This window comes from Marmota monax, unplaced genomic scaffold, assembly GCF_021218885.2.
Source record: "Marmota monax isolate L192 unplaced genomic scaffold, Marmota_monax_Labrador192_F-V1.1 WCK01_AAM20220418_F8-fsc00064, whole genome shotgun sequence".
Lineage (NCBI taxonomy): Eukaryota > Metazoa > Chordata > Mammalia > Rodentia > Sciuridae > Marmota > Marmota monax.
Window position 1 is genome coordinate 1,625,596 of NW_026694542.1, and position 72,089 is coordinate 1,697,684.

Sequence of the window (72,089 nt, forward strand, 5' to 3'; positions counted from 1 at the left end):
TCCAGGCAAAGGGAACATTCTGAGCCGGAAAGTCAAAAAAGAGGTGATTTATTTAGAAAAGGAAGATCCATGCCAATGACTCAGGTGTAAAGGGGGTGAGAGCCGACGGGGCAAGAGGGGAGCACCGGACTGCATGGGGTCGGAGTTTGGGCCCCGAGGGAAGGAGCTGGGATTCCTCCTGCTGGTGTTTGGGGGAGAGGGGCCAGGCTGCAGCAGGGGCTTTCCACCCTGGCTGCTCCTGTGTGTCTCCTGGGATCCTTGAAAAAAATACCCAGGTCAAAGTTCTGGCCTGAGCGGCATCTAGTTGTTCATCCCAAGTTGGGGACCCCCCTGGATTACAGGGAAAGCAAGGTGGCAGAGGGAGCATCTAGAGTCTGAACGTATAGTTTAGAGGTGACATGGTCTGGACCAGAACAGAGGGATGGTGAGGGGAGGGAAAAGGGTGGGGGCGGAAGGGAAGAGAAGGGTTTGTGAGCTGTTTTGACATATGGGGGTGAGAAGACCTGTGGTTGCAACCCGCCTTCCCTGTGGAGGCCGTTGGCCTTTTCTCTGGGGCTTGGGACCCTCTGCAGTAGTATAGGAGGAGGTGAGAGATTTGCTGTCAAGACCCGGCAGTTCTGGGCATGTGCTTCTGTTTTTTTTTTAATTTTTTATTGTTGGTTGTTCAAAACATTACATAGTTCTTGATATATCATATTTCACACTTTGATTCAAGTGGGTTATGAACTCCCATTTTTACCCCATGTACAGATTGCAGAATCAGTGATTGGGAATGTAAGCTAAGTCAGGGGAGGATTCCCGAATTTTCCCCAATTGGCGAGGTTGTAACTCCATCCTGCTCCTCTGGAGCTAGTGCTAATTCACCAGACACTATCCCCAGGGCAGACTCTGATGTCATGGGTTAGTTGTCCTGGTGGGGTGGGCTGGGCCTGGGCGGGTAGGGACACAGGGACAGGCTTGTCAGCCTTTGAAATCAGAGCTGATTGTTTTTAATAATGTCAGATTTAAAAATTCATTTCTCATGTTGATGCTTTGGAAAACATCGCCCAGGCAGGGCAGGTGGTCTGCTTTGGGGCCTCCAGGGCTGGGTGGCCCAGCCTCAGAACACTGGCCTAATCCCCTTTCACTTTCAAGGCCCACAGACACCCGCCAGTCACATGACGTCATGGCCCTGAGACTCCCTCCCAGAATGACTAGTTCTGGTTAAGCCGGGGCTGGGCTCTGCCAGGGGGCCAGGCTGTGGGTCTGCTGGTTGTAGCTCTCCTGCTGACTCTGGGGCTGCCTTTATCTCCCCTTCCAGTTTCCCTCCGGGTCCTTGCCTGTCCATCTCCACAGGTGGCTGGGCATGCAGGAGTGCAAGAGCCGGTGAAGAGGAAGAAGGGCAGCCCAGGGGAGAAGCTGACCATGGGCAGGTCAAGTGTGGAGAGGGCTTGGGAGTCCCACGAGGTGGAGCTTTGTCTCCGAGTTGGCTTCTCTCTCACTTGGGTCTATTGTCTCTTGTCTTTGGCCTCAGTTTCTTCAGCCTGTACACTATGAGATCAGGTGATCATCATGGTTTTCGTCTGCTCTACCATTTTATGGCTTCTCAAGAAGGAGCAGTTGGCCAATGATTGGCTCTAAGACCTGAGGACAGAGTTCTTTGCAGAACATTTCTAGACATCTGTTATGGGGAGGAGATTGGTTTCTTAGGAAAACACTGAAGGAACACCCCAAAAATGAGAGAGAGAGAGAAAGAGAGAGAGAGAGAACCCAAGCATTTGTAACCTTCAGTGACTACCAGGTACCATTTGAGATCTCCACATACTTAAAACATGGATTCTTTGAACCAGCTCTATGAAGAAGGTATTAGAAGTCCCTTGGTACAGATGGGGAAATCGGAGAAATAAGAAACTTTCTCAAATGAAAAAAAAAAAAAAGGAGGGGGGAGGGGCTATACATCAGTTAAACCCAATTCTGAATTGTAAACACTATGGTTGGGATCATAACAACGTGTGGGTCCTGAGCATTGACTGTAGTTCAGCTCTGCCCTGAGTACCTTAGTCCCTTGGCATCACAGTCTGATGGGTTGATACCATTAGGCTCCCCATGTACTGATGAGAAACTGAGGCTCTGAGAGGGTCACTGCTTGAAACAGCTGCTAGTCGGTGGTGGGCCTGGGATTTGGGTCCCTGTTTTTCTAAGTCTAGAGCCTTTGGGCAAAAAAGTAAGACAAGGCTGAGATGTGTCAGGGTGGTTTTTAGGGGAAAGCTGTGTCTCTCAGAGCCCCTGCTCAGCGGGTGGCCAAAGAGGTGGCTGATGTATGACGTGTCACGCCCCCATCCCAACCCTGCACGTCCCTGGCATTAGAACAGAAGGTGGGTCCAGAGTCTGCAGGGCCTGGGATGTATGTGGCTTAGGCAAAAAATGACAAGTTGTGCCATTTGATTTTCTCTCTGCAGAATTTGACCTTGGAAACAACGAGGAAACAAGGCGGCCAACAGAAGAAGCTGAAGCTGTAAGTTTGTGACATAGGGAGAAGGTGGTGAAGCCCACTGGCCTGCTATAATTCAAGTTCAAGGCTGCAGAAACCACAGGAAACAGAAGCCCTTGGGTGGGAAGAGGCATCTGGGCAGAAGGCCCATGGAAGGTCAGCTGGAAGCCGGAGAAGGCACGTGCAGGAAGCGTGGGTCCCCGTGAGGTGAGACCACGTGCTCATGAGAGAAAACCCCTTGGCGGCTGTCAAAGGAAGATGGAGACTCAGCCCCTGGCTTTGTGGTGGTTCTCAAGGCCTTGTTCTTGGATTCCAGACAAGATCCCTCTTCCCCTGCTGGTGTCTTTGTAGCAGCATGCCTCACCCCCTGCGTCCCTAAGAGTCAAGTGATTTTCTGATCCTGCAGTCCAAGAAGCTGGGCTCAAGCTTCACTCTAGCTGTGGATGTGGGGAAGAGGAAATTAGTCCTCCTCTTAGTACACGTGTATTTGTGTTTTTTGACCTTCTCCCTTTTCTACAATCTTGAAGTGGATTGCAACACCCTCCCCGCCCCCGCCCAAAATAAATCCTCCAATGCATACTATTGTAAGATGAAAATTAAGATGACGATTCTGGAGCAATAGAAAAAGAAAGTAGCTGGGAAAAAATGAAATAAAAAGGAAAATTATTATACATTATAACAGCATGCTGCAGAAGATAAAGGTAATGCTGGCTACCGTTGACTGAGCATCTATGATCATGTGCCTGGCATAGGTGAGCTCTCTCTCTCTCCTGTTCTGTTTCCACACTGAGCCCTGAGCCAGGTGGTAACCCCTATTTCTCAGATGAGGCTCACAAAATTTAAGGGACTTGTCCTAGGTCTCACAGCTTGTCAGTAGGGAAGCCTACTACAGAGCTCACGTTGGTGTTGTGAAATCCTGCACAATTAGCAAAAGAAAGAAGCACATTGGCTCTGAGCATTTTATCAGCCAATGCAAAAGAGCAAACAGGATCTGATCCCATGTTCCCATCACCCAGAAGAGAAAAGCAGGTTTTCTTGCTCCCATCCCTGGACACCAAGGTCCAAGAGGAGATTCCTCATAAATCTAGGGGAACCTGAGTGAGACAGGGACACCCATTAAAACTCTGGGTTCCAGGAAGGATGCTGGGCCTGAGATTCCCTGAGAAAAGAGAGAGTAGCCCTGTTAGAAGTCCCTTGAACCTTGGTGGTGGTGATGGTGATGGCGTTAAGTGCACAGAGCAGAATTCGTGGTGTGACAGGCTGAGGATGAAGAGACTCAGTGTCACGGCATCTCCCCTTTCCTTCGCCTGTCCCTCTCCCTCCCTCCCTCCCTTCCTCCCTCCTTCCTTCCTTCCTGCAGATTAAAGAAGGAAACAACTGAATTTATGGGCCATATTTTTAAACAAAATCTCTCTGTCAAGTCCCCCAAGGGACTCAAAAGTGAGTTCTCAGGTGGGAGAGCACCTGCTTACAAGTGCATACAGAGAGGGGACTGAGGTACACCAATTTCAGCAACAGGACATTGCTGCTGGTACTTCTCAGGTGGCTTTTAAACATTCATCCCAAAGTTAAATCCTGAGTCCGGGATACTTGGAGGACCCTATGTGGTCTGGAGTGGGTGGTGGGTGGCTCATCATGAATTTGCATTTTGGGGGCAGAATTCATTCAATGACTTGGTGCTGAGTCCCTGGGAGCACCCACCCAAGCCAGCCGTTTGCAAAGGGAGAAATAAGCCGTCCGCAGTGCGTGACTTGTCTAGGTCTCTCTTCCAACCAAATGAGCTGGTTCTGACTTGGCAGGGTCCCCACCCTCCCGGGTACCCGCTGTGTTGCCATGGGCCTGCGGGAGCCAAGGTAGACAGCTGTCCAGAACCCAGGCTCCAGCCGGCAGCCTCCCCTGCTCCTTCTGCCTGCGGCTCCTGTCTGTTCCCCGGGCCCTGCCGTCCAGCTCCTGCATCTACCCTGGCCCTTCTGCTCCCCTGGAAGCTGTTCCTTCCCTCTGGCTCCCTGATTGGTCCCTGGCCTGTGCGCTTCCTTAATCTCACTGCCACTCATGGCTTCCGATAAGAGACATTCTCCTGCTGGATACAGGCCCAGCCAGTGGGTCACCAGCCCAGAGATCTGAGATGCAGGCTTTAGAGAGAGAGAGAGAGAGAGAGAGACAGAGACTGGTTTAATGCCAGTCTGTCATTGGCCCGCTCTGTGACCTCAGGCAAACTACACCACCTCTCCGAGCCTTCTTGGCTGTAAGATGGGGATGGTGAGATCTACTTCACAGAGCTGTTGCATAAAAGAGCCCTTAGCACTAGACTAGCTCACAGGAAGGGCTCCATCAATACCAGTTATTATCAATGCAACATGTGAGACTTGGAGCACATCTCTGGGCCGGGAGGTGGTGGCAAGGCAGAAAACAATATATAGCTTCTTTCCTTATTGTCAAAGGTATAGCTTCTTGATTGTCACCCAGAGTCATCACAGGACTCCCGGTGTAGAGATGAGAGAGGTGGCCCAGTGTCACAGCCACCAAGTGGTAAAGGGTGAACTCGAACCCAGCTCTCCTGGGCTTTCAATTCCGGAAAGCAGCTGAGGCGGCTGTGGCTTTGATCTTCCGAAGCTGCTGTCCAACCGTGTGCCAAGGGGAAGGCGGGGACAGGAGCTGCTCCCGGCAGGCCCCCCCTCCCGGGGCCGGCGGGCGGCCAGCAGGAGGGGTTCCAGCGGCCGCCTGTGCTCATGCTGGAGGAATGTCTTGCGAAGTCGCGCCTAAGCCCTGTGTATCTGACTCATCATCTCCCCGTCTCCAGGAGTGTCAGGGAAGAGCTCCCTTAATCCCTCCTGTCCTCGGTCCCAGGCTTTCATTTGTCAAACTAAAAATATTCCCTCCAGGAACCTCCTTGTGCCAGAGGCTGAGCGGGGTACAAGGGGGATGGCATTTCAGTGTCAGCTTCCTGACAGGACCTCATTATTGTTCAGCAGCTGGGGAGACCGACAAGGGGCAGCCTGAGCAAGGGGCCTCGGTCATGCTTGGGAGGAGGCCAGCCGGTCACCTTTTCTCCTGCAGTTAGCTTCCCTTTCCTCCCTTCCCAAAGTCCCCCGTTGCCCATCAGCTTGATGAGCAGTCTGGCCCCAGTCCCTTGGGGCTGCCTGGTGATTCATGCCAGGTGAGGACTACAGGATGCCAAGTTCATTTCCTTTGCAGCCCGAGGCGAGGGTGGGCTGGCATGGTTCGTACTTGTCTGCAAGGCTAGTTTACCTACTGATAAAGAGGGGGAGAGCTCGAAGGTAAAGAGAAAAAGAAAAAAGAAAAAAAAGAAAGAAAGGAACAACCCTGGCTTCTTAGGAAATACAGATGTGGAAGTTCCTCAGCAGGATTAAGGGAATGTTGGGAAGCCAGCTGGGCCGGTCTCCTGTCTCTCTCCTTCCTTCATTCTGTCTCTCCTGGTGGTCCTGTGGTCCTCGGGGCTGCTCCTGAGTGTTCATGACCTTGACTTGGCTTGACATCTTGGCTCCTAGCTATGTAGTCACCTCCCTAGGTGCTCCCCACCAGGTGGCCACTTCTGTAGTGGGAGAACAGCACATTGATACTCAAGGGGCTCAGACATTGGGGTCCAGCCTCTACTACCAGCTCACTCTGTGAGCTTGAGTGGGGTGCCTCATCTCTGAGCCTCAGTTTCCTCCTTTGTATTAGTGGGTAATAATACCCACTACCCTCAGCTATTGGGAAAGTTAAATAAGACAGTATATATAAAATGAGCTGTTCAATGCTGACCACATAGCAGAGACTTGAATTACCACCACCATCATCATCATCATCATCATTCTTTGGAGACCTAGCAATAGAGGCTATTACATTATTGAAATTAGAGGACTTGGTTCTAGTTTCAGCTCTGGCATTAAGTAGCTATGTGGCCCTAGGAAAGTCTCCTAAGGTCTCTGAGTCACATGTGCTTATTTGTAAAATGTAGGGTTTGGGCTTGATTGCCTCTGAAATTCTTAGATCTAAAAATCTGGTGCCAGGTGTGGTGGCACATGCCAGCAACTCCAGAGGCTGAGGCAAGAGGATCACAAGTTCAAGTCCAGCCTCTGCAACTTAGTGAGACCCCAAGCAACTCAGCTAGACTCTGTCTCAGAGTAAAAAATATAAAGGGCTGAGGGTGTGACTCGGTGGTTAAGTGCCCTTGGGTTCTACCCTCTATACCCTCTCAAAAATAAGGTTAAAAAAAGATCTAAAAATTTGAGATCTTGGAGTAACTTGGGAGTAGATGCTCATGGAAAGTTTCATTTTTGAAAAAATAATGACAACCTAATTGCTTGCTGTGGACTGAATTGTGTCCCCTTCCGCCTTCGTTAGTTGAAGCCCAAATCCCTAGTATGACTGTATGTGGAGACAGGGTCTTTAGGAGTAACTAGGGGTAACTGAGGTCATAGGGCGGGGCCTGAGCCAACAGGACCATGGCCTAATAGAAAGAGAAAGACAAAGGCTGTCCCCATCTTCCCCACGTGAGGACATAGCAAGGAGGCAGCCATCTGAATGACAGGAAGAGGTCCCCAACCAGAAACAGAACTCTGCTAGACTGACCCTGGACTTGCTTTTCAGCCTCTAGACTGTAGGATAAATGTCTGTGGATTCAGCCTCCCTCTCCATGGTGTTTCGTTATGGCGGCTGGAGCTGACTAATACACTGGCGAAGGTAGCCCATGGAAAGCCCTTGGTGAAAGTAAAGAGGAAAAAAAAAGAAAGAAAGAAACAGCCTGGCTTCTTAGGAAATACAGATGTGGAAGTTCCTGAGCAGGATTAAGGGAATGTTGGGAAACCAGGTGGGCTGGTCTCCTGTCTCTCTCCTTCCTTCATTCTGTCTCTCCTGGGGGGTCTTGTGGTCCTCGGGGCTCCTCTTGAGTGTTCATGAACTACAGAGGAGCAAGAGAGTTTCTGCGGACTGAGGGAGAAGCTATGCTCACCCTGCAGCCAGGAATCACTGGAATGCTTCCTTTAAAAGAAGAAACTCCATTTTCTGTCATGAGCAGTGATTAACCCAGGCTTTGGAGTAAAACAAGTTGAGTTTGAACCTGAATTCTGCTGTGTGCCAGCTGTGTGAACATAGGTAAGTTAATTGACCTCACTGGGTCTCATTTTCTTACCTGTCCAATGTGTCACTGCTGCCACTTTCTAGTGTGTAGAGTAAAGGTGGTAATCTATGTTTGCTGCACAGTCTGGTGCTTCACACAGAGTAGACATTTGATAAATATTGGCTGTACTGGTAATAATGTCATTTTGTAAACAGGTATCATTACTTAATACTAATAACTTCACTCATATGACTCACTTTACCCACCTGAGCTAAAAAATACAGCTATGCTCCTTCTGACCATAGCCCCTGTCTCTCCTATTAGACAACCACTCTCCTCTTCTTCCTGGTGTCTACCCTCCCTCCATAAGTTGCAATCCTCAGATGCTTATCTGTGTCAGCACCAGCCCCTCTGGGATCTTATTGGATGTAGGTGTGTCACCAGGAAGCTGGAGAAGGCCTCCTGAGGTGCCCTAAGCCAACCTTTGCCCCAAAAGGTTCCAGAGCAACTGGTATACCTGGGATAAGCTCAGTTCTGGTTCTAGCAGAGGTCACAGACTTCTTCTTCACTCTTGTTGGAGAGCTTTCCTTCTGGGGAGGCTTCTCATGTCATTTCTGCTCAGGTGACCTCATTGTATGGCCTCAATTTCTCAGATATTCAATAATCTTGGATTAAAAAAATGCATTGGTATAAGATTCTTTCAACAAATGGTGCTGGAATGGAAATTCCTACATGCAAAACAAACAAACAAACAAACAAACAAAAAACTAGTCCCAGGCCTTAGACCTTTCACCAACATGAACTCCAGATGTATCACAGACCTCAGTGTAAAATACAAAACTCTAAAACTCCTAGAAGATAATGTAGAAGGAAACAGCGGTGACCTCGAGTATGGCGATGACTTTTTAGATACAGCACAAGGGCATGATCGTGAAAGGAGGAATGGCTAAGCTGGCTTTCATTAAAGTGGGGGAACTTCTACTCTGGGAGAGACAATGTCTAGAGAATGAGAAGACAAGTCCCAGACGGGGAGGAAATATTTGATAAAAGACACCTCATCAGGCTGCAATCCAAGATATACACAGAACCCTTGAACTCAACATTAGGAAAAAAAACCCTGATTTTAAAAAGCAGGCCAAAGACTTTACAGACCCCCTCCACCAAAGAAGGCGAATAGATGGCAAATAGGCATGTGTCGAGAGATGCCACATCATACACCATTAGATCAGGAGATGCAAATTCTGTCAAGAAGTTACCACCCACACAGATATGAGAATGGGCAAAATCCAGAAAATTGACAATATCAAATGTTGGTGAGAACGTGAAGCAACAGGAACTCTCAGTTGGAGCTGGAGGCTCCCTGGAAGCTGGTTTAGTAGTTGCTGCTGCGGCATGGTACGGCCATGTGGGAAGACCCAGTGGCAATTTGTTATACAGTTAAGCATGCTCTGACCATGCTCTCCAGCAGCCATGCTCCTTGGTGTTGACCCAAAGGAGTTGAAAACATTTCCACAAAAAAACCTGCATGCGGTTGTAGGAGATCAGCTTTACTCCCAATTGCCCCAACTGGGAAGCAACCAAGATGCCCTTCAGAAGGTGAAGGGATAAATGGGGTAATGTTCAGAACTCGAAAGAAATGAACTGTTAAGGCACAGAAGGACATAGAGTAAAGCTAAATGCATGTTATTAAGTCGAAGAGGCCACACATTAGATGGTTCCAACTACATAGCATTCTGGGAAAGGTCAAACTGTGGAGACAGTGAAACCTTCAGGGGCAGGGTGCTGCGGGGGAGGGAGGGGAACAGATAGAGCACAGGAGAGAAGGAGGTGAAACTGTTTTGGGTAATGGTGAAAGATGGCCTTTATCACTGACACACATCATTAGGGAGAAAATGTTTACCCATGGCATATAGGATTCTCTGAAAGGCATTCTGATTTTGGAGATGTTAAAAATACGAAACTGTGCACATCTTGGAGTTTTATGAAATGATTAAGAATCTTAGGTAATATTCCCTAAGGATTTGCCATATGTTGGGAACTTGTTCTAAGGCTTAATTCTAAGACTAAGGATGAATTAATTGAATCCTCAAAACAGCTCTATGTTGTGGAGGCTACTGCAGATGACAGAAACAAAGTGCCAGCCGGGTGGATAACTCGATGTCCTACCGTCAGTGAGTTGCAAGATTGGACACTAGGCACTAGCACGCCTATTATTAGACATGAGGCAAAAGTCACTTTTAAATAGCAACTCCCTTTTCTCTCTCTTACACACACACACACACACACACACAGACACACAGACACACACACACACATGCACACACATACTGGATTTAAAGTCCCATTTTACTGGTTCCTCTAAATGCACTTCTAATATCCACCTACACAGAAGAGCAAGCAATTAGGTTTGGAATGGTTTAGTGAGTGCCCCCTGCCAAACCTTACCTGGAGTTTCAGTGTCACTGTCCCTCTAGAAAGAGGGAGCAGTCTCCCAGCACACACACTCTCAGCACCTAAGAGAGCTAGAGGCTCCCTGGAAGCTGGTTTAGTAGCGCTCTTAATTTCCTGGCTCTGTCTCATGTTTTTCCAGGGGGCTGGCATCCTTCTGTCCCCTGCAACTGGCCTTCTCACCATGATGCTGACAATATCCTCCACCAGATGCTGAAGGAAGACTTTTGGTTGCAAGTAACAGCAAAGTCCAGTTAAAAGCAATGTGAACACATAGGGCCTTTACAATTTTTTTTCCTTTATCTTTTTCTTTTCTTTTTGGTCTCACCTTAAGAGTGTCTAGAGGAAGGTGGTCCAGCTCAGGTATGGTGGCTCAGTGAGGTCAAACAAGTCCTGCTATTATAACTCCCTAGCGTATTGCGTTATGGCTGTAAAAGGGCTTCTATACCTCCAGCCACTTTGTCCATGTTTCAGATAGAAGGAGGAGGGAAGGGTCAAAGGGCTTTGCTTTTTGAACTTAGAAAAGGAAGTGCTCCCAGGAGAATTCTTGAAATTATTTAGGCAGAATTGGGTGAGAGGTCCATACTGTAAGGCCAATTAATAACTCAGGGTAACAAGATGAGCAGGATTATTTTAGACCTGTTATCAAGCATCCCTTCAGACTGGGAAAGATGTTTCCCCTCTCTCAGATCAAGGGGTCCCTGATCTCCCAATAGCTTGCTACTGGCCTGATGTTCGAGGCCTCAGTCAATATTTGAGCAAATGGATGAATGAGTACTGGCCCAGAGCCCACATGCCTCGGCCACCCTGTCAGGAACCAGCAAGGGAGGACCAGGTCTCCTGTTGCCATGGGTCTGTGCCGGCACAGTGTGTGTGTGTGTGTGTGTGTGTGTGTATGTCTATGTGTGTATGTGTATGTGTGTGTATGTGTATGTATGTATGTGTATGTGTGTGTATGTGTATGTGTGTGTGTATGTGTGTGTGTGTGTGCGCGCACGTGTGCGTGCGTGCACACTTGCGGTTCCTCCCTGCCTCAGATTGAATTACTTATAAACAGGCCCACGCCAACCTGGCAGAGTCTGCATTTCAGCACAACAGTTCTCACAATTTCTCAAATTCTTTTGCTTTGGCAAAATCCAAAAATAAAACAAAGCCCCACCATCTTCCGCTCAGCCTGTCTTTGGAGCCCAGTGCCCTGCTGGAGCAATGGGTTCCGGATGTTTGGGATGGATCCCCAGGGCCTGCCAATTCAGCTTCCTCCCCCATATGCTCCTGCCCTGGATCTTGGCCTCTCTCCTGGCCTGTCTCTGGGGCTCAGTGTGCAGGGCTGGGACTCAGAGATCTTGGGGTTCTCTGGGCCCCTGCTCTGCAGGGGTTCTCTCCACTTTGTATCCTGGGTGTCTCTCTTCAGAACATCTGTTGATCTAATTCTCTCGACAAGGGAATGAAGAATAGTTTCCCTGTGTCTTTAAAAGAGTCCCACTGATCCCCAGAGAGATGCTACTGAAATGCCTCCACCTTCTGAATTCTCAGTAAGCCGCAAATGTTTGGCAAATTTCACCTGCTTGGTTCTTAGAAACTAAGATGGGCAAATCATATTTCACTATTGCCTCCAACATGTACAGGGTTTCATAGGAGTGGACTTGTGAGCTCCTTATCTATCAAATCTGGGGGTGAGAGTAGATGCCCTCTGAGGTTTTTTCCAAGGGTGACTAGGTAAGATAGCTGGTATCTTTCTTCTGAGGCTCCGAGAGGTGAAGGGAGAGATCCAAGTTCACACAGCAAGTCCGTGGCAGAACCAGGGCTTGAGCTGATCTGAAGTTTGGTGAGCTTTCTACTCTGCCAGGCTGCTCTTCAAGTTATGAAGATTCCCCAGTGGAGCGAGGAACAGAGTGCAGCCCCTGACTAGGAAGTTTCCACCCACCTCCCAGCTCCTAATGTGTTAGCCAGGCAGGGGATGTCCTCCAGCCTCTGTCATGGTGATGGATGTCGTGTGGATGGGCCCTTGTGACAAAGAGCATCTGGAACATAGAGTGGAGCCTGGCATAGTGAGTGGCTTGGAACTCCCTCCTGAACCGTCCCCCAACCCCACACACAGAGCCAAGCCTTCTCCGTGTCTGAATTCCTTAAAGTGATCCCTCAATGCCTGCTCTTCCCCCAAACGTATGGGCAAATTCCAGCCACAGTGATCTCTTCCTAGGAAGGAAAGAGCTAATGGTTAGGATTTGAGAGACAGGGTGCAAGGCCAACCTGACAAGGCTGCTCACTACTTAATCCTTCAAGACCTCAATTCTCTTCTGTAAAATAGGTATGTAGCTATTGGACTAAGTGGCCTCTAGGCCCCCCTCCATTCCTAATATGCTGTGGTCTGTCTTTGTGGTGCTATTTAATATAGAAATGACTCAGACAGGCATGGAACCAGGAATAGAATATTAAATACGCTGCTTGTTTCTCTGTCATTTGAAAACCTGGAAGAAGAGAGGAGTCTTGAGGAGCAATCTGTGTGTCTGAACCACAGCAGCATGGTTATAGAGAGTGGAACTAAGAAAGCTAACAGTCGTGGGTTGGAGCGCTCAGAATGTGTGGGGTAGGTCACATTCTTTTATCGTACTTGATACTTGCCATGACCTCATGTGGTGGAGATGGATCCTGGCTCTAACTCTTCATTTTATGTTCTTCTTATAATGCTACACTGTAATTTATGACATCTTCTATTTACTGAGCCTTTATGATGTTTTAGATTCCACTTCAAGTAATTAAAAAAAACCCAAAAACTGTTTCACAATGATCTGGAAGCAGTAGGGATTGTTATGGATGTGGAAAAGAAGCTACAGAGAAATGAGGTAACTTTCCCAGGTTCAAACAGTGACAGAGTGGAAAAGCCTGATTCTCACTCAGTTCTCTTTTTTGCAACACACATACAATGCATAGTCCCTGTAGGCCTCCTCTCTGCCTTCCTGAAAGCTAATGTCCCTCAGTAGGGTGTCTAGCATGTACTTTCCTAGACATTTAAAAAATGTAATATGAAGACAAATTGCATCCGTATCTCTTGGTGCTCTTATTATAATTGCAGATTCCTAAGCCCTTCTTCAGATTTCTCTGGGGGTGGGACTTAGGAAAGTATATTACCAAACTCTCCAGTGAGTCTTATGCCTACTAAAGTTTGAGAACCATTTTCCTAGAATGAAAGGTCCTGTTCTCATTAAACTCACCATTCTATGAGCATAGGAGTCCCAGAAGTTTCCAGAAGGGAGAGCACCCAGAATTGTTATCACCTTATGGAGACTCTAGTGAACTTTAGGTACTTCATAGTGATTTTCTGGATATAGGCTTTATTTGTGATTGAACATGAGGTAAAATCTAGTGTTTCATTTAGCCAAAACTAGGCTTTGATGTAGTTATAAGCAACCATTAAATATCAGGTGTTTAAAACAATATTTTTTTTCTCTCTCAGACTACATGTTCAGAATGCATCTGTAGGGTAGGGGATGAGGGGCTGTACTCATCATTTCTTATCTCATTGTTTCCATGGTAAGAACTTCTGAAGTGACTTAGCTAGGTAATGTGGGTGCAGGGTCTCTCATGAGCTAGCAGTCAAATGGTCAGTGGACGACTGGGGCTGGTCTCCAGTGACCTCTTCCAAGATGGCGCCCTCATATGAGTGTTGACAGGAAGCCTACCTAGTTCCTTATCATATTGGCATCTTCACAGGTTGCCTGAATGTCCTCAGGACCAGACATCTGGCTTCCCCCAGGCGAAGGATGTAAAGGAGATCCAGCCAGCAGGAAGCTGGGGTGCCTTTCATCATCCAGGATTCAAGTTGTGCACCGTTGCTTCCACTCTATCTTCCTTAAAATCAAGTCATTATGTCCAGTGCACACTCGGGGAAAACAGTTACTTTCTAACTCTTTAAGGGTATGAAGAATCTGTGGACATTTAAAAACCAGCACAATCCACCCTCTGGCTACAAATTATTTATATTCCTCCCACTTGCAAAATATACTAACCTGTTCCCAAGGCTGTTCCAGTGTCATTTCATCATAGCATCGGCTGGAATTATTCCAGAACTTTTCCATCTAAATTGGGATCTGATGAAGTTCCTTAGTATAAATCTTAAAGTCAGCTCCTTATCTACAGTTCTTCTCAAATAGGAAGACCTCTGAACACACACACTCAAATGTACTGATGGACTAGGCACAGTACAACTGCTATAGACATTGATATTCAAGGATGGGGAACAGGGGCCTGGCATGGTTGTGCACGCCTATAATCCAGCCGGCACTTGGGAGGCTGAAGCAGGAGGATTGCAAGTTCAAAGCCAGGCTCAGCAACTTAGAGAGGCCCTAAGCAACTCAATGAGACCTTGTCTCAAAAATAAAACATAAAAATGGCTGGGAATGTGGCTCATTGGTTAAGTATCCCTGGGTTTAATCTCCAGTACACCCATTCCCCCCCCCCCCAAATGGAGAAAATGGCTCCAGAAAGGATCCACTGATCCAAGGCAAGTCTAAAATACAACGGGAAAAATATTAGATGTTCTTTGATTAAGATCTTTGTTTTACTCTTGACTGAGAATAATTCTTCATGTCTCTTTGGGTCTTGGTTCTTCCCTCTGAATCCTCCTTTTTTTTTTTGGTATGTGTTGGGGTTTGAACTCAGGGCCTTGAGCATGCGAGGCAAGCACTCTATCAACTGAGCTATCTCCCCAGCCCTCCTCCTTCCTTTTTTTATGAATGGTAGTAATGTTTGCAGCGGTGTAGTTTTCTCAGCCCGTTTTATGTCAGAAATTTTTCTGGGGGAAGGAGATCCATTTTGTACAGTTGGTGGTGTTTCCAAAAATATAACATTCTTAAAAGCTTTGGGGGTTTCCTCTGAACTATATAAAATTTATTCTAGTAGACAAAAAGTCATAAAAAAATCTCTTTGAGATAACCTGTGAGCTCCCCCTGAAATGGCTGAGGGACAACAGGCAGACATATATACTTAGAGGGGTTTTGTCTGTGAGAAGATACCACCCAGGGCTTTCCTGACACTGCTGTTTTCATCTTCTGATGATATTTTCCTTGCAGGGCTCTGAAATGAGTCCCTGTATAAAAGCCATTTCTTAATGCTAGCATTGGACGCCATCTTGAGAGGTTGAAAAATTGTTTCATGATTGTCAAGTCCTATCTTCCTCCTGTTTTGCATTCCTTCTCTTACACCATTGTCTTTTCTCACATTTTATTATAAACATCAAGAAGAAAGCAGGTAGTGCCTTTACCACACAGCTTAGCTACCTCTTTAGCTCAATCAAATCCATTGCATACCTTTTCTTTTCATGTAACTGCAGGTGACAGCGTTGCTAAACTTTCTAGCACAGTATAACAAGGACCCTGCATTTCCTTTTGCATAAGGTTTTCCTCACTTTCCTTGGTTCTCTCATCTACAGCCTCCTCAAAGACCGTGATGCATCTCCAAACAGTTTTGTCTAAACCATTCAAGATTTCACTAACGACTGTCCTCAAAATTCTTCTACTGTCTGCTTAATGCTTGGTTCTGAAGCCAGTCCTATATTTTTAGATTTTTTTCTTTTAAATGATGGCATCTCACTCCTGGTACCAAAAGTCTGTTCTCTATTGCTGCATAACAATTACCCCTAATATCTTAAAGCTAGAATATCACTTTTATCTCACCAGTCACTGAGAGCCAGGAATACAGAAATGGCTTAGCTGGGTGGTTCTTTCTTGGGCTGCCTCATGACACTACAATCAATGTAGTGTCTTTGACTAGGGCTGGAGGAGCCATTTCTGAGATGGCTCATCCCTATGGCTATTGGTAGGAACCCTCAGTTCCTCACCACATGGACTTCTCTGTAGGGTTTCAAATATGTCCCCACCACATGGTTTTCTCAGAGTGATTCAGAGGGCAAAAAGGAAGCTTCAGTGCCTTTTGGTCTCAGAGACCACTTCCCATAACTTCTGCCTTCTACTGACCACACATATTAATACAAGTTGAGGGGAGACACCTTGGGAATGTGAGTGCCAGGTAGGGTATCCCTAGGGGTCATCTCGAGGCTGATTACCATTTCTCCACTCATCTCTCTGGGTATGCAAAATACTGCTGTGTGCTCCTACAAGGAGAAAGGGGGAGGAGGTCAATTTTTATTATTCTCTGTGACATAACATGGAAATTCTGCAATAATAATTGTTCTTATTGTTACTCAAAGTCTATCATTTCCTAGACTGTAGCCATGAGCTCTTGAGGGAGGCTGGACAGGAGACAAATCCAAGAGGCAGACCCTATGCTGCATTCAGAACCATCCTTCTTCTGAGTGTGAGGCTCATTGAGGCCCTTCTCCTCTATTCCTGTTCTCATAGTAAGTTATTTTTTAGGAGGCCCCCTCAGTTCCTTGTGGGTCTCTGTAGCATCCTGGATACGTGTCTGAGTCTCTTATTTCAGACACAGGTTAAGCCCAGGCTGGGGCTTTGCTAAAAAGTCCAAGTCAACGTAGTGTAAGAGGTGAACTAGGGAGAGGGGGAGAAGCACAAAGTACCTTAGATACTTTAGATAATGTTTTTAATGATGGCATCTCACTCCTGGTACCGAAAGTCTGTTCTCTATTGCTGTATAACAATTACCCCTAATATCTTAAAGCTAGAATATAACTTTTATCTCAGTAGTCACTGAGAGCCAGGAATACAGAAATGGCTTAGCTGGGTGGTTTTATCTGAGTCTAAACCTAACTCTAACCCTAACCCTAACCCTAACCATACAGAAAGCTCTGTATGGACTTATGATCATTTGGTGGCAGGAGCTTTGGGGTACATCTTGCAGACAGAAGTCATGACATTCATGGTTAGCCAATTAGAATTCACTTTGGCCACAAGCAGAGTTTGACACGATTCTCTAGGTTGCCCCATGTTGGTCCCCTGCTTCTGGGTCCAAGCTTGGGTCTTGATTCCTCTGTGGTTTCCTCCTTCAGATTTAAGGTTCCTAATTTCTTTGATTAAGACTTTGTTTTACTCTTTGTTTTTGTTTTTTGACTTTGTTTTACTCTTGACTGAGAATAATTCTTCATGGCTCTTTGCCTTTCCCTCTGGGGTCTTGGTTCTTCCCTCTGAATGAATGGCTGGAATGACTCTGGGAACGCTCTGTGAAGGAATACCCCTATTACCGACCCTCTGGCACACCTTTGGTGCTATTTTTGGCTTTGACACAATTTAATTCTTTACTATGATGAGGTCTGATTACACTCCAGTTTGGCCTCAGATTGCCTCTCTACTCAGGTCTGTTATGCCAGGGCGTAATGTCAAAGAGGGTGATTGAAGATGTGGTAAAGTCATACCAACTCGAGATTCACCCAGCGCCATGCTAACTGGCCTGAGCAAGTGGGAGTGTACTCATCGTTCTAAGGAGGGACCGAGCGAGCATCAAGGTGGTGAGCACTGTCCTGAGATTTGACTTGGAATAGAGGTGATGTGATGTCACTGGAAAGTGCTCTGTCTGGCACGTGTGTATCAGGTGTGATGAAGAAAGTGCCAGGAGCCATCAGAGCCACCAGATGTTACCTACTTTTGCTGAGTCTTCTGGAAAGAAATTACTGATGCAGTGAGCAGAGATCTGGAGGACTGCTACCCTGGGGTTTTTAATACTGTAGACAAGACACGGAACAACGTGAAGGTATAGGAGGCACATGCACCCTGCTACCCTCATTTTCATGCCTATCTTGAAATTGGGACTTTCAACCAGACTGAATCAGAGTCCTCTACAGACGATGAAATAAAACAGGACTTTACATCTGGGACCATGGATTAGGATAACAGAGGGACGTTCTGGGTGTGGAGAGTCTGCCGTAACCACCAAGGAGAATATATGTGAAAAGGGGCTTGTTTACCTGATCAGACTACTCTGAACTGAGGGAGAAGAAGACTCAGATAAAATGGTGTAATTATATGAATGAATGAAAACATTTCTTATGTTTTGCACCAGAAATACTCTTCAGAAAGGAATGATTTTGTTCAAGAAAATGCCCAGATAAGCATTTTGGGGTTAAAGGTATGACCCCACAGAAATAACCTGAATTAAGGAGGAAAAAATAAAATTAAAGAATCTGCTAACCTCTCAGAAAACTTGGAATGGAACTACCATTTGACGCAGCTCTCCTACTCTTTGGTTTATACCCAAAGGACTTAAAATCAGCATACTATAGTGATGCAGCTGCATCAATGTTTAAAGCAGCTCAATTCACAATAGCTAAGCTATGGAACCAACCTATATGCCCTTCAACAGATGAATGGATAAAGAAAATTTGTATATACACACACAATGGGATATTACTCAGCCATAAAAAAGAATGAAATTATGGCATTTGCCAGTAAATGGATGGAACTGGAGAATATCATGCTAAGTGAAATAAGCCAATCCCCCCAAACTAAAGGCTAAATGTTCTCTTTGATATGGGGGTGGGGAGGGAAGAATATAAGTTAATTGGATTAGACAAAGGAGGATGAAGGGAAGGGAGGGAGGATGGAAATAGCAAAGACAGTAGAATGAATCAAACATAACTCTCCTATGTTCATATATGAATACACGGCCAGTGTAACTCCAAGTCGTGTACAACCAGAAAAATGGGAAGTTATACTCCATATATGTATCATATGTCAAAATACACTCTACTGTCATGTATAACTCAAAAGAATTAATTAAAAAAACAGTAAAAGAATCTGCTAAACTCTCTATTTGTTGGTAAAAAAACAGGAATTTGTGGCAAGTGAAATAGAGTTGGGAGGAGAGTAAAAGGTAGAGAGAGGATAAAGGAAAACATATGATAGGGTAATGAAGACTTCAAAACAGGATACTCTCTTTGGAGGTGTGTTTCGGCTGTGCTTATAAATTCCTTGTGTGAGCACTTTCTTGAAACTGTTAAGAGTCTGTAAACAAGTCAAAATAACACCTGGCATTTTGCCAGGGGAATGTTAGAGTTCGTAAACAAGTCTGGATGGTGCCTGACAAAATGCCAGAGGGAGTGGTTTGAGAAGTAGCAAAAGTGAGCCATTAAGTGTGGAGATTCCTGATTGGTTGGCTGATGTATCTAGTTTATGCTAATTAGATAAGCTGTGTAGAATGTATAAATACTGCTCCTGTCCTGCAATAAATGGCTTCCACTCCTGCTGTATCAACGTACACAAGTTGTTCGTCGTCACCCCCCCCCCCGGTTATTTTGCTGCAGCCGGACTGCGGCATGAAACAAGGATAAGAATTTGATTTTAAACCCGGGGCAAGGTGTTGTGGAAGGGGAAAATGTAAATAAATGACAGATGGAGCCAAACTCAGGGCCATGTTCTCAGGCAAAGGAAGCAGAGGTGCCCAGGAGCCTGCGCACCAATACACGGAGTCAAGAACCAAGGCAGACTCGACAGGAAACACAAAGAGGCAACGATGACTTCAGGGACTTGGCACCTAGTGGGATGGTGCTTGTCTGTGATGGAAGTGTGAATGATTTAAAAGACAGAAGAAGTTCTAATAAAGGCAGAAAGGAGTCACCACTATGTACAAGGGGCATGGACATTTTAAAAAGAATTTTTACTTTTTGTTTTTAGTTATATATGACAGTAGAATGTATTTTGACATATTATACATACATGGAGTATGACTTCCCATTTTCATGGTTGTACACGATGTGGATTTACCCTGGTTGTGTATTCATATATGAACATAGGAATGTTATGTCTGATTCATTCCACTGTCTCTCCCACTCCCATCCCTTTTCCTTCCCCCCACTCCCCTTTGTCCAATCTGGTAAACCTCCTTATTGTGAGTCAGCATCTGCATATCAGAGAGAACATTCAGGCTTTGATTTTCTGGGATTGGCTTACTTCACTTAGCACGATAGTCTCCAATTCCATCCATTTACTGCCAAATGCCATAATTCCACTCTTCTTTATGATTGAATAGTATTCCATTGGGTGTATATACCACGTTTTCTTTATCCACTCATCTGTTGAAGGGCATCTAGGTTGATTCCATAGCTTAGCTATTATGAATTGAGCTGCTATAAACATTGATGTGGCTGTTTCACTGTAGTATGTTGATTTTAACTCCTTTGGGTATAAGCCAAGGCGAGGGTTAGCTGGGTCAATTGTTGGTTCCATTCCAAGTTTTCTGAGGAATTTCCATATTACTTTCCAGAGTGGTTGAGCCAATTTGCAGTCCCACCAGCAATGTAGGACTATACCTTTTCCCCAAGGGGTATGAAAATTGAGAGTGAACACAGTAGACCATTTGAGTAATAAAAGAAGAAAAATGATTATAATATCTGCTAAAGTTTATTGCATTTTTAAATTGATTGGTAGGTACCACCAAAGCACTCTGCATATAATATACCATTCAATATCACTACACTCTTAATAGAAACAAACAATTCTTCACATATTACAGATGAGGAAACCTGTATTAATTTGCTCAAACAATTTTATCAAAGCCACCTGGATAGAAAAATGGAGAATTCAGATCCAGCAAGTCTGCAGAGCCTAAGCTTTTATGGACTTGAAAATAACCCACATAGGTGATTTCTGAAAAAAGTTCTGATTCTCTCGAGCACAGACACAAAACGAAGAAATCATGGGAATTGTCAACTTTGTAGTCATCTGCTGGGGCAGGGGTCTTATTATCCTAAAAGGCTGATGGTTGGCAAGGATGTCTTCACCATGCCTGGCCAATGACTTCTCCAAAAAGACAAAGGAATCAAGAGAGAAAGAGAACTGTTCTTTTGCATTTTGCAAATGTGGGGATGAACTTGCTGTTCCCATGGGAGTTATGGGTACCTTGGGAGAGAGCGAGCCTGTGTCCCAGCAGAGACTGTGATAGTGAAGGAGGAGGACCTTGGCCCATAGTTCAACATGTGTCCCAGACTTTGGGAAGGTAGACATATTAGTCAGGGTGCTTTCAGTGGCAAGGGAAGGAAGGGAGTAAATTCCTTCCTTGTGACTTGGAAGTCATTCACTTACTTGTGACTTGGAAGCCCATGGGTGATGGCTTCCAGCCCTGACGGAGTAAGGAGTTCAAACAAGGCAATTAAGGCTACTTTTATCTCTGTCGCCTTGTCCTTGGTTGCACGTATGGGCGTCTGCTGACAGGTAGGGAAGAAGACTGCCTGGGAGTTCAGATTTCTTTCTATCTTTCTACTTGACCTACCCAGGGTGGAAAAGTGCCCCTTATCTCTTTGAATCTATACTTTCCCACCCAACGAGATGTTTAATTGGCACTTTGGTTTCATGCTCTGCTCTGGATGAATGAACCACGATGGCAAGATGGGTGTCTGACTGTGACTGATCCAGTCTGGGTTACTGTTTACCCCAGTGACGGAGTGGGGCTAGGTAGGGTGTGGGAGGAGCCGTTCCACAAAGGAAATATGATCCCTGGAACAGTGATGTGTGTCCATCATAACACATGTCAAGTATGAGAGAGAGAGAGAGGGGCAGGGGCGTGGTAGTGAGTAAAACTAAAGAGACTGAATCCTGCAGGTGGATCTCTGGTGAGTTTTGGCTTTAAAAGGACATACTGCCCAGTGGGGTCCTGAGGGTGTGCACCAAAGAGAGTGAGTGGGTTTTTGAGGATACGAACAACAAGGCTAAGACTCAGAATAAACTCCTACTTAAAGAGGGAGGAGACATTCGGAGGCAGTCTCTAGGAGATCTGCCTGGACTCATTGCTTGGGAAAAAATGAAATAATGTTACAGGAAGTAAAAGAGAAATTGAGAATACAGTAATTTTTCTGTCAAGGACTTCAAACCAGAAAGGGAAGAACAATGTACAGAGATCCAAAGGCTGTAGAGAGAGAGAGAGCAGTGGCCTTCTCAGTGGTCACCTCTTCCCTTTCTGTTGCAGACTGGGGACTTCTTAGGATCCACACCCTCCTGAAGCTTAGTGGTCTAGAGCTCTCACTGTGGCCCATGGTCATCACTGATTGGCCGCAGCATAGGCAAGAGACTAACTTCTGACCAATGAGATGTGAGAACTAGTCTGCCAGGGATTCTTTCATTCCTCCCACCCCCATGGACAAAAAGATGGATTTTTCCCAGACAGAAGAATCTGCTCAGGTAAATATCTGACATAACATTGTTCAAAGACTCCCCTTAGCTTTCAGGATAATTTTCAAACTCTTGTTTGTTTAACACATGGTTGTTCAAATTATTTCTTGTCTCTCACCCAAGTTCATCCTTAGATCCAGCTATGTAAAATCACCAGGAATTCTCAGATATTTTGTGATTGATGCAAACGGGGTTCTTTCTGTCTAGAAAGTTCTCGATGATGCACAGCGGCTGGTTTTGTGTTCTCAGCACACCCTCCTTTGCATCAGTATTCCTCTCAACTCCACGTGGTCCTGATGGAGTTTCCAACCACAGTATCCTGCTCCCTGGCTCCAGTGATGGGCAGGAGACCCAGGCCTGATCCTTCACAGGATCTCACACTCTAGTTACATGGACGGGCCCAGGATTGGTACATGACCCACGCTGGGCCACTCAGAGCCCTGCTGTGGGATTTTATATATGAGGTGCTGGGAGAGTTCTCTTTCTTCTGGGGCCAAGAAACTGAAGTGGCATAAGCCTGGAACTGTGTGTGGTCAAGCCCCTCCTGCTCCTGCAACTTGGAGGAAGCTTAAATGAATAGGAGAGGATGAGTCCAGTGTAGATATTGTGGAAAGCAGCAGAGGTAAGTGGGAGGAGAATATTAAATTAAAAAATGCTTTGTGTAGGTCTGAAGGTAGCTTCATCTAATTGCCTCAGCTTTCTACAATTTAAAATTGAAAGAGTCCCATAGCTGAAATTCCCAATTTCTTCTTCTCACACATCCTTCAAAACTGAATTTCAGCCCAATTCCTCCAGAAAGCCCTCCCTGATCAGCTGGCTCCTTCCCTTCCAGTTTAGTTCCCACAACATCTGGGCATGTCTCAGTTGTATCCTTCAGCAATCACAACACTGGTGATGGTTGGTTTGCGTCTCTTCCTTACTATCAAGTCATAAGCTCCTTCCCCCTGATTTTATTTTTTTTATAGTGCCAGAGAAGGTATTCAATCACATTTTATTATTTTTTTGGGGTAGTAGACAGGTTACCAGGGATTGAACTCAGGGACATTTGACCACTGAGCCACATCCCCAGCCCTATTTTGTATTTTATTTAGAGACAGGGTCTCACTGAGTTGCTTAGCACCTTGCTGTTGCTGAAGCTGACTTTGAACTTGAGATCCTCCTGCCTCAGCCTCCTTAGCTGCTGGGATTATAGTGTGTGCCACTGTGCCCAGTTTTAGGCAACTTTTTGATGAATATTAAATTCAGAATTTTCCTGTGGAATGTTCAGATGTCCAGGAGGTCTTCGGGGTCTGTCAATCACCAGGGGAGCCTCTGCTTCAGTGGAGCCCTGGAAGAAGCCAGTGTGCAGTGTGGTGAGGAAGAGGGCACCTCCCTCAGTGGCTTTGCAGTGGCGTATCCAAAAAGTACAGAAGTAGAGCTGTGTGTTTTCAGAGATCTCAGTCCAAAAATGGTCGACTCTACTGCTCTGGGTCCATGGTGAGATCACTTTATATATGGTTTCTGAAAATCATGTCTTTGCTTCTAAAAAGAGATGTGTGGAACCAACAACCCTTCTTTCACTGCTGGGAGTGGTTTTGCATCTGCACCGCATTGTTGGAACTGCAAACCTCATCTTGAGACCATGAGAGAATTAAACCAGGCAAGCAAAAAGGTAGAGGATGGGATCCACCTCGGAAGTCACCAATCCAGAAACCCCTCTACCGTGCACTTCACATTTTGTGCGTGAGTTCATTTTTCCTTATTGTCGAACCCAGCTGAGTAACGGGGTTTTCTGCTCTCTGTAGCCCAGGGCATCACGACTGGCACAGAGCTCAAGAAAGATAAGGAGATCAAGATAGGAAGGGGGCAAGAAGGTGACTTAAGTGGGTCTAAGTCATTGGCCTGATGACTCACATCCCAAGGCGTGGAAGGAAAGTTCCCGTGGGATGGGGGAGCTACCGTCAGTAACTGTTAAGTAATTGCGGAGAATAGAAGGTGATGCCAGAATCAGGAACTGGGCAGAAGTGATTCTGATTTTCACACAGGGTAAGGAGATTGTTTCTGGAAACTCCAGACAAGTCAGTTTGAGGTAGATCCTTGACAACAGGGAAGCAGGATGGATTAAGAAGCAGATGGTGGGTGAGCATTTAGGAAGGAATTCGGCGGTCAGTTGAAAATGAGATGACCTCACCGAGCACAAGTTATTCCAAAGTAACCTCACTTCCTCTTCTGATAATGTTACTATGTTTGTGAATCAGGTGTAGGCCGTCAACATTGCAGGGCTTGATTTCAGCTCAGGGTTAACGGTTTCTTTCATGGTTTCCTTGTGGCTAAGATGGTGAAATGTGGGTTGGATGAGAGCATTGGTTTTGTGCATTTGCAGCTGGCTCAACAGCTGAATCCAGAGTGCAGAGTATTGGATGGATGTCACAGCCCGCGTGTTGAACTCCGTCAGGGTGGCCGGGGAGGGAAGTCACACATTGGCCTGGTCCGGGGGAGGGGGGGGGCTTGGCAGGAAGTGAAAGTGTGATTCTGTGGTTGAGACAGCCGAAGAACGGATAGGATAAGTGCCAGCGAAACCTGAGCCTGTCACCCAGGGTGGAGCGGAGAGGATCAAGTGGATGCAAGGATGGAGGCGGAAATGAGAAGAAGGGTCCAGAAGGAACTAGAGAAGCAGATGCAGACATAGAGACAGGTTTCAGGAGGGAGGAATACAAAGGCAGAAGCAGGTGGGGAGGCAGAGGGAGAGAGTCACACAGGAAATCCCTGGGGGGTGGGTGGAGAGAGCCCTGTTCCATGTTCCTTCTCCCCACTTGGGAGATGGATGTCAACCTGCAGGGAGGTTTTCTTAGCACTGCAGGGTGCTAAGGGCTCCGTCCTTGATCCTGCCTGATTTATCATTAGATGAAAACTCAGGGGGCATTCCTGATCAAAGGTGTAGATGTCACAAATCTGGGAGGGAGAGTTAATACCAGAGGTGACAGAATGAGGACCCAGAGGGGTCCTGACAGTTTGGAATGCTGGGTCAGAAACAATAAGATACAATTGAACAGGCTGAAATGTGAAGTCGTCTGGCTTTTCCGTGTGAGACGCAAATGGCAAAAACACAGAGCTGGGGAGATGTTGCCTTGGCAGGAAATCATGTGAAAATTAGCTGAGGTTTCTAAATGAACACCCGCTCAGAATAAGCTCACAGTGTGACGTGATTGCTAACGACCTAACCTGAGATAGAAGTAGTAATAGAAATCCGGGTCTCTGGGGAAGGAGTGGTCTCACTGTATTTTTAGTTAGATCACATCTTGGGTATCATATTCAATGTTAGGCACCAGATTTTTGAGAAAGGCATTGACAAATCAAATGTGTTCAGAGATGGGCAGTTTAGAGTAAAAAGGGATGTTGAGAGCCACAGCCAAAGGGGCCCCAGCAAACTTCCAGCTGCCAGCAATGGGCTGTTTTAGATAAAGAAAGTACTAGTTGGGCACGGTGGCGCATACCTGTAATCCCAGCGGCTTGACAGGCTGAGACAGGGGGATCATGAGTTCAAAGCCAGCCTCAGCAAAAGCAAGGTCCTAAGCAACTGAGTGAGACCATGTCTCTAAATAAAACACAAAATAGTGCTGGGGATGTGGCTGAGTGGTCGAGTGATGCTGAGAGTTCAATCCCCAGTACAAAAAAAAAGAAGAAAGTTCTAGAAATGATGTGATGCGAGGAGAGTTCAAAGAATCTGAGAACATTCTGCCTGGAGAACCCAAAACAAAGATTTCTGAGAGACATACATGTCACTGGGGAAGAATTTGTTCCATCTTCTCAGGTGGAGCTAAAACCACAGGGTAGAAGATATAAAGAAGCCAATGGACATTCATATAAAAGAAAAATTTCTGATCATTATCATTAAGGAAAACAGCGACAGCTGTCTACCACTTACAAGTTTCAAAAAACATGTACTCGTTTGTGAGGTGAACCATTATCTTCATGTCATAGATCAGGAAATTGTTCGAAATGATCCAGAAATTGTATGTTGCTGGGTGTCCAGCATGTGGAACGGTACCTGGTGATATTTGTTGAGTGAACGAGGTAGCAGCGAGCTGGAAGCTGCACAGATGGAATGTCGAGGCCTCTACCTTCTGACTCCACCACGTGCCCTGAGCCCTGGAGCAGCTCTCACATGCCACTGGCTGCCTTGGGAAGTCTAGGTGTCTTCCTCCGTAGATCCCACCTGAACTTTGCAGGCAAGAATTAGAAGGCTTCTTGGCATAGGGTTTCAGAGAGGACAGGAGGCCCACAAAAGCCCTCACAATCCAAAGGCTTCCCCCAGAATAGTCCTAACCCAAGGAACTCTACATTGCTGCTTGGAGGCACATGTTGGGCGTGGAATCTGTCTTTACGCAGACCCGCCAGTGGCTGTGGTTGATGGTATCTTCCCTTGGAATTTTTTCAGCCTTCTCCCTCCAGATTCCTATCTGGTGTGTGTACGTCATGCCTCCATCTCCAGACACCCCGGGAGAAATTTACACAGACAAGCTCTCAGGGACTACAGTTCCCTGAACTGCCTGAGGTACTCTTTCCATCTCTGAAATTGCAATCTCCGTATACAGGATGAACCTTCTGTGCTTTGGGGAGAAAATTCCTTTTCTGCAGAACAGGGACTCAGAGGAGTTGAGATCCAGGATCATCTTTTTGATTTCAAATATGGCCTCTTTTCACATGGACCTCCAAGATGGGCCAAGGAAGTTTTTTCCTCTTCCTTCGGCATAAATTGTGATTTCAATGCTTTGGGAATGAGGTGATGAGGTTGAAGGTCAAAAGGTCGACAATATCAGCTTAGGTTTGGGTTCAGTTTTTTTTCTTCTCCAAGAAAAGTACAAAAGAAGTCTTCCATGAATAGATGGTCCCAGGGACCATCACCTTCTTAGCAAAGCCCAGGCTTTGCTGCCCTGAGCTCTAGCTGGGTGTCCTACAGTCTCCACTAGGTGGAGAAAAAGAGCGGTTATGAAATGTACAAAGCCCCAAATCAAAAACACAGTCCAAAGAGTAAAATTCAATTCTAAATGGAACTTGAAAACTTGAGAAGTAATTTAAGGGAACCACATTAAATACTCGAATGTTTAATGGGGCCCATGTGTCCCGAGCAGAGAAAGAGAGGGCGAGAAATGGAACAGAGGAAATCAGGGAGACAATGTGTCTGTGGGACTTGTTCTAATTAGGGGCACAGTGCCGCCGAGGATCATTCATTAGGATTTGGTCAAATCTTCAGCACGAACAAGGCACCTCTGTCGAGGGGTGCCCCACAAAGACTCCGTCCTAAACGGGGGGTGAGCGCTTCTCTATTGGAGGTTAACGGCAGTCGCCCGGGAGGGCCCAGGGCTGTACATCACCCTCCTGCCAGCTCTTCTTTATGGCTGCAGCACTGGGCTCCAGCTAGCAGATGTCTGCAAATTTCGGGGAGGAGAAGGAGGGGGCCCCTGGCGCTCATTGTCTCCAACTTGTCTGTCGCTTAATTCAGTATCTCTGTCTGCCGCTGCAGCGGGATGGGAAGAGTTCAAAGGAGGAAATCAAAACAATCCATAGATCAGAGCTTGGGAGTGATCTGTGTAGCACCCAGAAATCACCGACACTCCTCCGGCTCCGCTTTGAAATGTGGACGCAGCGGTGATGATTTAGGGGGCGGCGCTGGTGCTCACACCAGCAGCACGTGGGGCGCTTCTGGGGGGTTATTTTTTTTTTAAAGAGGAGAAGGTATCTAGCGGCTTGAAGGGGTGTGGGTGATGTGGGGTCAGGTTCAGGTTTGTCCAGGCCAGAGGTGGTGTTTAGTTTAGCGCTCAATGTGAGTGTGTGACAAGAAGGACCTTGGATGTGGGTGTGTGTGTGTGTGTGTGTGTGTGTGTTCCCTGGATAGGCAGGCACGTTTTGGGTTTTGGACACTGCAGGTCAGTCTGTTTGGCTTGGATGCATCACAGGCCTTCTACCAAGCTCTCCAACTTGGGAGGGTGCCACTTGTTTGCTTTGTGCTGATGCTGGGTACCTCACCCCTCAGCCAGCTAGCTGGTCTGTGGTGGCCAGGTCGGGGCCTCTGCTAGCCTGCAGGGCATCTTTAAGAGCAACTACCCACCCCTTCTGGAAGTAAGGACAGAGCTTGGCCAGGCCAATGGTACCTTCCATGGACCTGACACAGCCTTGAGCTTGGCCCGTGGCTTGTTCATTAGAACCCAGTTGGATTTCCATCTCTGCTGGACCCTCCTGAGAAATAGACTGTACAGCCTTCTGCACGGCACCTAGTGTGGCAAACAGTCAAGGCTGTTGTCTCAGCCACAGCCACAGTCGTGGGGTTGAGATGAAGTCTGCAAACAATCATTCTTCAGTGTTCAGTCCTTTGCTGCTCCTTATCTGGGCCTGTTTCATTCTGGTCACGAGGGACTGTATTTCCTGGCTCCATTCTCCATACCCAGGTGGCCTGCCTGCAATTGGATCCTGCTGGCTAGGATGAGGACCAAGGGGAAGAGTGGATGGCTGGGGGTGACCTGCCCACCCTGAGTGAGTAGCAGAGTGTGACAGCTCCTCAGAGGAGAACAGATGCTTGGCTCTGTGCATCTGTCTCACCAGGTGGGCAGATGTGCCTGCTCTCTGTGGTCATTTGTTCACTTGTCTGTTGCCCCCACTGCCCTTGGACTTCAAATAGTGCAAGGACAGGGGCTGCAGAGCTGCTGTTCACTTTTACATCCAGTGCCCTTCATGGTGCCAGCTTTTATAAATCCTTGCCTCTTCCCACGAGGAAGACAGCACACTTTACCGTCTTGGCTCTGATTTAGCTGAGTAATTGTGGTTTAATTCATTGATCATTTATTGAGCATCTGCTATGCTGGCACTGGGATGCGTTTTTGGGTATGGGAATAAGATCAAAACTGGTGCCTGATCTAAAGGACTTGCACTCAAGGGCAAATTGGGGAGAGGGCCATCTGGGGAGAACATAAAAGTACCCTGCTGAATTGCTATGTGGTGTCCAAGAGTCTTTGAGTGCGAGCTATAGTGGGGTCTCAAATAAAGGAGTAGTGTAGCTTGAGACAGCCCTTGCCAAAGTCTTGAAGGGTCCCTGGATTTGTTTTATCCAATGGTCAGGCATAGAAAGGTGGTCTGCTTGTTAAATTGGGTTAGATATCATATATGTGGTAACCAGACCTAAGCCAAAGATCCAAGTGCTATGATGTGTGTGTGTGGGGACTTGCCTGTTCTCTCTGAAGACTCTGTTAGCCAAATCCAAAGAGCCTGTCTCTTGAGAGGTAGCACTAGGGTATAAACCCCTAGGTGCTAGAGGAGCTAAAGGGCCAACTCACAGATACCTTTGGGCAGGAGCAGGAGGGGTTTTGCTGCTGCTCCAGGTGAGAGACCTCCACCGCCCCATCTCTCCTGTCTCTGCGATCTGCACTGGTCTACTCTTGGGCTCCAGAGGTGTGAATGAACACGGGGATAAAGGAGTGAAGGAGTAGCTCTTACCTCCATAAACCTGCACAGGGAACTGCAAGAAGCAGAAAAGTCTATGCTCAAGCTCCGCCTCTAACCCTGGCTTTGACCAACCCACCTTCAGTGCCTGGGAACCTCAGTTTTCTCTTCTGTAAAATGATGGGGTTTAAAGGGACAAGGTGGGGTTTATCAGACAGGCTTACATGGAGGGAGAAAGTGTATCTGTGTTTTCTTTGAAAACTTTCTGGCTATGGCAGCATATTGTGGGGGCCTCACAACCCATACTCTGTCCCCAGAAACGTGTGTGCCCACCTGTCAGAGTCTGCCTAACTGACATGCTGGCTGCAGGTCTCCATGAACAGCCCTCACCAGACCTGCCTTTGTTTCTCCTGCTTTCCAGGATAGGAGCTCATCTGTGCAGGCTTCTAGCATTTCTTCAGCACCTACTGTATGCTAGGCACAGAGCTGGGTACGAAGGAAGCAAAGATGAGAAAAAAACGTGGTCTTTATCTCATACAAGCCAATTGACTGGGAAATGAGGTATATCAACAGGTAATCAACAGCTTTCACACATTCAAATTTTATTTGCTGCATCTCATTGTAGATCCTTCAAGTATATCAGATAAGGCTTATGAGTGAATAGATCAGTAGGTGCAAAGTTGGGTTCTCTGGATTCCAATCCACAAATCCTCTCTTGTTGCTAAATGAGCTTGGGCCACACCCAGTTCTCCTTTCTACGAATTGATCACTGAAATCAGATATCAAAGGCAATAATAATGTCCTCCTCAAAGAGCTGGTAATAGGAGCATTAAATGAGATAATGTATGAAAGATGTGTAGTGAATGCTCCATAATCATTAGCAAATATTTTTTCCCTGTTTCCTTAATGATTTTTTTTTTGCAGCACCTTCAAAGGTTCTCTGTGATTCAGTGTTAGAGGGATGACTTCCTGATGATTTCAGAAGTGAAGTTTAGTTTGTAAGGAAACTGTGATTCCTGTAAATCTTGTAACTTGAAGAGATGATGGAGCTACATCATGTAGCTCCAGAATTGCATAGTGATTCATTCTACAAACATTGTGCCCCTGCTTGGTGCCAGCCCCCGTGCCAAATGATGGAGATAAAGAGACGAGAAACAAGGGGTCCTTTGCCCACAAGGTAGTCAAAGTTCAGAAGAGGAGGCAGATGAGCCAAGAAACGGAATGCCCTGCAGAAACTGCTGTGGTGGAGGTCCATGCAGTGAAGGTGAGGACTCAAGAAGGGGTGCCTGCCTTGCTGGGGCCAGGTGGAGGGGCTTCCCAGTGCAGAAGCTGCTGAGCTGCACCCTGAAGACTGAGCAGGAGTTGAGTTGCTTTACTCCCTGGCTTATCAGTGAATTCGAAGCTCTTACTTCTTTATCCCAGTGTGACTCCAGGAGATGGTGCAGAGTGGTGTAAAGATCCAGGAAGGCTGGATTCTGTTTGATTGATTGATGGGTACAGGGGACTGAACTCAGGGGTGCTTAACCACTGAGCTACATCCCCAGCTCTTTTTATTTTTTATTTTGAGATAGAGTCTCTCCAAAGTGCTAAGATGGGCCTTGAACGAGTGATCCCCCTGCCTCAGCTTCCTGAGTCACTGGGATTACAGGCGTGCACCTGGTCAGAAAGCTGGATTCTGCTTTCAGCTCCATGTAGAATGTGTGCTTTGGGGATGGGGTGTGCCAGGTAGGGCAATGGAATTCTCTGCTCTGCATATAGGTATGATGCTGTTCCAAGGAGTGGGGGGTGTTCGTGGGGGGACCAACAACTTCTGCTGCAATTAGAAACTATAATCTTTGCAATGAAGGAAAGGAACATGACGGTGAAAGGGAAAAGCTTTATAAATGTGAAAGTCCTCTCCTAGGGTAAGAACCTCTTATTGTCACCAATGACAAGCACCCTTAGACTTGACTTTCCTTGGTAAGTTCCTGTTTGTCTAGACCAGTGGTTCTGGACATCTCCTCTAGGGAATAGTTGACAGTTTCTGGAGACATTTTTGCAGCAGGTGAGGTGTGTTTGTGAGAGAGTGTGTGTGTGTGTGTGTGTGTGTGTATACGCGTGCACACAAAATCACACACTACTGGCTTCTAGTGCGTAGAGGCCAGGGATGCTGGTAAATATCCTACAGTGCACAGGACAGTGCTTCCTACAAAGAATTGTCTGCTTTCAGGATCAATCGTGGCCAAGATTAAGAAACCCTGATCTAGACCTCTGGTCTTCCAGTTGAGGCTTATTCTGGTCACTATGCAGAGAAGGGAGGGGAGATGCTGTAGTGGTGTGTGTGTGTGTGTGTGTGTGTGTGTGTGTGTGTGTGAGAGAGAGAGAGAGAGATTAGGAAAGGTCCAAAAAAAAAAAAAAAAAAAAAAGGACAGGTCCAGTTTCTGCTCCTTACGCAGTCTGCAACTTCCCCCATGATCTCACTGTAAGGATAGAGACAGAATTTCCACTTTTCCTTTGTCACATGGAATGTTGTTTCCTGAATGAGCTTATAATCTGCAACGACTCATGGTTCAAAGGAAGGGTGACCATGTAGTTCAGCCACTGTGTCAAAGGCCCAGAGCTTGAAGGGAAGGTGAGATTCACTGGCAGCTTCTCTGGGTTGCTCTTGGAAGGTTTGTGTAACTATGGGTGTGGGGTGGGAACCCCAAACAATTAAATACAGAGGTGTGCCCCAAACAAGTGGACTTAAAGTTTCCAGGAGGCAGAGCGTGGGGGCAGAAAGTACAGGTCTGGGACCATTTTCTGGAACTAAATTCTTATGTCACTCTTAGTCATGTGTGACCTTGATTTCTCTAAGCCTCAGTTTACCTCATCTGTAAAACAGTGAGAATCATGGGGCGACTGTTGAGTGTTAAAGGATATAACCCCAATTTTGTGCTTCAAATCTAGGAGACATGCAACCGAGCTACCAGCATCCTGGCAAAATGCAGGCTTGGTCTGAGCTCTTGACAAAAGAAGCTTCATCAAACATAATCTTCAGAAGAGTACACTGTGACCCCAGGCTCCACAAGGAACATGACATGACATATTATGTAGATAACCTCACTTCTATCTTTTGCAAATATCTGACCCTCTGGGGACCTTGGAAAGGGAGCTGGAGATTAACAGAATACAGTGGAGTGATCTGTGAGGCTGGGTCACAAGGAACACGCGACTTTCTCCTGCAGGGCTTCATCTTGGAATCCCGTCACCCAGCTGTGAGGAAGCCAAGGTCTCCTAGCAGGAATTCTTAGACTTTTAAACTAAAGACCCTGAAGGCAAGAGCTCAAAGTATGACTCCTTGGAGAGGGATGGGGGAGGGACCAGAGCTAAGGTCCTACCATAGTCACTTCAACAGTCTTTGAGGTCTTACATAGTTTCTTTAAAGCCAATGTGAGCTTCTCACCTGCCTCCCTAATCAATCTCTTTTAGTCTAAAAACAATTAAAAATGATATCGACAAGTAACATGGACCCTCTAAGATGTGTCCCGTTTATTCTATGGCTTTTGTTCCTCCCTGGTGTACTGGTATGCATGTCAGAGTCACATGTACCTGGTTTGAGAAGCAGGGTGCCCTGTGCGTATCCTGTTTCCTGATTCACTTTCTTTCATTTTTCTATTTCTCCCTCCACAGCTCTTTCTTTTCTCCCCAAGAGGTTCCTTCCCTTTGATTGGCAGGACCTCATTGTTGGACACCTCTTACCCATTGATGGTGGTCAGGGCTGCAGAGAGGAGTTACTGCTATGGTTTGACTATGTCTTCCCAAAAGCAAGTGTTGAAAAATGTCATCAGTAACAAGGTCAAGGGGCTGCATCTGGTAATGGCCTTTTTACTGGCAGGGTCCTGGGACAGCACAGGGCATCACATGGCAGAAGATAGGTAATGTGTACCGTGTGAAGCTTCTCTCTTCTGGAACTGACCCTAGGGCCTGATGTGCGCCGGGCAAGTGCTCTACCACTGAGAGACACCCTAGTCCTTCTTCTCTCTTCTTAGAAAGCCCCCAGTGTTTAATCACAGCAGCTGACAGCCTTATCTAATGCTGATCACCTCCCAAAGGCCCACCTCTGATACCATAGTCAGATGAGGTTTCCAATACCTCCCAAAGGCTCAGACCCCAACATGAGTTTGTAAGGAGATAAACCTTATTTGAACCATTGAACCATCACAGACAGCCACAGATCCTGATGAGGAGGGACTTCCCCCTTTCACCTCATTCATCCGGACACCCTCTGTGTGCCAGGCTCGATGCTGTGCCTTGGGAGACTATAATGAACAAGCCAGACATAGACCCAGTCCCGTCCTAGCCAGGCTGACAGCGTGCAGGTCGGGGAAGGCAGGCAGCTATTAATCCAGGAATTACAATAACACGAGCTGGGGGTTATGAGAGCAGGGCAGGGCGGGAAGGGGACATGAAGCAGAGACAAACAATGTCATCTGGGAGTCCAGGAAATCTTCCCTGGAAAGTGCCTTTTGAGCTTCTAGGTGTAGGTCAAGGCGGAAGGGGAAGAATGTACTGGAGGGGGAATAGCATGAGCCAGGGCTGTGGGAAGAGAGAAAGAACAGGGCCCACGGAGGGAGCAAAAAGGATCGCAGCCTGTCTTCATATGAAAGGGGGAATGGCAGGAGACGATGCTGGGGACACAGCCAGGGCCAGACCTCAGAGCCCTTCATAAATCAGGGGAAGGGATTTGGGCTTATCCCCAGGCCCTGAAGAGCCAACTGGGGGAGTGTGAGTGTGTGCATGTGAGTGAGTGTACACACGTGTGTGAGTGTGTGAGTTTGTATATATACAACACAGAGAAATAACAGGGAGAGGACACTTTCAGTGGCTGCTGCTTGAGCTCCGTGGTATAAGCCAGAACCTTCTGACCGGCAGGAACATAATCAAAAAATAAAGAGGCTGACATTTCATCATCGTTGCAGGATGTAATTAAGGGCAGCGCGGACCTAATGAGTCAGAGAACAAATGCAGATGAATCAGAGGGGTGTGTGGAAAACAACGTGGTTTGGGGGAAGAGGGTTAATGTTCTTTGGAGAGTTCCTAGAGGGAAATAAATGAGTTACTGAGAATTTGACCTCCAGGTTGCGTGTGGGGACTCCACAGATTGCCCAAGTCGTCCTACCAGTCTCTGGAACCACCTAAGGGTAAAGAAATATGGGCTAATGAAAGGTTCACTTATTTAAAATGTTATCAAGTACTACAGTGCTTTAGTTAGCTTTCTTGCTGCTGTGACTAAAAGATCTGACCAAAACAATTGTAGAGGAGGATAAGTTTATTCGAGGGCTCACGGTCTCAGTCTATAGACAGCTGGCTCCATTCGTTGGGGCTCGAGGTGAGGCAGAACATCATGGTGAAAGAGTGTGGCAGAGGGAAGCAGCTCACCTGATGATCAGGAAGCAGAGAGAGACTCCACTTGCCAGATACAAATATATACCCCAAAGCCACACCCCAATTTCCACCTCCTCCAGCCACACTCTATCACTTCAGTTACCACTCAGTTAATCCCTATCAGGGGATTGATTCACTGATTGGGTTAAAACTCTCACAACCCAACATTTCTCCTCTGAACCTTCTTGCATGGTCTCACACGTGAGCTTTTGGGGGATACCTCACGTCCAAGCCAAATAATATGTGGCAAATGGTTTTCTCCCAAAATGATCATGCCTACCTATTCTTCTGGAACTTTCCAAAGGCAGAGTCTATTTCCCCTACCCTTGAGCCTTTGTGACTGCTGAATTAACAGAATTCAGTGAAAGCAATGCTGCGAGGCTGGGTCAGAAAAGGCAATATGGCTTTCCCTGTCTGTCCCTCTGGGCCTGCTCCATCTTGGAACCCTGTTCCCATGTTGTGGGGAAACCCAGACCACACAGAGAGGCTGCATGTGGGTGTTGTGGCCAATAGACTCCATGATCTTAGCTGATGTCCAGCATCAACTGCCAGATTTGTGAGTAAGCCTCTCTACACTGCCAGTCCTGAACACTGAAGCTGCCTCAGTGGACACCAAGTGGAGCAGAGATGAATGGCTCTGGCTGAGACCTGACCCACTGTGGATTTGTGAGCATTATAAATGTGATTATTATCATTATCATCATCATCATCATCATTATTTTGTTGCTGGGGATCATACCCAAAGCTTTGTGCATACTAAGCCACTGAGCAACACCCCAGCCCCTATGTTAATTTTTTTCAGACATGAAATTTTGAGGGAAAGTTATGATGCAGACATAGTAACTGGAAAAATCACAAACTGTCTGAGAATGACAGCTAACATCAGTAATAGCACTTCAGAATCTACGATGGAGACTCACGTGCTCATCTCAGTCACAACTCTTGACAATCTCTGTGAGGCTGGTACTGTTATGTCAAGTGTACAGAAGGGAGACGCAGGCTTGGAGGGAGGAAGTGAATGCTTCCCGGTACAGATCTAATAACCAGTGAAAGGATGGAAGATGTGCCCATGATTTTCCTTTTACAAAGGCAACTTAGTGCATGGGACCAAGGCCCAGTGCTAGAGCCTGCTAGGACTGCTGAGTGTCACAGATGACAGCCCTGTGTGCTTCTCCAGATGGTGGAGAAGAGCTGCACCCAGAAATGACCACACTGCACTATGAGGTGCAAAGTGACATGTGTCCCAAGAGACGCCTTCACTCATTCATTCTTTCTTTAAAAAGCTACTGAGCCTCTACAACATGCTGGGCATAAATCCCTGCCCTCCTGGGTTTTCCTTCTAGTGGTAGACATGGATATATACCTGTTGTAGGCTAAATTGGGTCCCCCTCACCTAGACCCTAGATTCATTTGATGAAATCCTAACCCCCAGGACCTTAGAATGTGATTGTATTTGGAAACAGGGCTTTTAAGGTGATCATTAAGGAAAAAATGAGGTTACACAAGTGGGCCCCAAACCAATAGGTCTGATGTCCTTATAAATCGAGATTATGACAAACATGGAGGAAAGACCACAGGAAGACACAGGGAAAAGATGGCCATCTATAATCCAAGGGCAGAAACCTCAGAGGAAACCAACCCTGCTGAAATTTTGGTCTTGGACTACCAGCCTCCAGAACTGTCAGAAATACATTTCTGTTATTGAAACCCCTAACCTGCAGAACTTTGCTACTCAGCCCTACAGTTGCTGAGAGAGTTTATGGTGGATCTGGGTTGTTTCTGCCAGAGAATTGGTGAAGGTGACATTTGAATTAGTTTAAAAAGGGAAGAGGGGTCTGGAGATACAAGGTTGGGATAAGGGCAGGGGACTCAGCTGGGAGGGGAGTGGCTTACAGAATTAGGGGCATCCAAATTGCAATAATATATAATGTGGTTGAAGTAGTGGTGAGGGTATTAGAAATGATGCCAACATGTCCTAAAACTATTTCTAAAAACTGAATATCACCTTGGCTTTGTCCATCACTTAGGGTGTTTCAGTCAGCTTTTGCTTTGCTATGACCCAAAGACCTGACTCGAACAATTTGGAGGAGTAAAAGTTTATTTTGGCGAATGGTTTCAGAGTTTCAGTCCATAGTTGGTTGACTCCATAGAACTGGGCCCAAGGTAATGCAGGACATCATGGTAGAAGGACATGGCAGCGGAAAGTAACTCAGGACATGGGAACTGGGAAGCAGAGAGAGCTCTGCTCAGAAAGGACAAAAAATAAAACCCACATTATAGGCTAAATTGGGTCCCCCTCACCTAGGCCCTAGATTCATTTGATGAAATCCTAACCCCCAGGACCTTATTAGAATGTGTCACTCCAGTGACCCACATCATCTAGCTACACCCTATCTTCTTAGAGTTACCACCCAATTAATCCAAATTATCAGTGGATTAATCCACCGATTAGGTTAAAACTCTCATTAAGAGAGTTAATCATTTCACCTCTGAATGTTCTTGCATTGTCTCACACATGAGCTTTGGGTAACACCTCTTATCTGAACCGTAAAAAACAGACTGGCAAATGGAATGTCCCTCTCCCTTCCATATGAGTATAAGCAAGTGGACACTCATCCTTCCAGGACAAGGACATAACAAGACCCGGGTTCCTTTATATGCTGATCTGATGGCTAAATCAAGCAATCAATTTCTCAACAGTCCATGGCCTCCTGGGAGGGAAAACAATAGCCCTGTGTTCCCTTCAGTTCCAAGTAAAGTGCTCCCAACCTAGTTCCAAGGGTGGTGGACTCCCTAAAATGGAATTATTTTAAGGAAATAGAGTCTTTCCCCGGGGTCCTGGGTCACCACATGGCTTCAAGTATCTCAGGGAGGCTGGTCCTGCCAGCTTACAGCTGGTACTGCTGGGGCACTCTGAGCAGCTTCCCCACAAAGTGATTGGCTCTAGGCAATACTGGCTGTGGAGGTAGTGAGAACCCTAGAGAATTAGCTCAGTGGCCACTGTGGGCATCACAGTATTGTGGGCAAGTTCCTGAGCCATAAGAACATCCTCCTAATTGTGAACCCATTCTCAGTAATCACACCATAGAGCAGTGGAAACAGACGATGCTGGTGAATAGATCAAATTCTAGGGCTCGTCTGAGTGCCAGTTGAGAGGTGCACTGTGCTCCCTTGGATTGAGTAAGTTCTCAGTGTTCTAGGACAAGCTGGGGTTGGGTGTCTCCAGAAAGAGATATTGGACATGCTGTTGAGGTGTTGGATGTTTGGGCTATTAATTTAAAAATCATGTAAAATAAAACAAATCATTGCAGAGATATTCTTGCATGCACTTTGATTCTGTGGAGCAAGACACAGGTATGCACAGATCAAGCTGGGAGGGACCACCGGGTCTCCTTGTCTTTAAAGATCATTGTCCCCTTTTTGTAGCAGAGGACACTGAAGTTGAACTCAGAGTGCTGATCATTGCAATGCAAGTTCCTGGAGGGAGGGAGGGAGGTGTCTCGCTCCTGTGGGCAGTCCCGCAGCCCATGTACCTGGCAGAGGTTGGGCTATGTCACCCAAGTGGACACGATCATGCTTCCCCACTCCCCAGGACTTACATGCTGTTTTCCTGCTACTAAAGACTGAGTCTCAGGATCACCTTACAGTGTGATTCTCAGAATCTCCTAGCCAGGAATAAATAGCTTTTCCTGGACTTCTCCCTCCTCAGTGTCCAGATGGCAGGGGCCACAGTGGCCCTGGGAGCAGAAAGCCAAGTGCTACCAATGCTCTATGCTGGGAATGCATTTCAGTTTTGGCTCAAACTCTCTGTGCCATTGCCGGATTCCTGTGTCAGCGAATAGCCCTGTCTTCTGTCCATCCAGGTTAGATCCCACTGTGGAAGGAGGGAGCTGGGAGGAGAGACGGGCTCCTCGGCAGGACTAGGCAAGGGTTAGGGCATTGAATTCAGGAGTCACCTGCACATTTCTCAGAGCTCAGGTTTCTTCAAACAAATCTGAAGTTCTTCCAGGATGTAAACCAAGAAGGTCAGAAATCACCAAAGGGTGGGATGGACTGAGGATGGTCTGGCCTTGTGAATAATAGTACTGGTCATGGGTTGGCACCCATTATTTCACAGGTTTTCATATTTTCTTGAGTGGAGATTTGTGATTTTAACCAATTCAGCACTGAGAGGGGATTTTAGTCAATTTTTTTTTTCGCTGCTGTGACCAAAAGACCTGACAAGAACAATTAGAGGAGGACAAGTTTATTCAGTGCTCTTGGTTTCAGAGGTCTCAGTCCATAGACAGCTGGCTGCATTGCTCTGGGCCCAATGATGAGGCCGAACATCATGGCAGAAGAATGTGGTGGAAGAAAGTGGCTCAGGACATGGCTACCAGGAAGCAGAGAGAGCTCTTGTTCACCAGGAACAAAATATAAACCCCAAAGGCATACTCCCAATGATCCACCTCCTCCAGCCACAACCCCACAACCTGCCTACCTACAGTTACCACCCAGTTAATCCCTGTCAGTGGATTAATGCACTGAATGGGTTAAAGCTCTCATAACCCAATCATTTCACCTCTAAACTTCCTCACATTGTCTTTTGTGGAGCACCTCTTATCTAAGCCACAATAGAGAGTGATGAATTTTATCTACTTTTGACAGTTCTACCTCATTTCCTGCAGGAATCGTTTTTCTCCCTCTGGACTATTGCACGGTGAAGTTGAGGGACAGCTGCCTCTACTTGCCCTGAGAATATGATCACAGAGATGGGGAGCATTGGAGAAAAAGGAAATTGTGTGGGGTGGGTGAGAGAGACTTCACAGAGGGGCAGCTGAAATGCAGAGAGGGCAATGACTTGGCTGAAGTTACTCCACAGACTGAGGTCAGGCACCTGAGTGTCTGGTTGTGCCATCTCCTCTCTATGCCTGGATGCTGACTGGGCCCTAGCCAATGGGGCAGCTGGACTCGAAGAGTTCAGAGCAGGACTCCTGCATGTTCCTTGGCCTCCAGGCTAGTGGGCCAGACCCTGTGGAGGTCACTCCTGCCTTCTGAGGGTGACAGCCTCCTGGGGCAGATGGAATCTGTGTGGAGCAAATGGCCACAGTAACTGTAACTGTAATAGAGCAATAATGAATCTAGGCCACCTGAATTCAGCACCCCATTTGGGTCATCCGTGAAGCAAAATCTGAAAGTAGATCAAGGAGTTACCTGATTTCACACCTGCAGAAACACCCGTGTCTGGTGCATTTAATATTCTGGTGACACGTTTTTGAAAGTCACCAGGCAAATGGGGCCTTGGCATTTAGCTCCTCAGCAAGAGACTCATCTTCCCAAGCTTGACTCTTCCGAACTGTGAAATGAAGTTTCTCCCTTGCGACAGCCCATGTTCACCACATGCCTGGTCCTCGGGGAGGTCTCCAGGGTTTTGTTGTTTAAGGGGACCCTCTAAGGATGAAATGAAATGGAAGACAGGCTGAGTCCCAAGGGAGTGCATGGAACTCAGTCACTGCCTGCCTGCTTTTTATCCTTTTGTTCCTGCCACCTCCAGCATCTGTTTTCTGCCCCTGTCCTGTGCACATCCTCAGCCTCACATTTGGCTGCATCCTTCCAGGGAGGTGGGATGTAGCTGACTATGTGGTTGGGGAGGGTGCCCTCTAGCAGGACCCTCTGAAGCCTAAACGCCCCTGGCCCCGAGGACCTGTATAGCTAATCACTGATGCAGAGATGGAGGGGGACTTCCTGGTCCGCAGAGCCCACTGCTGATCCACAGCCTCTTCTCCAGTGGTGCTCGTGGACCTCAACTGGGGCGACTTGGCTCCTCCCACCCCAGGGACAGTTGGCAATGTCTGGAGACACTTTGGGTTGTCATAGGTGGAGAAGAGCCCCTAGCACCTAGTGAATAGAGGCCTGGGACATCTAAACAGCATGTGATAACCGAGGAGGGTCCCACCCCCACCGAAGAACGACCCAGACCAGAATGTCAATGGTATGGAGGGCAAGAATCCTTGAGATAGACAGCAAGAGGGAGCTGCCCACAGGCAGAGGAACTCTGCAGGAGCCAATGCTAGGTGACACGGAGTAGGAGGCAAGGGGACTGATCACTAGGAAAGGCTGCTTCTGCTAAGGAAAGGGCTGGGGTGGCCATAAGTAGTGATGGTTAGAAGGAGTTGGAGCTGAACCCCACATGTCTCTGGCCCCCCAGGCAGAGAAAGCTGAGAAGAGAGATGTGGGGAGGGTTCCCTCTTCTGGCTTCGGTGGGCCTCCACAACCAGGTCCTGGGTACCATTTCTGTTCAAAGTAACGACTGGTCCCTGACACCGCAGGCTAACAGCCAGGACCTGGAAGCTCTGCTGGGTCAACCTCAGGCTGGGGTGACGCTTCCTTGCGGGCGATGCTCTGGTATCAGGGCCTGTGGACGTCGCCAGAGCTGATGGATCGATCACTGCTGGCGTGGGTGTGACTCCACCTGCATGTGCTTGCTGTTGTTTTAAAAAATCCACTAGAGGGCATATCAATGCTGGGATCTCCTGGCAGGTGGAACAAATGACATTTTGTGGGAACTCGGTTTCCTGGCCCTGGGTGGTGAGGGGAGAAGGAAGCGGGTGGGTGACAGCAAATGGCATTATTGATTCCCACCCTTCCCATTGCACCCCCACCCCGCCCAGCGATGACAACAAGGTGATTTGTGAATTCACGGGGACAGCCAGATGCGGCTCTGCCAGCGATGACAGACACCACCCATTGGAGAAGTTACACGGGGAGAAGGACAGGGAGGGAGGGGCAGGTTTGAGATGGAATATGACCATGGTGTGACACTCCAGGAAAGGAATTCCTCCTGCCCTTCCTGGCCCCCACCTCCCCAGGAGCCACATCTCTACAGTGGCCTGGCCAGGTGGACTGTACCCCAGACTCAGCCAGCAGAGAGAGGCAGTGTGTGGAGCTTCTGGAGGTCTCCAAAGATTCTGAGCACCAAGAGCCTCTGTGATCCCTCACCTGCCCAGCCAGGCCCACCCTCAGCCTTCTCTTGGTAGCAGCCTGGAGAGCAGAGCAGAAAGGCCTGGCATCGAGGGACGGCAGGTGGGCCAGAGGAAGGGGACACATTGTGTTGTTTTGCTATCTACCTTGTCAGAGAGGAAAGGGAGACTGGTGTGGGTGGGGAGGGCAGTGGAGAGGTGTGGGTCGAGAGCATCTGCGGGAGGAGAGGACATCCTGCGTATCCTGGGGCTCAGGCAAGAGAAACATACTCCTCTCTGAAGAGAGCAGTTCTGGACTGAGAACAAAACTTGCTATTTTTACTTTGATGCCGTCTGGCTGGGAATTCGAGGGAACATTTGCCTTTGGGGTCTGTGTTCAGAAGTAAAGGACTCCTTTTCCTATTTTCCGATTGACACTGTCCAGAGGAAAATCAACACCCCCACTATATATTTTGTACATCTAAGAGATCTGGGTCCAAAGCCCAGCTCAACTGCTGGCTTGCTCTGTTACTATAGAAAAGTCACTTAATCTCTCTGAGCTTCAAGGGCTTGTTGCACAGTTTGACAATGATAATAATGATAATGCATGAAAGTGCCCACCTCAATGACGTAATTCAAAAGAAGTGCCCAATAAATGTTTATTTCTTCCAGTGAGCAATCTTGAGTCTATAAAGTGGTCACCAGGAGAAAGGTAAGAGACCAAACTAGGCTAAAGGATGAGAGCAGAACCAGCAGGGCGACCTTGGTGCCTAATAATGGCACCAGTAGTAGAGTATAAGTGGTGACACACGTTTATTGAAAATCCACTATTTTTTGCATACTTTGTTTCCTTTACTTCTTGACAACTCACGAATGATGAAATGGAGTCTCCGAGATGCCTAGTGATTTCTCTAAGGTCACATCAGGCAGGGATTCTAAGGTGTGTGTGTCTCTAAGTCTCCCAGATCTGCTTAAAATGACCGGTGACTACTGCTCTGGGCTTTGCTGAACCCTACTGAAGCCTGAGGCAAATAGAAAGATCAGCGGTGCCAACCCCGTCTGGACTTGAAATTTTGACTTTTTGTTATCATGATTTTTTTTTGTATTCATTTTGATTTTTAAACATATCATATTCCCTCCCATTGATCCTGATTCCTGAGTGTTTGGGCACCCCCCCCCCCCCCGTGGTGAGAGCCTCCTGGCCTCTCCCCTGTCGCCCCCTACCACTGCTGTTCAACATTTCTGGGTGGTCTGGCCTAGGTATTATGACCCTCAAAGACACAATGACGTGCAAGTCAGAGGTCACTGTTCATGAAAGGAACTAAGAAGCCCCTCTGTCAATATTGAAAGAGGTCAGCCCAGGAGGGACCAGGCCCTGTGAACTCCACCAGGAAGGAAGGTTCATTTTCCTCTGCAATCAGGCAAGTGCAGGTGGTGACCTGGTGACAGCTGAATCTTGCCTGCCTATTACCCTATTACCATCGAGTGCCCCAGTCCCCAAGCTACTCACATTCACCATCAGAAAAAAAAAAACAATGAGATGAAGAGACTGAGAGCCTCTATACTATTGATGCAAGTACATGTTGGTAGCTTCTTCTGTGAGCCATTTGGCAATTTTATTAAATCTGAAAGTATGGGTACCCTTTGACCCAGATGGTCCCCTTGCAGGTATCCGTTCTGGAGAAAGAGGCATTTTGAGCATGTTCATTGCAGCTTCAAAACAATTTCTGTGTCTATGTTACCGCCATGCTATGGCGTATATGGAACAGTCAAAAGGCATAGAGTTGACTGAACATGTGTTTAAAAATACCAAAAGACAGAAATGAAAAAAAACAAAGTCGGAAAAAAAAACAACAAGGAAGAACAATACCTGTTGTATGGCTCATTTATGCCTCAAGAGAAATGTCTATCAAGTCCCAAAGCAGAACTGCACGCCTTCATGTGTATGTAAATGCACAGAACAGCCCTGAGGATGGACCAGTGTGGTTACTGTGGGTGAGGAAAGCACACTCCATGGGAAGGGATTTTCCTTCGACTCTAACTTGATTAAAACACACAATCATAAATATACTCATTCATGTAGAAAAGAAGATGATATTCATATATTGGATATTTCTTTTTCTTTCTTGTTTTTGCTGCTGGTGATTGAACCCAGGGGTGTTTAACCACTGAGCAACATCCCCAGACTGTTTTTTAAATTTTTTATTTTGAGGTAGGGTGTCACTCAGTTGTTTAGGGTCTCGCTAAGTTGTTGAGGCTGCCATCCTCCTGCCTTAGCCTCCTGAGCTGCTGGGAATGCAGCCCTGTGCCACCATGCCCACTTAGATTTGTTCTTAAAGGAAAAATAATTTGATAGGAATAATGTTAAATAAGTAATTTTAAAGGGAGAAAACAATTTATTTTCTTGATAGACCTATCTGGATATCTGGAGCACATGGGATGGACAGGCACACTCCTTCTATTGTACAAAAAGTCAGACAGTCTGTCCTACCTGAAGACTCCAAGGGATGCCATCTGTGCTCTTTTGCTGTCCCTGGGAGAGTACATCTGTTCTTCAGGAGGAAGAGGATTGGTTTCTTCTGAGATTTGACTGCAAACGACTCTACTGAGCCACCTCCACGCCTGTCACTAACTCTACACAGGCTGGTGCCACTCCAGAGCTCCTGATCTCTCCACTATATCATGTTGTCATCCGCATCCATCATTACCACCCGCTCTATGATGGTTTCAGAATTTTAGACAAGAATGCTCACATAGGATCAGCCCAATCATGGCAGCAAATCAAACCCCCAAACTCAGAGGCTTAAGCCTTCTTACTTTTGTTTCTCCCTCACCACGCAACATCCTGATGGGAGTCTAATGAATCTTTAGAGCACCCCTCTTCCAGATGGTGACCCAGGATCCTGGTTGTTCCTAACCTGAAGCTACACCATGCCATCTTATAAATTCTGTGATCCTTGTGGCCTGGAAAGAGAAATCTGGAGGACCACATAGGGGCTGATGTCACCAGGTTTGGAATGGCACATGCCACTTCTTCTCATTTCCGACTGGCCAGAACTAGTCACATGGCTCCAATCTAGCTGCAAGGGATTCTGCAAAAGGTGGGAAAGCTCATGGCTATTTATTGAGAATTTAATGTCTCAGTTACAATGGGAGAAAATCACAAGTATGAATTAGACACTTGAGTAAATGCTCTCTCTGCCAAAGCAGCCAACGTTGGAGGCTGTTTGGTGGCTCCTGGGCTCCTTGACAGCAGGGACTCCTGTGAACGATGCCCTGCATCAGTCCTATTGGCTAGAAATATGGTGCACCTTGGCAGAGAATCTTTGTGTTAGACAAAGTGACATTGTACCTTTACCCGAAACCTCTTGGCAATTTCTTTTTGGAATTTTTCTTCTCAGCCAATTTACAGCTGCACAACAGATCAGTTGCATTATTGTTGTTGTTATTCTTTCCTTTTTGGATCTCCTATACCTACAAGTTAGAGCTTTGAAAAGACTTAGAAGTGAGAAAAATTGGCAATGTTGGTCAAGTTGAAGTGAGAAACCTTTCAAGTAGACAATAAGAAGAAAGAATTGGGCCTCTCTACAGATACAGCAGAAGTTAAAAAGATGATCAGAAACTCTCCTCTCACTTTATCACAATACATTTCTTTGAAATCTTTAACCCTAGGAGCCGTTACCCAATTCTCTACCTGAACTGTGGCTATTTCTTTTAAAAAACCTGTTATGTTATTAAAATAAGATCCCATGCATTTCAGAGGGATATATTACAGAACCTGAACGTATGGAGAAGAATCTGAAGAAACAGAAAGACCTGATAATTTAGTGTGTCATTGGAAGATGGCCCCCGGAGGATCCAAGTTTGAAAGATGACCCACCTCTTGCAAGTATAAGGCCTCATAGGTCTGTTTAGAAAATTATATGTCCTGAATAATCTCCAACTTAAACAACCTTGGGTTTAACCTCCTGACTCCCTGCCCCAATAACATGGATTTTCAGAAGCTGGAAAGAGTTGAGGGTCATAACCTCCAAGAAGAGATGATTCTAACAGAAATAATTTAGAAGAACCACCATCCCAAAGGTGGGGAGCCTTGCAGTGCAATCTGAGTCTTGATGAATGTATGTGCCATTTTCCTGGAGACAGACCACCAGCTCCTCCTGCCTTCCCTTGCAATTTAATAGAGACGACAACTCTCTAGTTTCATGCCTCTACCTGATTAGGTGTTCCTAAAACTCCCCTCTGATGATGACACTCTTAGAGAGAGAGAGAGAGAAAAAAAAAAAGACTTGGCTTTCAAAGCCTGCTAGGGTGGCCCCAACCCTACCTGGCCAGTGTTTCCCTCTGCTTCCTGACACACACACACACCCTCTTCTCCAGGCACGTCCGTCTCCTTCACATCTCATAAACATGCCGTCCTTGTCTTGTTGACTCTGGGCATTTGTTCACGTTAGTCTGCAAGGCTGGAATGCAGTCTCAGGACTACATCATAGGGATTCTTGACTGTGCAATGAATGGGCTCCAGGCTGGTTGTCTGAATTGCGTGTGCTTGTGTGTAAAGCAAATCCCACTTCCACAATGCTGGGCGCTTAGCTTCACCAGTTTGTCTTCATTTGTGATTCATCTTTGATTGGCTGTGAGCCCAATCCTCAGTTTTATATTTTTCTGCCTCTTAGTCACTGCCAATCTATAAACCAACACTTAAATCCTTCAAGGAAGTTCCTTGAATAAAAGCATCATCTTTAATAGAAAGTGAAGAAGTCACCTTTACATTAATTTTTTTGTTGTTGTTGTTAAAGCTTGGATTATTGCCAACTGAGTTTTCTTAAAATGGGGTCTATTGTATGTATCAGATGACCTCTGTTCAATTTAGGATTCCAAGGTGGTATATATACCAAAACCATCTTTAAGGTTTTATATCACCACATCCTCAGAGATAATATTTCTCTTTTTGCTTCTGTTCTGTACACCTGAGCTTCAATCAACCCATACATATCTGGTATACAACAGGGGGCTGCTCAGGGCTTTTTTTGGCTTTGTTTTCTTGTGGTGAAAAAGGCTTATGCGACTCAACATTTGGGGGCTGATAATTAGCCCTTGGACTAAGACCTCTTCACTATTTATAAAATAGGTCACGTTTTCCTCCTAAGACTTCATTCTCAATGAGGAGAGGGTGAGCGTCTGGTGGGAAAGGATGTTCTGGATAAAGACAGATGGATGATTCTTGGGACTAGTTCAGGAGTGATAGTGATACCCAGGCTTGTGGCTTTGTTCCCTTGGAATAAGTTCCAGAATCTTCTGGGGATGAGAACTGAATAATAGAGAAGGAAGAAAATCAGAGTGGTTCACTCTTTGCTGCCCCAGTGGCCTGGAGACAGCTGTGTCTCGTGACTCTGCGGGTTGTGACTCTAGCAGAAGGGATGGCCTGTGGCTTCCAAGGCTTCTTGGTTCTTTTGGAAGGCTCTGCTCTTGAGACTCAACCACCACGATGGGAAGACGCCCAAGCACTATGGGAATTGGCCACCCATAGGTGTTCCTACTGACATCCATTGCAGAGGGCTCCACCTACAGCCAGCGTCACTTGCTACAAATGTCTCCAGAGGATTCCAGCACAGATCTTCCTAGCTAAAGCCTTGGGCATGTAGAGCAGAGCCATCTACTCCACGTGCCCTTAGAAAATTTCTGACTCAGCTCATGGACACACTAACACTTTATATGTATGTAAATAAATACAATATACAATATATATATATATATATATATATACACATGTATATATTTTAATAACCTTCATTTTTGTATTGCTAAGCCTGGGGAGGTTTGTTACATAGCCATGGTAACTGCAACAGAGAGGTACTTCTCTGAGATGGACAGAAAGGATTTGGGTTTAATGAATGAATTCTCTGGAGAATGAGATAGGCAGTTACAGTAATATCTGGATTCTCTGAGCACCCCCAAATTGTCCAGATCTTACTCTTATGATCTAGAAACCAAGAGGTCAAATGAGAAGAAAACAAGGACAATTTGTGATCCCCACCATGGCCCTCACCTCCTGGCCTAGAGCGAGATGTGGATTAGGGTGGCACTTTTTTGCGGGAGGTGGATTGAACCAGGGGTGCTTAACCACTGAGTGACTCCCCAGCCCCTTTACTATTATTATTTTTTTTATCAGAAACAGGGTCTCTCTAAGTTGCTGAGGTCCTCGCTAACATGCTGAAGCTGGCTTTGAATTTGTGATCCTCCTGCCTCAGCTTCCCAAGCTGCTGGGATTACAGGTGTGGGCCACTGTGCCCGGTTGGGACTGCACTTTCAGTGTGATTTCCTGCATCAGGCAGAGCCGGGAGGACCTGATTGCCTCTGCCTTCACAGCCCAAGTGTGTTCCAGGCTGGAGACCTTAGAAACACTAATTGCATCCATCATGTTTAGGGTTGAGCCAAAGAGGCTTGCAGGGCTCATTCTTCATTGCTGGACAGCCAGGGGAGTGAAACCTTGCTAAATAATGTAAAACTTTGTTTGGCACTTAATTTTCTATCTGGAAAATTCTAAGTAGTTACAACTGTGAGAGAAAAGAAATGTCCTCCGCACATTCCTGTGGTGCTGATTTGCATGTCACTATTTGTACCTCCCTAACCAGGAAGGACTGTGGGGGGATGCAGATTGTGTTGGGTGTGGATGCAATGAAAGCCAACGTCCTTTGTCTCCATTAAAGTCTTCTCCTTGAAAATATTTGCCACCTGCACCTCAGAGCATTAATCTCCAGGATAGATAAAGAACTCAATTAACACCAAACCTCCCCACATAACCCAATTAATAAATGGGCAAAAGAAACTGAACAGGCACTTCACAGAAGAAGAAATACGAATAGCCAAAAAATATATGAAAAAAGGTTCAACATCACTAACAATTAGAGAAGATCAAATTAAAACACTGAGATTTCATCTCACTCTAGTCAGAATGGCAATGATCAAGAATACAAGTAGCAATAAATGTTGGTGAGGATGTGGAGAAAAAGGCTCACTCATATATTGCTGGTGGGACTGCAAATTGGTGCAACCACTCTGGAAAACAGTATGGAGATTCCTCAGAAAACTTGGAATGGAACCACATTTGACCTAGTTATCCCACTCCTAGGTTTATACCCAAAGGACTTAAAATCAGCATACCACAGTGACATAGCCACATCAGTGTTTATATCTGCTCAATTCACAATAGCTAAGCTATAGAATCAACTTAGATGCCCTTCAACAGATGAATGGATAAAGAAAATGTGGTATATATATACATCCATTGGAATACTACTCAATCATAAAGAAGAATAGAATTATGGCAAATAAATGGATGGAACTGGAGACTATCATGCTAATTGAAATAAGTGAATTCTCCCAAACCAAAGGCTGAATGTTCTCTCTGATTATTATGTATTATTATGTATTATACTAATACATAATAAGGGGAGACAGTAGGGAAGAATAGAAGTACTTTGGATTAGACAAAGAGGAAAGGGAGAGGGATGGGGATAGGAAAGACAGAAGAACAAATTGCACATTATTTTCCTATCTGTATATATGACTATATGACCAATGTAACTCCACATTTTGTACAACCAGAAGAATGGAAAGTACTCTATGTGTGTATGTATAATACATCAAAGTATATTCTATTGTAATTATAACCAATAAGAACAAAATTTAAAAAGAGAATAAATAAATATTTGTTGAAGAAAAAAAAGAGTCTTCTCCTTAACCACTCCCCAGTGAGTTATTTAGTGTGATGTTGGGTTAGCATCATGAAATTAAACTCACCCCAAATAAGATGGCACCCCTCTTGGAGGGCTGGGAAAAGGATGTCAATCTTCAGGAGTTAGCTTAGGTGATACTTCTTCCACGTAATGGGAGTCTCCCTCCGTCCCCTGGGCCTCTTGTTTGTGCTTCCTGATGGACCATGAGCTCCTCCAGGTGCTTTCTTAAATCTTTGTAGCTTTAGTACACACTCTGTTCTGCACACATCCCACTCAAGAGTTGTTTGCTGGGAAAAAAAAAAAAGAAAATGGATTTTAGCATTTGATGTATGTTTTCCAAAAGTTTCTTCCTTGCAGATCCTTTATTTTTTGCATGATTGCACTCTTAGTCAACATACAATGTTGGGTCCTGCTTTGGCTTTTTTCTTAATCTTTTTTTTAAATATATTTTTATTGGTGTATTATAATTGTACATAATGATTGTATTCATTGTTACATAGTCATATATACACACAATGTAACAATATACTTTGGCCAGTATCATCCCCAATATTTCTCCTTTCCCTCCCTTCTTCACTACCCTGACTGCCCCGTCCCTTTGTGCTACTCTACTGATGTCCCTTTGATTTTCATGAGATGCCCCCACATTTCTTTTTCCTTTTACTCTGTACCTTCCACATACAAAAGAAAACTTAGAATCCTTGACTTTTTGAGTTTGGCTTCTTTTGCTTAACACAATTTTCTCAAGTTCCATTCATTTTATTGTAAATGGCGTGATTTCATTCTTGTTTATGACTGAATAAAAACTCTGTGTGTGTGTGTGTGTGTGTGTGTGTATTACATTTTCTTTATCCCTTCATCCATTGATGGACACCTAGGCTGGTTCCATACTTCGGCTATTGTGAATGATGCTGCTGTAAACATGGGCACACGTGTATCGCTACAGTGTGGTGACTTTAATCCTTCAGGATACATACCAAGGAGTGATATGGCTACATAATATGGTGGTTCCATTTCTAGTCTCTTGAGGAAACTCCATACTGATTTCCATGGTGGTTGTACTAATTTTCAATCCCACCAAGAGTGTCAAAGTGCTCCTTCTCCTTCACAACCTCTCCGGCATTTATTATTGTTGGTATTCTTGATGATGGCCAGTCTCATTGGTGTGAGATGATATCTCAGTGTAGTTTTGATTTTCATTTCATTAATTGCTGAAGTTGTTGAACATTTTTTTCCCATGTATTTGTTGTCCATTTGTAGTTCCTCTTTTGAGAAGTGTCTGTTTAGTTCATTTGCCCATTTAAAAAATTGGGTTATTTTATTGATGTTAAATTTTTTGAGTGCTTTATATATTCTGGATATAAATTCTCTGCCAGAAGAGGAGCCAGCAAATATTTTCTTTCATTCTAGAAGTTCTCTCTGCATGTTCTTCATTATTTCCATTGCTGTCCAGAAGGTTTTTCATTGGATACTATCCCATTGATTAACTCTTGGCATTATTTTCTGAGCCTTAGAGGTCCTATTGAGAAAGTCGCTATCTGTGCCTAAAATCTGAGGTGTTGACCCTACATTTCCTCCACCCCCCAAGGTGTGCTTGCTTTTGCTCACTGTGGTTTTGGATGCATTTTTCCTGGGGGGATACCATTCCAAACCTAGGTAACAACAGCAACAACAACGCCTTTCATGACTTAGCTGCTACACATGACACAGCTTCTTAACTAATCTTTCCAATTTGAAAAGTGGGTGTTATGGCCTCCATTTTTCAGATGGGGAAACTGAGGCTTCAGCAGCCTGTCAACAACAACCCACGGGTGGAGACTGGGTTAGTCCCTCTGATTTCCACATCCACAGTCTTGCTCATCCGTGGGCTCCTTGTCGTCATTTTAAGTGACGTCACAGCCCTCCTTTCTGTGGATGTGCCATAAGGTGCTTAACCATTCCCTTATTTTTGGTGACCCTGGGGTATTTACCAATTTTTGATACTGTAAACAATGAGGCAACGAACATCATTGTGCTGATCGACTTTCCCCCTATTTTTGGATTATCACCTTGGAATGGAGTCCCAGCAGTGGAATTACTGGGTTAAAGGGTAGGGCTGTGTTTATGGCTTTTCATACTCATTGCCAAATTGCTTTCCCAGAGGACTGTGTTGAGTGCAGCAGTCTCACTTTATAGGCCCAGGGGAGTCGACTCACTCCTCCAGCATGTCAGGTGGCCCTCTAGCCACTAGAGGGTGTGAAAGGACACCACTCGAGCAGAGAGCCTGGCCCCCACTAGGAAATCCCCAAATTTGCTGGAGGAGCCTTTGGCATCGCCTAGGAGGGAGAGGAGGATGCTTAATTAATTAGAAGCACAATGCAGAATGGATTGACTCTCTTGGATTTCCGATGGAGGCAGGATGGTGACTGGCGGAGAGAGCACTAATGGAGGCCTCAGGCCCAGGTTGAGGTCGACCTTGCTGCCTCCTGCTTTGTAACTGGGGTGACTGGACTCTCTGCCCTGGGTGCTTCTATCTGAGGATTTCGAGCTTCAAATCTCAACACCAGTTAGACGGGCAGCCACAGAGCTGCTCCAGTGTAGAGCATGTGTCTTGCCTGTTTGTCGTCTCCAGTGGCATTTAGAAAGAGCACAGAAAATGACGGCAAAGAGATAAAACGAAATCAGAAATCCAGAGTGGACGTGGGGAGGTGGGGGCCCAGAGCATGTCACAGGTTCCCAGACCCCATGGATGGTTTGCTAAAGGAGGCATGTTGGCTGTTTAACTCCAAGACTTTCAAGGTGGACAGATACTCAAGAGATCAGCTTGTCCACGTTCCCAGGAAAAAAACAGAGGCCCTGACAGTTATAATGATGGCAAGACCACCACTTCCAATTTTTTTTTTTTTAACCAACATTTGTTGAGTACCTATAATGCACTGGTCTCTGTGTTAGGCACCAGGTAAAGATGATTGGGCCAAGCCCCTTTGTGCTGGGAGATGAGCCACACAACGAATTGTGTGCACAGTGAGGAGAGCAATCAAATTGGGAAAGCTGGACTTGTCTCAGACGTTCCTGGAGAAGCATTTCTTAAAATATATTCCCTGGAGTATTATTTCAACTGGAGGTTTAACAGACGTTCAACATCTCTTGGTATGCTGTTGCTAGGTTAATGCTAAGTAACAAACTAGCCCCAAATTCAGTCACTAAAAATCACATTATTATTTTCTTAATATGCTCACAGGACTGTGGAGTTGCCTAGGGGCCTCTCTCCTGCTGGGATCAGCAGGCTCCCTGCGCCTGGTCTTCTCACAGGGATGGAAGAGCAAGAGGAGAAGCTCATCTACATAAACCTTAGAAGATGGCTCCCCACATATTTGTGATTTTTTGACTTTGCAATGTTGTGAAAGCACTATGTGTTCAGTAGAAACAATACTTAAAACTTTGGAATTTTGTTGTACTGGACTGTTGATATGTGTGGCCCAGAACAGGTAGCTACACAATCACAATGGTTAAAAAAAAAGAAAAAAAAAAGAAAAAAAAATATTCTACAATGTACTGTGTTATTAGTGTTTTAAAATATAGGTTCAATAGGTTATGCAAGATATTTAATGATTTATTATAAATCAGGTTTTGTGTTAGAGGGCTTTGTTCGATGCATGTGTTCTGAGCATGTTTGAGGTAGGTGAGGCCAGGCTAGGATGCTCAGTAGGTTAGGTGTATTCAGCACATTTTTGGCTTAGAATATTTTCAGCTTATAAAGGGGCGACTTGGATGTCACCCCATTGTAAGTTGAGAAGCATTTGCATTTTAAGTCTTTCCTTATATCATCATGTCTGCTACCATCCCATGGGCCAGACCAAGTCATATGGATGCACCCAATGCTCAAAGGAAATACACTTTCTACTGGAGGACCTGCAAAGTCCCAGCCAGGAGTATAGGGAAGGGTAGAGAACTGGGAGCAAGAATGCCATCTGCCGCAGTGGTCATATTAGTATAGAGGCCTTTATTGCAGGACTTTTCAGAGCCTTTATAGATAATTCAATCAAAGTCCTCACTTCAGTAGCAGTCCAGCAGTGAGCCCCCAGGCCCTGGGACAGCCAGGCTAGGACTCTTCCCCTCACCCCACACTGCAAATGTGCCTTGGCCACCCAGAGCTGGGCAGACCCAGGCAGCACATGCTTACAGGAGAACTCTGTGGCTGCACAGAGAGAAGGGCTGATCAGTGCTCCAAGGACCTGCAGAAATGTGACTGTCAGTGGGGCAGGGAAACCAGTCAGACCCAGTCTTGTGGAGAACTGTCAAGTGGGTGATATTAAGATCTCACACGGTGGTGTCAGGCTATCTGTCTCGGTGACTTTAGGCAAGTTATTTCACCTTGCTAAGCCTCAGTTTCCTCGTTTGTAAAAAAAAAAAGGAGGTAGATATACCTATGGCATAAGGTAGAAGAGGTAATACTGGTAAAGTACTTAAAAAAGGAACAGGAATATAATAAGCTTTTAATATAGGTTAGCCATTATTATTATTATTATTGCATTATTATATCTGTTTCTTCTACCATCACTTTCTCTGTTTCTGGAATTTTCCACCCAACCTATTTCCTTTTCAATGCCCCACTCATGTTATTAGTTGGTTGGCAGGTCATACCCACCAATAGGCATCAGAATAATAAGTATTGCTTAATATTATAAAGGGAGACACTGGAAAAATTCAAGGTGCAAAGTTCTTTTTTGTAAATGGGAATCTTGCCTGATACCATATCAAATCTCTCTCTCTGGTTGACCATCTGTCTCTTCAGATGCTTGGGTGGAAATGGGTTGGGTTTTACTAGGTTGAGTAATTCCCATAAGTCCGTGGTTCTTAACCCTGGCTGCATACTAGGATGGCCATGCAAGATTTAAAACAGCCACAGTACCAGCCCTGATTCCACCCAGAACAATGGATTCAGAATCTCTGGGTGAGAACTGAGCCTGGGGTTGTTTTAAAGACCCTGCAGGTGATTCCAACACTACCAGATTTGCCAACCACTGAGCTAACTATGGGCTGGGTGTGCAGGAGACCGTGGAGCCAGATGCAAGTGGGTTTGTAGTCCCAGCCCTGCCACTCATTATCCATATGACCTTGAGCAAGTGATTTCATCTTTCTGAGTCTGTTTTCTTTCCTACGAATTGGGAATAACAATTACCACTCTGCTGAGATTTTGTAAGAAGCAAATGAAAGCCAATAAAATATGATGCTTCGTGTGGCTGGCATGTGGAAAGGGCTTATTGAATATGTGTTAATTAAACGAAGATGATGGTCAGTTAACCCAGCAGTGGGGAACTGGGTCTATCAGGCCAGGAGCCCTTTGGCCTCCTCCCAGTTTGGGGTCCTTGGCCTCTAGGGTCATAGGACTAAATCATTTCCAAGAAGAGTGACTGAGGCTTGAGGGGGGCCTTGCTCCAAGACTGTTTGCTCTATTTACTGATCAAAAGCATCAGTCTGGGCAAAGGCTGAAATCCAGGCCTTCTTCTGATTGCCAATTCTTGTACTTGCAGGATTGAGCCAGCCTGGGTGTGTGCGGGGGGCACCTTTTCTAAACAGTGCCTTAATCTGCACAATAAAATCTATACAGGCTAGCTCCAGCCCTACCTGTTCCTTTTAGGCAGAGGATAAAGATGCCAGGAGGAGGTGGTGCTGCCTGTCTGCCTACTGGTCATTCTGCACCTTATCACATCAGCTGTCAGCCCAATGGGGAAGAAGCCTGAGATGCAGTAAGCAAGGAAGGGAGCAGAGACGTCAGGTAAGATTGACACATGGTCTTCTTGATTCCTCCAGGTGAAAGAGGCCTGGATTCTGGCCAGGTTCACACTTAGCATGTGACAGCATTCGTGCTTTTTGTTCTGAAAATTTATTAATAACTCAGGGTATTGGATGAAACATTTGCTCCTAATAGCTTCCTACTCCACGCAGCCGGCTGGGAAACAAACGTGAAGATCACCACTTTAAACCGCTGCCATCTCAGCGGTGAAGAAACTCTTTTTATAATCTCCCGCTCCCTGCAAATACTTTCTCCCTCCGTCTTCTGCTCGGCACCACCAGACTGGAAGATTTTTGTGGGCTTGACTCTTTGTAGTTTGTATTATGGGAACAATAGGTCTACTGAAATGTGTTCTGAGATGCTGATATGCACCCCCCACCCCCGCCACCCCACTCTGGGGCTTGCATGAGAATCCTGGTGTGACTCATGGAATCCTTTGGACCGTTCCTTTAGATGTCTAGACATGGCAGCATCCAGACTGCAGGCAGGCCCTTTGAACCCAGTCTGTAATCTGTCCACACTAATGGTAAAACAAACGAAGGAATTAATGTTAACAAATTAGTTTTGGAAACAACAAATAGAATCTGAATTTTCAAAGTGTACTTTCCCCATCAGGAGTGGGTGAAAATTAAAATTTGGAGACAGTAAGTCAAATATGTTTCTGGTAAGTCGGTCTGACATTACATCTTTTTTTTTTTTTGAGTGAGTATAATAAGCCACTTGACAATAATTTTTTTTTGGTACCCACCTTTTTAAGTTGTGAAAAGAAAAATTTGACTGAAGGGTTATGTAATTTTTAGTTGTTTGGATCAGGGATACTTAGGCTGGAGTTCAGAGATCCTTGGAGAACCCATGGGATGAGTAATTGACCATGTGAACCACCTATTTTTGCAAGAAAAATTTTGCATGCATGCACATATCTGATTTTCCTTAGGGAGACAGTATGGAACTTTCTCAACAGTGTGTGTGACTCAAAAATGATTTTAAACCACTACTGTAGCCTGACCCTTTATGCCATTTGCTACTGAGAAGAATAAAGTAATAATATGGGAGTCCAAGTGCCACCTAGACTCTACAGCTCTCTTTCCATGTCATGAGAACCCAGAGAAGACGTAAAGGAAAGTTTTTCAGTGGAGGGAAGATTAAGATTTTCCCAGTGAAGGGCCTTGGATTTCACCTTGGGGTTTATATCTTCAACTGAAAAGAGAGAGAGAGACGGAGAGAGAGAGGAATTTTTTCCTTCTCATGGAGGCACTGCTGCTTAAACAGAGGGTGGAAACTCCATCCCTTTCAAAGTGATGAAGTGAGATTGCTCAGACAAATGCTTTCAAAGTCTTGAACCTGTGAGGTTTTGCTCCGAGTTCAGGAAATAACAGGATATAAATCTGCCTGAATCATCTCAGCTCACGCAAATTCAATGCTGGGCCATAGTGGCTCTGGCAACATCTTGTTCTTTTTGTGTAATGACTTTTGATGCTGTGGATTTAGATGGATTAGGCCATTTAGGGGAAAGAGGGGAATATTAATATACAAAATTGTTAAATGTCAAATGAAATCCCTTAATAATGTGTGTATTTAAGACGAGTATGCAGGCACTTTGAAAACACTTCTAGCACTAGCTCAAACATTTAAGAAATCCATTTTGCAAGTTCAAACAAATAATCCTCCACCAATTATGCTGTACCTATGTGAGTCTGATGGGTAATTCTGCAGTCTGCGGAGAGTGGAGGGCCCGTTCTCTTATTGTTGTTGGTGACATGGGCACACCTAATTCTTCATGCAACTGGCTGAATGCTTAAATCCCACAGATAAGAAAGGGGACAGCTTGCAGCCAAGCCCTGGTTTTCATATTTCCCACAAATTAATTACCTAAGTGATTGATTTTACTTGTTTTATAGGCCACTGTGTGTTAGAAGATCTAGTCAGTCCCCACCCTGAAGGTCCCTACATTTTGGTCTTTTAAGTGCTTGCCAAATAATTGCCTGGGACTTGGAATGTTTCGGGGTTGAGCACAATTGACAGGATTCAAACCATAGTCATGAGAATATATTAACTCATTTCTTATTATATTTTACAATTCCAGCTGCTGGCTGAAAGCATGACCACTGTGGTACTCCTCTACAGACATTCATAAGGACGATGGGACACACAAGGGAAGAGCCTGGGCCTCATGGAGATGGAGTGGCACGGTATGATGAGGGCAGGCACCAGGCAGCTGATAGCATGTGGATTGGGCTGTGATTGACATGTAAGTTTTAAAAACTAGCTTCATTCCCATTGTAGATAATGGCTGAATCTAATGATCTCCTCCTAAAAGCAACAGAACAGAACTGCTTCAGAAACAATTGAGAAAACAGAAGCAAGAAAAACACCATTCACACTTCCATACCAGCCAGTCAAGTTTTGTTGGCATTTGGGGGCACTTGGGGGATTTTGCAGGATTGCTCGCCAGCTTCTCTTCTGAGTGTGGGTGGCTTGTCCATGGCTATTGTCACAATGTATGTTGTCATATTGAATATACACGATTGCATTTATTTTTAAAAGAAATTATTAATTGGAAGCTTGTTTCCATATTGTCTTAAGAATGAGTAGATTCAAACTAGGTGGAGATGGGGAATGAGGCTTCTGGGGAGGGAGAGTGAAGGTGAAGGCTTTTGTGGGCTGGCTCACGGGAGGGCGTCCACTGTGGCTGTGTCTTGGGTTTTCTGGATGGTCTGGAATGCCTGACTGAGGAGCTGGGGTTCTGTCCTGTAGGTGACGGAGAGCTATCGGAGGTTCTGGTCAGAGGGTAACATGATTAGCATTGGATTCTTTCTCTATGGCTGGCTTTGGAAATTCTGGGATTCCCTGGGGGCACTTGGGAATTTTGGTGTTTCTTGTAGAGATGAGTAAGCAATTCATTAGTCAATATACAGAAAGAATCATTAGCTAGTATCTGAATGAAAACATGCATATATTTTGTAAGTACTGCTTAGTATTAGTTAAACTTGGGAGACCTGTCTGCGATAAGACTATTTTAGGGGTGTCATGTCTGTCATTTGATCTCAGCAGTGTGTCGGAACTTTGTCTCTGCTTCTGCTGATCTTCCTGTTTGCAGATGGCAAATAGGCTTTGACATACCTAATGCCGCCAGTGGCCAACTGCAAATGTCCCAGGGACTGTGCTGAGAATGATTCTGCGGGTGTGTCTGGACTTAGCAGGAAAGAGGCCACGGAGATGGGAGCAAAGGCTCCAGCAATCCTGGAATCTATTTGACATCCTATTCTCCTCACATGTTCACTGTTGATGTCTTATATTCCATCTTAAAGTGGCCCAAACTGAGTGGAGCCAAACCAAATGGGTGCAAAGAAAGAAGCCGATGGAAGAAAATCCACACGGATCAATGTGTCTACCAAGTAAGGTACTTGATCCATCTATCTTCTTGTCTGTCCATCTGTCCCTCCATTCATCCATCTACCAGTTTGTATTCTGCATCTAGGGTGAGCCAGACAATGTACCAAGTCCTGGAGACAGAGAAATAATTCTTGTCTCCAGAACTCAGAATCCAGTAGGAGAGCTCCTGAGAGATGGAGAAGTAGAAAACTGTGTTCCGAGCTAGGTCAGGGGTCTGAACACAGAGGCAGAACGTACCGACCCAGATTATGGCAGAAATGGAGGTGGGGGCCAACAGGGGTCTGTGGTTTTACTCTGAGGGGCTGAAAGTTCCAAGCATCCCCAGCACCTAGCATAATGCCCAGCACATAGTAGGTGTATGGTATATATTTTTTTGTTGCATGAACAAGGAGTAGAAGAAATTTCTGGAGGTCATTTAGTCCATCCACCTGCCTCTGGGCTGAGCCACACCTAAATCATCCCAAGTGCTATTTTGGGTGCAGTTATTCTTAGCTGACTCTTCTGACAGCTGGAAAGAATCAGAGAGGCAACCTCTCTCTGGGGCTTTCGTGCAACAGGCCACATTCAGGAGGAGCTCTGTTTGGTGGAAACAAGAGCTGGGAAGACAGAGAGAGAGGCAAGTGGGTTCCAGGCCTGAAGGTTGGTTGGAGGTAACTGGGAGGAGGGCAGGAGGTGAAACTGACAAGTGCCTCTTTAGAAGAGGCTTGGGCACTTTGCAACTGAGACTCCCTAGGGACTAGGCCACTACTGGACTCCTAGCCTGGACCTGTCAAAGGGGAAGAGGAATTCTCAAGAGTCCCCCTTGATGAGCAGCCCGTATTAGGGCAGAGTCTCCTGAAGGTTGCAGAGGACCTAGGAAGGACATCTTCCACGTCCACTCAGTCCCTCTACTCCCTCCCCCATCCCTGTTAGTAACTTTGGTGAAATAGGAGTTTGCGGGCTGCAGCTCCCTAAGGAGATCTTTTCTCCCAGGGCCTGTTTTTTCCAGGGTATTTCGCAGTGGCTGGAGCGAGTCGGGGCCTAACACAGTCAGGCTGTACCAGGAGCCAGAGCCCAGAGTATTATAATCTCATGGGAAGATAGGAAGAAATGATTAGTGCGTGTTGAATGGCCCTGCTGTGAGCATTCTGAGCTGGACTGGTCCTGGGACAAAATCAAGGGCAAGTTCTAATCTCATTTTCAGGTAGGGGAAGGGTAGAGAAGGCACTTTCTGGGGCAGCCTCTTGAAAAGCAGGCATAAACAGGGAACAATGGTACCATTCCTTTCTGACCTGCTCAACCTGGTGCTTGATACGAAAGGGGTGTGTGTGTTTGTGTCAGAGAGAGAGAAAGAGAGAGAGAGAGACTAAGTATAAACTTGTGAGCCCTCTTAGGAAGCTAATGCTTGCTCCCAAATCCCCCCCGTTGGGGATGGATTTGCCCCTTGTTTTCTTATAAAAACCTGTGTTTTCCAAATGCAATACAAACAGTGGATCAGTGGAGCCACCCCTGAGCCCCTCCACAGCCGCCCCATCCCTTACCCTTGCTCCTCTCTGCCCCACCCCCTGTCACTCAAAACTTCTTAACTAAAAATAAAAGTTATGGAACAAGATCAGGGAGACTTCTTCTGACCCAGGGAGGGTAGGGGACAAAGGGATAATGGTTGGCTGAAGCCCCACCGCCTGAGAGTGTAGAAAAGAAGAGACAGCTAGCAATGAATTTGGCAGACATGATTGAACTGTGCCCGTGTACCTAGAATAGGGGCATGACCTGTAGACGCCTCAGAGAAGAGATGCTGTCCCTGCCCACAAGGGACTTCCCAGCCCCCTGCTCACCGCCCTGCATCTCGATCTGCAGAAGGACTTGGAAGACAGCTGGATGCAGTTTCTTGAATGATGATGCTGGTGAATGTGAAGCACTCCAGGGTGAACTTTTCTGAAGCTCCCGGAGTCTCTGCACCGACCTGCTCTTCCCCAAACTCCCCACCGAGGAACTTGAGCTGGTTGCATTCATCCTCCTTTCTTTGCTTTTGAATGACACGGGACAGGGCCTGGTTGTACCCCTCACTTTTCCTGTGACTATGCGAAAATTGCTAAAAATTGCTCACCCTCTTTGGGTTCCGTTTCTTCTTTGGTATTAGGTTGAACCCTAGGAAGTGTCTCCTTTCCTAGGTCAAAGGTGACCTCATACCAGCAACTTCATCTGTTCAACTTAACAAAACCAAGGGGCCTATTTGCTTTCCAAAGGCCCTTCTGTCTCTGATATATTTAAAATCCTCCAATCATTTCCACTTCCTCCCACCTCTGCCCTCAGTAAGGTGAGTTCACCACTAGTAATGAGTCAGCTGTCAGCACACCTGACTAAGGGGCATGTGCTGTCATCACAGGCTTAACCTCTTCAGTCCTACGTTTCCAATTCTGTGAATAGAATGAACATTCAAACATTATTTCCAAGTTACCCTAAGTCATACGTAGGTTGCTCAGTTTAAGTTTTCATAGGTGTTCGGCACCTGGGACTAAATGAGTTAAGAGCAAGTCCCTTCCTGGATGAGCAGCTGCTTCTCTTTTCTTGATCCAAAATGGCCTTAGCACACTCCTGCCCTGATGAGAACATCTCATCCTTCACCGCCAGCGCCCTGTTTACCTGCCGCCAGTGCCTTCTCTGGCTCTCTCAGTCAGAAATAATTTCTCCTTCCTTCACAGTCCAAGAGTCCTTCTTGTATTTTTAGTAACATTTTTTTTCTTACTTTGAGTGTAAACATGCTCATTGTGGAATATTTGGAGATGGAAAAAAATACAAAGAAGAATACCTCATCATCCTGTGTCAATATTTGATATATTTCCTTCCAGTGTCTTCTTGATGCATACATTAAATGTACATTTTTTTTTTTTTGGTCTTCCTAAACTGCCAAAGCCCTTTGGAGTGATTGCATTTGGAGCCTGGATTTTTCGTTCCTTCCTGAAGCTACATGCTTTGGCGTGTGACCTTGTAGTTCCTCCATTAAAGGGGTGGGGTATATTCCCCCTCCCCTTAACTTTGGGTTTGTCCATGTTCCTTGCCTTGACCAATGGATTTTTATAGTTTGCTTACTCTGTCAATGTATAATAGTTTTACTGTAATGTTAATGTAGGTGAATTATAGTGATCGATTGGTTCTTCAAGCTGACTCATGAATTGGGAGCATCCAAGAGTATGGGATGGATCTGATTCATCTCTTTTCCTTAGAATCATTGGCAAAGAGCAGATGTTCACAGAATATCAGAGGATATTATTGGTTATCTCTGGCTTTCTATTAAATTACCCCTCAACTGGTGGTCACAGCATTAAATATTCATTTTAACAGTTTCTGTGGAGCAGGAATTCGGGCTAGCTTAGCAGAGTTCTCTGACTCAGGGTCTTTGATACTGGGACAAGAGCTGGGACCACTCTCATCTCAAGGCACCGGTGGAAAAATTTGCTTCCAATCCCACTCAGGAGGTTGTTGGTAGAACTGAACAACTTGCAGGCTGTTGGACTGACAGCTGATGGCTGGAGGTTGTCCTCTCCATGCAGTATGGCAACTGGCCTCCATAGGAGTCAGCAAGCAAGGTGGCAAAAGAAGGTGAACAAGGCAGGTGCTGGAATCATTTTGAAACCTAACCTTGGAAGGGGCCTCCATGTTCTATTCATTAGAAGTTACCAGGTCCAGTGCACCTCAAGGGGTGGGGATGAGGAAGAACATGAATTCGAGGAGGGAGGTCCATTGGGATCCACGTTAGAAGCTGCCTGTCATGCTCACAGAGCTTAAATAACTTTGTGGAGCTTAGCATACAATTTATTGTTTAATTATTTTTAAAAAATATGTATTATTTAGTCATAGGTGGACACAATGTCTTTATTTTACTTCATGTGGTGCTAAAGATCAAACCCTCACACATGCTAGGCGAGCGCTCTACCTCTGAGCCACAACTCCAGCCCTATTGTTTAATTATATGATAGTGATAAAGAGAAATAAATGGAAGCCATTTTGGATGATTCATCTACCTGGATACCTGGACTACGAAGAGTCGACACCCACAAAACAATGCATTAGATCAGTGGGAGGCTACATGTATATAACTCTGTGTCATTGTGCCTTTGAGGTATGGGGAGCTCTCACCAAATTCTCTTAGGGTTCCTTGACCTCTCCAAGGGCATTGCCCTCCAGTGTTGAAATAAAGGGTGGGATGGAGTAGGGTGGGGGGAAGCTGCGATTCTCAGGGCAAAGGCTGACATAGGACTCTGACCTAATTCAGTTTGGTTTTGTGTCAGGGGGACTTCCTGTCCTGCATGACGTCAGCCCAGGATCAGCGTCTCGAGGAAGCCATCTCCGAATGGGTGCTCCTGCCTGGACCAATCAAGTGCTCCCTGGCAGGTCTGTGGACTCCACCCCAGCTTGCTGCCTCTTGTATGTGGTGCTCTAGGAGGAACACCCAGGTGGTTTTTTGTGTGTGAACCCATTTCCCTGCCAGCACCTCTTGAGGGCCCCCCCCAGTCCCCCTGATGTCCTACTGTAGGGTGGGAAAAAATTGACTTTGGAATAACACGGTCCTGGGTTTGAGTTCTGACTTCACCTCTTGGGTGTTGTGTGATGAAGGGAAGACGGAAACCTCTTTAGACCTCAGGGTGCCTGCCTCCCACCTGTCTCCTTGGACAGCTGGAGGACAGAGTGAGACATAGACACGAGGAGGTACTCTGCACACAGTGGACACTAAATGAAGGGAAGTCTTCTTAACTCTGAAACCTCTTCTCCTCACCTCTAAAGTGGAGGGATCACTTCTACCTTTAGGGGAAAAAAAATTGAGATGCATGATCAAGCTTACCCAGACTAGGGCAACACCCCCCACCTCTGGCCAGCAGAGAGCCGTGCCCAGCGGGAGCCCTGCCGGCATCTCCGGGGTGATCATGCCTTGAGAGTTTCTAGCCGCTGTTGAGCCCTTTGAGGTTTGAGTTACATTTTCACTTGGCAGAGTTTAGTTGTCTGATTCAAAGAGAAAAGCTGTCAGAGAGAGAGGGATAGGAAGAAGAAAAGGGAGGGGTGTTAAAAAAAAAAAAAAGTCTCCTGCAGCTTCTCGGACTTGGAATGGCTCTGTGGAGACCGGGCGGGACGCACGCAAATCAGAAACACATGCACGAGGCTTCTCTCCTAGTACACGCGGGCTCTGGAATGAAGGCGCCAAGGCCCTTGACATGCCGTCTCAGGACTGGCCTGGCTTGATCTGGCAAGGAGGACATGAGTCCGAGCCTGCACCTGTGTCCTCTCGTCCTATCCTGGGTGAAAGGGGAGATGGGAGCAGTTGCTGGTTCTATGGCTCTACTTTTGGATTCTGGAAGGTCTTGAGACCTTGAGACTCCCCCCGTAGAACAGGAGCCAGGGGAAGCTTTATCGGGGGATTGTCTGTCAGCGCAGGACGGTGGAAAGAGCGTGGGCTTTGAAGTGAGAGGAACTTGGGTTAGCCTTCTGTTGAAGTCCCTTACTAGCTGCGTGACTTTGGAGAAGTGACTGGAGCTCCCTCTGGGCCTGTCTCTTCTCATCCAAAACAGGAGGACCATGATCGCTATGGCAACAGGATCTTGCGAGGATGAAACCAAATTTTTGCGCTTGGTTCTTTTATTAAATGATGGATTGATTTGATTCCCTTCCACTTTACTTTCTAGGAAGGAGACAAGACAGCCTTTCTAAAAGAGATGTAGCATATTAAAGAAATCATGACAAAAAGAAAATAAGCGTTGAACAGGAATAGGAAGCTAGGGCCATGTTGGTACACAAACACACACAACTTGGAGCCTCTGACAATTATTAAAATTTGTTGGTAAGCTGGGCGTAGGGGCGTACACCTGTCATCCCAGCATTGCAGGAGGCCCAGGTGGGAGGATTACAAGCTCAAGGCCGGCCTCAGCAACTTAGTGAAACCCTTTCTCAAACTAAAAACTAAAAAAGGCTGGGGATGTAGCTTGGTGGTTAAATCCCCAATAGCAAAAAAAAAAAAAAAAAAAAAAAAAAAAATCTGTAAGTTATTCTCTCTCAGCTTCTGATTGGCAGAAACTGAGAAACCAAAGCAGAAAACATCATTTGTAAGATTCATGTTATCTATTTAAAAGACAAAAGACTCTTAGGAGAGCAACAACTTTCCTTGCCATGGGCCATAGTTATTGTCCCTCCCTTAGGGGTCATGGACTGGGAATAAGTGGATGGTGTTTCTTATACTGGCCATTGGTAGAAGGAGCTGGTGAAGGACACAACACACCTGCTTTGGGTCCCGGTGTATGGTAGATGTTGCATGTAGCATGGGGGCGACCTTCTCATCGCAGGACAGGGGTTGGTGGCCTAGTTTAACTTTTAACCCACAGCTTTGATTTATGGCTTGATGGCACCTCCTGCAAACCCAGGCTGCTGCTCTCTCCCTGATGTCGGCTGTTTCTGTGGGGGGCACCTGTGTGTGGCTCTGAGCCAGAGACCACGCAGCCTCATCTGCCGGGTTTCTGTTCTCGAGACTAAAAGGCTCAGGGGTCACTCTAGTTAAACTGGGCTAACTGGGCTGCACGAAATAACCACACAAGAGACACAAATACCTTTTTCTTTGGGGTTGCTGTGACGGCTCCTCTGACCTTAAGGGTCCGCAGAAAGAGAGAGAGCGAGAGCACGCGCTGACCCCTTTTATTGAGGAGAAGCTATTCAAATGAGGCAAGGGGTCAGGTTTCAGGGGGCTGAGTCTATGTTCATGATGTCCACTGTCAGCAGGTTGACTGACACCTGGGTAGGCCACACCCAAGGGCACAGTAAGAGGAGGGGACACACACAAGGCACTTCCATGGAAGATTCTATCCTAAACAGGGCAAGGGGTTATATTACAAAGGAACAAGTGAGCATGGCTTCACCCATGGGGCTGTAGCAAGACACACCCATTTCTGTGACTGAGCGCCTCAGCACCCAGCTGGGGAGTGTAACTTAGTCACCCACCAGTAAGGTTGGCCTCCCACACTCATCAGCTGCCCAAACCTTCTTGCTGGAACTGCACGGCTCAGCTCGGCTCAGCGACATTTCCCCTCTCTGGGTTCTGTCCCATGTGCGTGCGTGTTCTCCACTAACTTGAGCCTAGCCCCCGCCTGCCCCTCTCTCTTTTGTTTTTCCAAGGCCGAGTCGAGGAAAGTTTCCATTCTAATGGGAACACTCGCTCTGGCCTTGTAATGAGCTAGCACCATTGATCTGTGGGTGAAAACCGAGGCTTTGGAATTGATGCTTGGTGTCAAAACAGTCCAGATCACTTTGGTACCAATTCATTGTCGCTGGAGGGAAGCCGTGAGCCGTGAGCCCAGTGAGCAAGCAGCCGACTGAGTGGAAACGTGAACAGATGAGATTGTGTGAAGCTCCCCAGCACAGCCTCGCCCTGCGGGATCCGATTTCAATGCTCCGGATCGAAGGCTCTGGCTGATATTTCTCTCTCTCTCCCCTTTCTCATGGGAGAGAACTTGGCAATTGCCCTGTTGCAGCTTCTGTTTGAACGTGGCTATTAATTTAATCTGGAGCTCTGTTACTCTTTAAATATTTAGGGGTTTGGCTGAGGCCTTTGTGTTCTGACGACACCGTCGACAGTGAAAAATGAAATTGGAATGTTTCTCCTCATATCAGAGAGGCATAGGGTTCTCAGGCTCTTTCCTCCCGCCCCTCCCCACCCCCTGCTCTCAGCCCCCCTCTTCCAACGACAGTGTCTAATGAGAATGAAAAGACATTTCGACATATGTGGACGGAGGCCACGGGGTCGGGGAGAAAGAGGATACACTTTAGAATCACACAGATCCACAGGGGCTTGTTCAAATCCTGGTTCCTTCCCCGTGAGCCTTGCAAATCTGGGTAGAGTGTTCAAGAGCTCCCTCTCCTTGTCTGTGAAATGGGGCTCTGCACACCTTGGTGGAGCTGGGGTGGAGATCACAGGACTTCTATGTCAAGTGACCACTATCAGTATTCTATGCTGATGCCTTAAATGTAAAACAACATACTCCCAAGGTGTTCCTGGAAGACTCCCAGAGGGCCTCCGGAGGCTGAGACAGGAGGATCACGAGTTAGAGCTAGTCTCTGCTACCGCGCAGGCGCTAAGCAACTCAGTGAGACCCTGGCTCTAAATAAAATACAAAATAGGGCTGGGGATGTGGCTCAGTGGTAAAGTGCCCCTGAGTTAATCCCTAGTACCAAAATAAATAAATAAATAAATAAATTAATTAAATAAAATAAAAACTTAAAAAAAACAAACCCTCCCAGAGGTCATAATTCCTGAAGGATGAAGCTTGTGGCTCCTTGGCTTGACGTGGAGTCTTTTTTCTTCACGAGTTTGTTGCCAACTAGAGAACACAAGGGGTTAGGCTCTGTCCTATTGTGATCTGGAGAAAGGGCGCAGAGAGAGGGGGTGGGGGAGGAGTGCTGGGACCCTTCGGTGAGCCCAGTGCCACCCTCTGATTCATGCCCACCTCCCAGCAGCTCCAGGAAAGATGAGGAAACAAACTCAAATAACACTGAGGACTCAGGGAGTCCAGTTCCCATCTTCTGGCCTCCGTGTTTCTGGTTCCTCTGACTTGACTAAGATGCTGCTCGTGGCTTCCGAGGGTGGTCAGAGATGGGCAAGTCTCCCCTGTCTCCCTGGGACACCCGCCCCGGGGATGCCCTTTGTGTCCTTGATGGCTATTTTCCAGAGGTTGTTTGTTAAGCGCCTATTTTATGTTAGGTGCTATGGGAAGCGAAAAGGAGGGAGGCAGAGCCCCGTCCGCAAGGCGCTGGCAGTTTATTTAGAGACAGACAGACATTTATGTGAGCAATATTTTATTTCATTTTTTTATTAGTTGCTCAAGACAATACAGTGATCTTGACATATCATACATTTGATTCAAATAGGGCATGAATTCTCATTTTTCCACGTGTACAGATTGCAGGATCACATTGGTTATACATCCATGTGTATACATACAGCAATCCTAGTGTCAGTTGTATTCTGCTGCCCTCCCTATACCCCCCTCCCCTCCCCTCCCCTCCCAGCACTATTCTGTACCCATTCTACTGTGACACTTATCTCTCTCTCTCTCTCTCTCTTTTCTTCCCTTCCCCCTCACACCATCATATATGTATTTTGTGAACCCATGAGGGTAGTCTGAGGAGGAGAACTGAGTGCTTAACTTGTGTTCCTTATTTGTAATGTCCTTGTGGAGCACATAGCTGGGATCATACACATAGTAGGTATGCAGTAAAGTCATCTAAATGAACCCCTGCCCCTTCCAGTCATGCCCCGAATGCCAAGAATCTCACTTTTGACCTACTTGGACTTAACCAGGGCATCTCCAGCCTCCCACAGAGACTTCAGGAACCTCACTCCTAACAAAAGCTGCAGCTTTGGGCCCGAGGAAGTGGGTGGGTTCAGCCTAAGTCACAATAAGAACAACAGCCCAGTGCTACTTCCCGTCTGCACAGTTACTTAATCCTCATGACAGCCAGTGAGGTGCTTCTGGCCATAGACAGAGTGTTGATGAAACTGCCAATTCTCACGTGGGAACCTAACTCCCAAAGTGATGGTGTTAAAAGCAGGGTGTCGGGGAGGTAAGTAGGATATGGGGATGGAGCCCTCATTACTAGGATTAGTGCCCTTATAAGAGAGGCCCCAGAGAAACAGTTGTCACTTTCTACCATATGAGGATAAAGCAAAAACATGGCAATCTGTGAGCAAGGAAGCAAGCCCTCACCAGATGCTGAATCCCTTGCCTTGATTTTGGATTTCCCACCCTATAGAACCTGAGAAGCAACTTTCTGTGGTCTATAAGCTATATATTCTGTGGCGTTCTGTTACAGTCAACTGCACAAAGTCAGTAGCTCAATCTACAGACAATGAAACCAAGGCATAATGAAGATACGGGTCTACATCTCCAGGTATACAAGGAGAGTGGGGAAGGCCAACCTCAGGCCAGGCCCAGGGAGAACCTGATAAGATGTGGGCACCTGCAGGTGAAGACTCTAGATTCGAAGTTGGAGAATGTCCTCACCTGCTTCAGGAAGAAGGGTAGGTAACTGTTCAGCATTCTTGGGGCTGAACCCCTAGGTCCATCAGCCCCTGCCCATCCTTCCTATGTCCCCTCCAGCAGGCACAAAAGAAGAGTCTGTAGTCACAGAGGTAAGGCAAGTCAACAAGGAGCCCTCACTGGATGGACCCACACTTCTTGGGCCTAAGAAGCATTTTCTGAGAATTTCTAGTAAGTTGGTGGCTTCAACATGGCATGACTGTCTATTTTGCTGAGTAGAGATGTATGTCTCCATTTTTGCTTTTTCTATATTTTCTTTCGACTCTGAATTTTCTCTCTCCCTTTTCTTCTCTTCCTCCTTTACACACCATTCCTCTTCTACTTGTGGATACTCTTTTCTATTTTCTTCCTTCTTATATTTTTATGGATCTCAAAAGAGTTGTCTTTTATACACATTTGTATATAAACACATATGTAGTTGTATGCATATGAGAGCTCAATAGTATATATGTGAACATTTATTACATACATACATGCATATGCACAGACATGCAACCATGTGCCACATAATCATGGTCAGACTTGGGCTGCATATATGACAATGAGCACATAAGATCATATGGCAGGTAATGTTTTAACCTTCTTAATATATATATATACCAACCTCCTGTGTTGTTCACACAATGATGAAATTGCTTAACCACCATTAATTTCTCAGAACTTATCTCCATTGTAAAGCAACACACAAAAATCAGGGCAATTACATTTCTAGACATGTCCCTCCCTCCTAAAAATACAGGGAATTGAGAAGGCCTGGGCAAAGTCTGGCCAGGCCCTTGCTGGGAGACTCACAGGGTAAGCTGCAGAATAGAATGCAAAATTACAATTCCACAAAAGCACAGGCTTTTCAAGTCGGAGACCACTTGGACTAGAATTTTCTTTCTAATACTAAGTTGCTGTGTGGCACTGGAAAATGACCATCACTCTGTTGTTTCTTCTTTATGTGGGTAATGAAACCTACAACACGATCCAGAAGTGTAACAATGCTCAAATAAGAGAGAGGAGTGTTAGAAAAATACAAACATGAGGCATTACTTTAATTACTTGTTGTTTTATTCACCTCCCAACCTCCATTTAAACAACTGCAGAACAAGTGTATGTGTGGGGTTGGGAACAGAGAGGGAAGAGAGGAGGAAGGAGCAGGCAACTTCATAAAAAAGGAAGAGTATTTTTTTGCCCAGTTCCTGTTGGATTGCTCACCCTTGCTAAGGGAATATTTCTTAATTTTTTAAAACTCATACCCAACCAAAAATGTGTCTAACTTAGAATTTGCATAATTGAAGCGTATTTCTCTTTTCTCTAAGGCTAACACTAGTTTTCAGCCCCAGTGTGCTTTGTCCAGCTCCTCCCTGCTGGAAATGGGCATCTGAGAACTGATCCTGAATTGTCCTGTGACCCGGGCTCCATTGGTCACCTCTTCCCACCCTCAGTTTCCCCTTCTGTGGGATGAGGAGTAGGAAAGCACCTCAGCGTCTCCCTGACCTATCCTGACGAAATGCAGCCCCTGCGTCTCCCGTGCCTCATTCCAAAAGGGCTTCGCAGCTCTCAGACCAGGCCGGGAAGAGGCCAGGCAGGGTCCCTGGGTAGGAGCAGCTTCTCTCTGGGGACTGTCTCCTGGAGATTTAGTGTGATATTTTTTCTCACCCTCAGGAATCTGGCCACACTCCAGGGCCGCCTGTCATGAGCAGTCTTGTTTGGTTGCAATTTGCAGAGTTGCAAGGGGGTAAAGGACTGGCTTTGACTATTCAGACCTGCGGGTGGGGGTGGAGAGCGGCTCAGGCTGGACGTGTGGACTTTCCCTTCTCTTTTAGGAACCGGGGGCGCTCACATAAGGGGTTCACTGGAAGTTGTGTGTTGGCGTGTGGGGGAGTCTCCCTCTTTTGGGTGACTGGTTAGTGCCAGCGCTGTCTTGCTAGAGGTCTCTTAGCTAAAAGGCCGCCTGGAGGCACGATCCTCCCCGCCTCAGAGATGGGTCACTGAAGCTCAGAGATGGCATTGAATTGTTCTCAGTCACGTGCCCCAAAGGATCCTCATCCAGGTCTGTGATCTCGAATCGCAGGTGAGAACAAGGGAGGGAGGGAGGAATGTTTCTAGAGGGCGGTAGGGCAAGTTTTTTTTTTTTTTTTTTTTTTGGGGGGGGTGGAGTCTCAGCTTTCTCTTTCTGGTCTGCCTGTGTCCTTCCGCAGGATGAATTTGAAGAGCAGGTGGCAACAGCAGCGGACACCAGGTTGTGCCCCTCAAGTGTCCTGGGGTTTTGCAGCCTGCTGTCTAGGGAGTCAGTCGGGGTTGGGGCTTCTTTCCCTACCCTTCTTGAGGTCAAGGGACTTTGACATGAGGGCTAGGTCCCTGCAGATCCTCCCACGTGACATTCACAGACTTGGTTCCTTGTCCTGGGACGTCCAGCACCACGGCCATTGGCAAAAGCCTGAGGAAGCAGGAGGAAGGAGTAAAACAGAGTGTGGACTTCAGAGTTCAACTAATTTAGGTTCAATTTGTTCTGCCACCTTCCAACTAGGCAAACCCCTGCACAACTTTGAGCCTCAGTTTACTCACCTGTAAAGTGGGGGGGGGGTGATAATTTCCTACACTGGAAGCAGGACCCATGATGAGGAATGGAGGAAGTGACTGACATGGAGCCTGACACAGGGGATGCTGAAGAGCTTTCTTCTGGAGAGAGATGAGGTGCACTCTGGAGACCCCTTGGCCAAACAAGGTCCCACCCTTCTTGCTTCCAAATGTTCAGAGTCAATTGTAAGAGACATTCTTCACAATCACTGAACTTCAACTTGGAGAGAAAAAAATAAGAATGAAAGGGAGAAGGAAAGACAGATGGAGGAATCTAGACCTGCAAAGCACAGGTTGTCGGCAGAGAGATGCTCAGAGATCCTCATCAAGGCTCCTGATAACATACCTGGGGAATGGAGAATATCCCCCCTGGGGCCCATGCTCTGTGCTGGGCTGGAGGGCATGAGAACCCAAGGGGTATGTGAGGCAGTGATCTCACTAGAAGCGGGTGCCAGACTGAGGCTCCCTGACTGACAGGGAGTTGAAGGCCAGAGCCTGCTGGGGTTCCAGAGCCAAAGAAGCAAAGACTCCTCAAGTTCGTGACTGCAGAGAGACATTTCCCCATGCTGACACTTGGGCTCCATTGAACCATTTAAAAAAGGTCCATTAGCAAATAAGCACTTGGCCAAATATTTGCCCTCTTGTGTTCTTAATATTAAATACCAACTATATTGCTCATCTCCTTGTATCACCTTGAGGGGCCCACCCCTAGTTGCTCTGAGATGAGTGTTTCCTCAAAGATGGTAGGAACCCCTTCCT